We start from the raw sequence: 69,325 nt of genomic DNA, 5'->3' as shown, positions 1-69,325 counted from the left end.
TGCCACGGCGGGTTAATGCCCCAGCCTGAAACGCTGGCATCCCATATGGGCGCCAGTTTGAGACCCGGCTGCTCCAATTCCAATCCAGCTCTCTGCTGTGGCCTGGGAAAGCAGTGGAGGGTGGCCCAAGTCACTGGGCCCCGCACCCGCGTGGGAGACCCGGAAGAAGCTGCTGGCTCCTGGCTTTGAGTCGGCACAGTTCCGGCTGTTGCTGCCAATTGGGGAGTGAACCAGCGGGTGGAAGACCTCTCTCTCTCTCTCTCTCTCTCTCTCTCTCTCTCTGCCTCTCCTCTCTCTGTGTAACTCTAACTTTCAAATAAATAAATAAATCTTTTAAAAAAAAAGATAAGGATTCCTTCACACAGTCACTGGAGCTCTACAGGGCAATTTCTGACTGCCAGACACAGCGCCAAGCACTAGAACACACTGGCGAACAGGGACAACGTCTACCCTCAAGGGCTGAGAGAGGCGGCCGAGGGACCTTCCAGCCAACGCCAGGGGAAGACGGCGGCAGCAGCTCCATCTGAACCCAGATGCAGTGCTCGGCGGAGGCTTCCCCGGGACTGTGGTGTCTCCTCCGACTTTGCCAAGAAGCAGAAGTCGGCTGGGAAGAGCGAGGAGGATGGAGAACGTGTGCCAGGCAGTGGGAGCTGCTTATCGAAGTCCAGATTCCAACGCAACAAGCACCAGTTACTGGGATTGGCTAAACCATCCTTGTTCTTTTTATACAAGACACAGTGAATTTGAAAAATCCTTAAATGGGGGCTGGCATTGTGGTCTAGAAAGTTAAGCCTCCGCCTGTGGTGCTGGTATCCTTTATGGGCACTGGTTCGAGTCCCAGCTGCTCCTCTTCTGATCCAGCTCTCTGCTATGGCCTGGGAAAGCAATAGAAGATGGCCCAACTCTTTGGGCCCCTGCATCTGCATGGTAGACCTGGAAGAAGCTCCTGGCTCCTGGCTTCCAGTCGGCCCAGCTCTGACCGTTGTGGTCATTTGAGGAGTGAACCAGCGGATGGAAGACCTCCCTCTTCCTGTCTGTAACTGTGCCTCTCAAATAAATAAATAAATCTTAAAAAAGAAAAATCATTAAATGGCAAGTCCCTAAAAAAATTGAGAGTTGGCAGGTTTGGGGCTCCCCCAACGACATTTTTGGCCTGGGTTTGGTGATGAAGCTGGGCTCCTGAGTTCCACAGCCTCCCTGCCTACAGATGTGACCCCCTCCTGGGTGTTCCTGGTCTCCACTCTTCTCCCCGTATTTTCAGTCTCTCTCTTTTGACTGCTTCCTCCCTAGCAACTCTCATCTTGCTAAGCCTCTCCCTGGCTTCTATCTTTGTCTTACCCTCTGCCCTCATGGATCTTAGACACAGCTCCAGCAAAGGTCTCTGGGGACTTTTTTTTTTTTTTTTTTATAAGAAATGTATTTCTTTGAAAGACAGAGTGACACAAGAGAAGGGAAAGACAGAGAGAGATCTGCTACCTGCTGGTTCACTCTCCAAATGGCCCTCCCAGGCACTTTAGCAGGATGCTGGATGGGGAGCGGAGCTGCTGGGGCTCTGACGGGGGATGCCAGCCACGCAGGCAGGAGCCTAAGGGTGGCCTGTGCTCATCAGTGGCTTCTCAGACACAGCACCAAGGGCCGGTGGGGCCCGCCTCCTGGACCCGGCAGCCGCACTGAGCAGGATCACAGCCTCCCGGGAGCCCCACCCCACTCCCCAGCCCCCCTCCCCGACTTCCCCGCACTCTGCCACCTCCTCAGTGCACCTGCTGCCTCTCAGAAGAGATCCCAGGGCTGCTTTCCAAGACCTCCTGCATCCTCTTCCCAGGGCTCTGTCCTCGGACAGCCTCGCTCCTCTCTCCAGAAACCCTCGGGCTTTCTCATACTTCTTGTTAGCCAAATCCTATTGGTGCCCTAGAGAATCGCCGCTGTGTGCCAGAAGCCGACTGTGCCCCACCCAGGCGACACTGCTAGGGCTTTCCACGAACACTTCAAGCTCATTTTCCTCCCTTATTCCCGCTGCTCTTGCCGTCTGTCCTTAGCCCGGGGAAAGGCCAGCCCCTGCCAACCCGCCACGCGGGCCGGGCCGGGCCGGACCATTTCGCCACGGGAGGCATCGCGCGCTCTTCCCCTGCAGCACCGCCGGCTCGGCCACTCGGCCTGCGCTCCCTGGCCTACTTCCAGCCCTGGCCTCTCGGCCAGTCTCCCTCCCTCCAGCCCCGCAGCACCCACAGCTCGAGCGGTCTCTGGAGTGCCCGGCGGGCCGGCGCCTGACCAGGGCACGCAGGGGGCTCCCACCCGCCTGCCCCACCCCGGGCCCGGTGCTGCGGAGACCCTGCGCTCTGGGCCCAGGCAGGAGTTCGTCTTCACCAAGTTCACAGGGGCTGGGGCCCAGTTTACTCGCTGAGAAATCAGAGTGGGTTGGGGAGCAGAGCGCGTGGGGTCCTGCTGCGGAGTTCTCTCCAGGGTGTTTATGGAGAATGCGGGTAGGCCCACTGGTATAGACGCGGGTTCCCCCAGCGGCCGGCAAAGCTCTCCCGGCCGGATCTTCGCTGTCCGCGGCGACCCTCTCTGCATGGTCCCTGGTCGCTACCGACGTACAGGAGTTGCCCGAGTGCCTGCCGTTCTGCGTCTCCGTCCTGACTGCAGGAAGCCCCGGGAATCCTGAGTGTGTGTTTCACTCCGGGGTGTTCCAGGGTAAGCAGTGAGCGTCACGTTTCTTCATTTTTCTGTAGCTGATAACTAGCTCTGTGTCCTCACCCCCTGGCCGGCGGGAAATCCAGTTCCAGGCGCCCATCTGGAATTGGGGCGCCCATCTTCAGGGGACTTCTGGGGACGGCTGGCGCCTGGGCAGCTGGCACCGCCATTGCATCCTCTCCCTCCTGCCACAGCTGGAGAGCAGGGGACCCTGAGTGAGAGCGTGGGCTTGGTCTCTCCTCCCTCAACACACACAGCACACAAAACACACAACTCACAATAAATGCATATACATACACAGCACACGCATACAGACCACACACAACACACACAGCACCCATAAACACAACACACAACCACACACATACAACGCACAGCATAATACACGCATACAACACACAGCTACATACACAGAATACACACACAGTAAATACAAGTCTATACAACACACAACTAGACACACAACCCACAGTGACACACATACACACAACACATACAATACACAACAGAGACACATACACAACATATAGCATGTGCATACACACAACACATCACACACACACACACACACACACACACTTCCTACTTGTGAATTGCAAAAAATTGGAGACCAGCCCTCCCCATGTTAGGGGAGTTCTTAAAAAGTTCTCCCCCCCAGGCTGACCCATGCCCCCTGTCTCCTAGTGCCAAAGTCAATTCCTCTCCTCCACCTGCCCTCTCCGCCCACCTGGAGGGCCCACAGGAGGCACCCGTTGTGTGTGTGTGTGGAGGGGGCAGTGTCCACCAGGAAGGAGGTGAGATTGCCATGTGCACTCCTTGTTAACCAAACGTTTTGTGTTTGTTCACCAAATGCTTGCCAAATGCTTCCAGAATGCTCATTAGATGAAACGTATTCATGGTAGCATTGTTCACAGAGATTCTGCAGATCAGCAAGAGGAAAGCCACCCTCCGCTCCCAGGGGCCTCCCAGGGCCACCCCAGCACAGGGGTTGTGAAGCTGAAGTTCCTTCCGGGGACAGGGCCGCTGCCCGGGACAGCCCTGCAAGGAGCCCCACTTCCCCTTCACAGCTTGAAAGAGCAACAATATTTTTCACCAAAAATACAACGATATTTTAAAATAAAATTTAAAAATTCCCTTCCTTACTGATCTCTACAATAAATTGTTTGCTTATAAAAAAGAGAGAGAGAGAGAGAGAAGAGGCCGGCGCTGTGGTGCAGTGGGTTAACACCCTGGCCTGAAGCGCCAGCATCCCATATGGGTGCCGGTTCAAGACCCGGCTGCTCCACTCCCTATCCAGCTCTCTGCTGTGGCCTGGGAAAGCAGAAGAAGATGGCCCAAGTCCTTGGGCCCCTGCACACACATGGGAGACCCAGAAGAAGCTCCTGGCTCCTGGCTTCGGATCAGCTCAGCTCCAGCCATTGTGGCCTTTTGGAGAGTGAACCAGCGGATGGAAGACCTCTCTCTCTGCTTCTCCTTCTCTATCTCTGTGTAATTCTTACTTTCAAATAAATAAATAATTTTTTTTTAAAAAGAGCAAGGGAGAGGAAACCTGGTGAATTTCAACAAAAACACAGCCAGTGGTGTAAACATGGTGGATGGTCCTGCCAGTGCCCATCTCCCTGGCTTAACTCTCCCAGGTGCCAGGTGTCTCGCGTCTTCCTGTGATGGGCTCCTGGCTGCAGACAGGGGCCACACAAGGCTTTGTGATGGTACCTCCTGTGCCCGGCTCCATGCCTGTCCCCACCTCACGCCAGAAGGCTGGCCGCTGCCTGCTTCCTGCCCCCGGGCAGCTGTTGGAGGTCTCTGTGCCTTTGCTCCTTCTGTTCCCTGTGGCTGGGCCGCCCTTCCCCTTCTTGGCCCGGCGCGCACTGACCTCAGGTCAGCTCCAAGGTCTCTTCTGGGGAAGTCTCCCTGGGCATGTCCAGGTGGGAGAGGGTTCTCCCAGTCGCACGAGGAAAGCAAGTCGCTGTCTGGAATCCTCAGTCCGTCCCGGGTCCCCTCAGGACCAGGCTGCGCGGGTGACAGCAGCTGCCCAGTGTCGCTCCCCGTCTTCGTGGAGGAACAACACAGGACCCTGCGCTGTTTTTTTGTCTGCTCGGCCCTCCCTGGGTTTGCTGCTGGTTCTTCCCGGGTTGGCTACCGTCCCTCCCACCTCCGTGGAAGGGCGGTTCCCCCTAGCCACTTTCCCCACTTCCGCATGGGAGCGGCACACTGCCGGCCGGCTCTCTCGGGGGCTGCACAGGTGTTCCTTCAGATAGATGTTCCTGGTGCATGTTGTCTCTCTCCTCCTTTATAGTCCTCTTCCACCAATCCCAACTCTGCTACCCACACGCCGAGTACGCTGCTCTCCTCCAATCAGGAGTAGGTCCTACAGTTTATTGGTTGAACTGGAGGCAGCTGTGTAGAAGCTGTTTCCTCCTCTCCCAGCGCCATATTGTGGGAGAGCAGATGCATAGAATAAGTCTTAATTCCAGTAACTTAGTCTAGTCCGAGTTGCTCCCCACAGCCCAGCCGTCAGCCGTGAGAGGCAGCTTCACCCTCTGTGTCTGCTCCGTGGTAGAGCAGAGGGCTGGGGGCTGCGGGGTTAACTCCGTGGCCACTTTCCCTGCATGCCTCGTGACCTCTGACCTGGCCTGTGGGTCCACCCTGCTCCAGGGGGAGACCTGAGGGTCCTGCTCCCCCATCGCCCCCTGCCCCCCTGCCCTGCATGGAACCGTCCAGCCTCTGACCTGTCCCACCCCACCCCCACACGTTTCTCTCCAGTGATGGGAGGCTGTTCCGGCTCAGGCCTGCAGCCCCCAGCTCCTCCCGGGGCTGCAGGGAGCGGGGTGCCCTGCAGAGGACAGACAGCGGAGCCTAGAGGGCAAACTGGTGGGGGAAGAAAGGGTCGGTCTGCAGAGGATCCAGGTGAGCTCCCAGGCAGCCTTGGGGCCAAGAGCTGAGCTCCTCCTGCAGGGGGAGGGAAAGAGAGAAACCCACCCTTCCCAACTTTGAGCCTGACGGCATTGTTTGATACCAAACAGGAGGACAGAGGCTCGCGCAGGCCACTCAAAGTCCAGGTTCAACCTCAGCCCCGCCCCCTGAATCCAGCCTGACCCCTGCCCCCTGGCTCCACCCCTGCAGCCCCTGGGCCCAGGCTGCTTGTGTTTCCCGTTAGCTGGCAGGCCTCTTGCCCAGCAGCCGGCACAGAGGCAGGGACTGTCCAGAGGCTGAGCGGGCATCCTGCGCCCAGGTCCTGTCCGTGCAGGCTCCCGTCTGAGCAGGAGGGGAGCTTTCGCAATGGCCGCCTTCCTTGTTTTGCTCCTCTGCGGTTTTCTGGTGGCAAGGATGGGTGACAGCAGGGCTGGGAGTGAGGACGCAGATGGGAGAGGCTGCGTGGCAGGCCGGGCTCCCCATTGCCCCTCGGCGTCCCCCAGCGCCCACAGCTGGACACACCCCGGCCAGAGCCAGCTGTTTGCAGACCTGAGCCCAGAGGAGCTGGCAGCTGTCATGAGCTTCCTGACCCAGCAGCTGGGGCCAGGGCTGGTGGACGCGGCCCAGGCCCAGCCCTCAGACAACTGCGTCTTCTCGGTGGAGCTGCAGCTGCCCCCCAAGGCTGCGGCCCTGGCCCACCTGGACAGAGGAGGCCCCGCACCCGCCCGGGAGGCGCTGGCCATCGTCTTCTTTGGCGCACAGCCCCAGCCCAACGTGAGTGAGCTGCTGGTGGGGCCGCTGCCTCACCCTAGCTACATGCGGGACGTGACGGTGGAGCGGCACGGGGGCCCCCTGCCCTACTACCGGCGCCCCGTGCTGGCCCGAGAGTACCTGGACATAGACGACATGATCTTTGACAGAGAGCTGCCCCGCGTCGCCGGGCTGCTGCACCACTGCTGCTTCTATAAACCCGGGGCACGCAACCTGGTGACAATGAACACAGCCCCCCGGGGCCTGCAGTCCGGGGACCGGGCCACCTGGTTTGGCCTCTACTACAACATCATGGGGGCTGGGTTCTTCCTGAACCCTGTGGGGCTGGAGCTGCTGGTCGACCACAAGGCCCTGGACCCTGCCCGCTGGCACATCCGGAAGGTGTTCTATCAAGGCCGCTACTATGAGAGCCTGGCCCAGCTGGAGGAGCAGTTTGAGGCCGGCCAGGTGAACGTGGTGCTGATCCCAAACAACGGGACAGGTGGGTGGTGGTCACTGAAGCCCCAGGTGCCCCCAGGCCCGGCATCGCCTCTGCAGTTCCACCCCCAGGGCCCTCGCTTCAGTGTCCAGGGCACCCGCGTGGCCTCCTCCTTGTGGACCTTCTCCTTTGGCCTGGGAGCTTTCAGCGGCCCGAGGGTCTTCGATGTGCGCTTCAAGGGGGAGCGGCTGGCCTATGAGATCAGCGTCCAGGAGGCCTTGACCATCTACGGGGGCAATTCTCCTGCTGCTCTCCGAAGCCGGTACACTGATGGTGGCTTTGGCTTGGGCCACTTCTCCTCGCCGCTGACTCGTGGCGTGGACTGCCCGTCCCTGGCCACCTATGTGGACTGGCACTTCCTCTTGGAGTCCCAGACCCCCAAGACGGTGCGCGATGCCTTCTGTGTGTTTGAGCAGAACCAGGGCCTGCCCTTGCGGCGCCACCACTCGGACATCCACTCCCACTATTTCGGGGGCGTCGTGGAGACAGTGCTGATCGTCAGGTCTGTGTCCACCATGCTCAACTACGACTATGTGTGGGACATGATGTTCCACCCCAACGGGGCCGTGGAGGTCAAATTCCACGCCACCGGCTACATCAGCTCATCCTTTTTCTTTGGTGCTGCCCGAATGTTTGGGAACCAAGTCGGGGTGCACACGCTGGGCACGGTCCACACCCACAGCGCCCACTTCAAGGTGGATCTGGATGTAGCAGGTAAGGCGTCCTGGGAGAGGGCTAGGTTGCCAGAAGAGTGGACTGAAGTCTCCTGTTTTTTGTTTTTTGGTTTTTTGTTTGTTTGTTTGTTTTTGACAGGCAGAGTGGACAGTGAGAGAGAGAGACAGAGAGAAAGGTCTTCCTTTACTGTTGGTTCACCTTCCAATGAATGCTGCAGCCGGTGTGCTGCGGCCGGCGCACCAGGCTGATCCAAAGGCAGGAACCAAGTGCTTCTCCTGGTCTCCCACACGGTGCAGGGCCCAAGCACTTGGGCCATCCTCCACTGCACTCCCGGGCCACAGCAGAGAGCTGGCCTGGAAGAGGGGCAACCGGGACAGAATCCAGCACCCTGACCGGGGCTAGAACCCGGTGTGCCGGCGCCACAGGCGGAGGATTAGCCTAGTGAGCCGCGGCGCCAGCCAGTCTCCTGGTTTTAAAAAAATTTTTAAAAATGCAAAAATGTTTGGCATACCTGTCAAAGCCATCCTCCTGGGTCTTCACTCTTAGCCGCTTGGTAAATCTATATTTAAAGCAAACAGGCTTCCATGCTCTGTAGTTGTGGGATTTATTGCACCGTGTACTGTGGACAAAGATGTTGTGCTGGTGTGCATAGTTTGATTTTTCCCATCCAAATGGGATCGTAATGTGCGTATGCTGTGCCGAGTAACAGCATCGTTCAAGCAAGCAGTGCGGGTTTGCTGAGTGCACACAGCAGGCCGAGCTCTCCACCATGCAATGCAGCCAAAGAAACAGCAGCCCTGCTCTCGGGAGGCCTCCGTGCTCACCCAGCGGCACCGAGAGCTCCAGCAACGTTGTGTGGGATAGGAGCGTTCTTAGGTGCAACCTCTGTGTCCCGCACTTTACTCAAGCGCTGAGAATAAGCTGACAGGGCCTCCTGGGTAGCATCCTGACGTGGATTAATAATGCCGTTTAAAACCTGCTCATTCAAAGTAAGTTTTGATGGACAGGAAGTTGCAGACATTGCAGCCAGAGTCCTGTATTCCGTTCCTCTGCATCCCCTGTCGTTAATATCTTACATAGCCACAGGCAATGATCAAAACCAGGGGGCTGGAGCAGGTGCTTAACTTAGTGTTAAAATGCCCACGTCTCACATAGGAGAACCTGGATTCAGTATGTGGCTTGGCTCCTGATCCAGCTTCCTGCTCACGCAGACCCTGGAAGGCAGCTGTGACGGCCCAAGTAGCCTGGGCTCTGCTGGCTGATGGAGGAATCCCGGATTGAGCACCTGGCTCCAGGTTTCAGCCCCGCCTACCTCTGGCTCCAGCCATTGCAGGCATTTAGGAAGTAAGCCTGCAGATGGGAACTGTCTCTGACTCTCAAAAAAATCACAAGGTGCAGCTGTTAGAATGCTGCCTGAGCCGGCGCCACGGCTCACTAGGCTAATCCTCCGCCTTGCGGCGCTGGCACACCGGGTTCTAGTCCTGGTCGGGGCACTGGATTCTGTCCCGGTTGCCCCTCTTCCAGGCCAGCTCTCTGCTGTGGCCCGGGAGTGCAGTGGAGGATGGCCCAAGTGCTTGGGCCCTGCACCCCATGGGAGACCAGGAGAAGTACCTGGCTCCTGCCATCGGATCAGCGCGGTGCGCCGGCCGCGGCGGCCATTGGAGGGTGAACCAACGGCAAAAGGAAGACCTTTCTCTCTGTCTCTCTCTCTCACTGTCCACTCTGCCTGTAAAAAAAAAAAAATGCTGGCTGGAACATCCTTATTCCATATCCGAGTGCCTGGGTTCAAGTCTTGGTTCTGCTTCTAACTCTAGCTACATGCTAATGCATATTTATTTATCTACTTTAATCTATTTGGGAGGGAGGAAGGGAGAGAGAGACAGAGACAGAGAGACAGAGACAGAGAAAGGAAGAAATAGATAGATCTCCATCTGCTGGTTTACTCCCCAAATGGGCACAACGGCCAAGGCTGGGTCAAGCCGAATCCTGGAGCCTGGAGCTCCACCCAGATGTCCTACATGAGCGGCAGGAGTCCAGGCATTTGCGCCATCTGCTTAACCAGCTGTGCCACAATGCCCACCCCAATAAAAGTTTTGAAAAACCACAAAAATCAAAAGAAAAACAAGAAATTAACACTATTCCAAACCTGTCAGTGACTCTCCAGACCTTATTCGGATGTCATTGGTTTGCACAGCACTCGTTTTCGGTCCCGGGGGCTCATCCAGGCGCCCACACTGCGTGCAGTTACCTGGCGGTGTCACCTGGTTCCTGACAGCTTGCTAGGCTTCCTCATCTCTCATGACCTTGGCATTGAGAAGAGAGCTGGTCAGTTATTTCGTACAGTGTCTCTCATTTTGGATTTCACTGATGTTTGGTTGTGATTAGATTGACAGTTTTTTTCTTTTGCAAGAAAACCACAGAAATGTTATATACTTCTTGGGGTGTCCATCATGTCAAGGGCATATGATGTCACTGGGTCTTACTGCCTGTGATATTGACCTTGTGCACTTGGTTAAGGTGGTATTTTCCTGATTTCTCCACTGTAAAAGTTAATATTTTGCATTTCCTGTTATATACCTTGGGGAAAAATAGATGCAATGCAAATATTCTATTTCTTATTTTCTCAAAATTTTGTCCACTATTTTTAAAAAAGCTGTATTTATTTATTTGAAAAGCAGGGTTACAGAGAGGCGGGGGGGGGTCTTCCATTCTCTGGTTCACCCCCCAGATGGCCGCAATGGTGGGAGCTGTGCTGATCCAAAACCAGGAGTCAGGAGCTTCTTCCAGGTCTCCACCTGGGTGCAGGGGCCCAAGCACTTGTGCCGTCTTCTACTGCTTTCCAAGGCCATTGCAGAGAGCTGGATTGGAAGTGGAGCAGCCGGAACTAGAACCAGCGCCCATCCTGGCACCCATATGGGATGCCGGAATTTGGGGAGACGGTTTTACCTGCTGTGCCCCAGCACCGGCCCCATTGTCCACTATTTTTAACATCTAATTTTAGTAGGCTTCATCGAACATGTTTCATTTGCTAGTTCATTACTGGTATTTTATTTTTTCTTGTTTGTTTTTTAGATGGTTTTTAAATTGACAAATACAAATTATATATATGTTATATATTATATCATATATATTATTATATATTGTATTATATGATATAAAATATATATGATAATATTATATTAATAATCTATTATATACATACTATTATATTAATATTATATATTATATATTATGGTATATAAAATATATATAATAATATACATATTATATATATTATGATATACAACATGCTGTTCCGAAATATGTGTACATCATGGAATCACTAAATCAAGCTAATTAACATTCACTACCACATATACTTATCTTTTAAAAGAAATTTTTTTTAGGCCTGCACCGTGGCTCACTAGGCTATTCCTCCACCTGCGGTGCGGTATCCCGAGTTCTAGTCCCAGTTGGGGTGCCGGATTCTGTCCCTGTTATTCCTCTTCCAGTCCAGCTCTCTGCTGTGGCCCAGGAGTGCAGTGGAGGATGGCCCAAGTCCTGGGGTCCTGCACCCACATGGGAGACCAGGGGGAAGTGCCTGGCTCCTGGCTTCGGATTGGCGTTGCATACCGGCTGTAGTGGCCATTTGGGGGTGAACCAACAGAAAAGGAAGACCTTTCTCTCTGTCTCTCTCTCTCTCACTGTCTAACTCTGCCTGTCAAAAAACAAAACAAACAAAACAAAAAGACATTTTTTAATGGTGAGAACACTTAAAATCTTTCGTATCAATTTGCAAGAATGCAATGCAGGGTTTTTAAGTACTGTCACCATGTTGTACAGCAGATTTCTCTTCTGACTAAAATTCTGCATTCTTTGACCAGCATCTCCACCACCCCCACAAGCCCCACAAGCCCCTGGTAACCCCTGTTTTGCCCTACTTCTCTGAATTCAGCTTCCTTAGATCTGCACAGGAGAGAGATCATGTGGCACTTAGCACCTCTCTATGCCCGACTTCCTTCACTTAACACCCCTCAGATTCTCCTGTGTTATCACGAATGAGAAAGTTTCTTTCTTTTTTTTTTCTTTCTTTCTTTTTTTAAGATTTATTTATTTATTTGAAAGGCAGGGGCAGACACAGAGAGAGGTCTTCCATCCACTAGTTCACTCCCCAGATGGCCACAATGGCTGGAGTTACGGCAATCCAAAGCCAGGAACCAGGAGCTTCCTCTCATGGGTGCAGGAGCCCAAACACTTGGGCCATCTTCCACTGCTCTCCCAGGCCACAGCAGAGAGCTGGATCTGAAGTGGAGCAGCCGGGACTTGAACTGGCACCCAGATGGGATGCCAACTCTGCAGATCAGGGCTTTAACCTCCTTTAACAGCACCAACCCCAGTTTCTTTCTTTTTTAAGACTAGATAGTATCTATATTTTCTTTATCCATTTATTTTTTCCCTTATTCCTTATACATTTCTTAATTGGAACCTGTAAGGAAAAATTATTCCTCCATTTTCATTTATTTATGTGTTCCTATTGTTGATTGATAATTGTGTGGACCCATGGTTTTTTTTTTTTTTTTTTTTTTTTTTTTTTTTTTTTTTTGACAGGCAGAGTGGACAGTGAGAGAGAGAGACAGAGAGAAAGGTCTTCCTTTGCCGTTGGTTCACCCTCCAATGGCCGCCGCGGCCGGCGCGCTGCGGCCGGCGCACCGCGCTGATCCGATGGCAGAAGCCAGGTATTTATCCTGGTCTCCCATGGGGTGCAGGGCCCAAGTACTTGGGCCATCCTCCACTGCACTCCCTTGCCACAGCAGAGAACTAGCCTGGAAGAGGGGCAACCAGGACAGAATCCGGTACCCCGACCGGGACTAGAACCTGGTGTGCTAGCGCTGCAAGGTGGAGGATTAGCCTAGTGAGCCACAGCACTGGCCACCCATGGTCTTTTTATTGTAGTCCAAGAGTTATAACCCAGGACTACCTCCACTTTGTCCTAACTTTGGCCACTGGGATGTCCTTTATGTGGATTCCCTTGTTCTTTGGACTCTTTTCCATCCTTTTTGTGAATACTTCCTCCCTCCCTTCCTTCCTTTTTTTTTTTTTTTTAATGATTTTTTTTTTTTCATTTATTTGAAAGGCATAAATACAGAGAGAGAGAGAGGGAGAGACAGAGATCTTCCATCTGCTGTTCACTCCCCCAAATGGCTGCAATAGCTGGAGCCGGGCCAGGCTTAAGCCAGGAGCCAGAAGCTTCTTCTGAGTCTCCCATGTGGGTGCAGGGGCCCAAGCACTTGGGCCATCTTCTGTTGCTTTCCCAGGTGCATTAGCAGGGATCTGGATTGGAAGTGGAGCAGCCAGCACTCTAACTCGCGTCCACAGAGATACCAGCACTGCAGGTGGCGGCTTAATCTTCTATGCCACAGGGACAGTCCCTACTTCCTTACTTCTGTTCTAATTTCATCTAGAATTTTCCCTGCTCCAGTACTGGAATCAACCACTTCCCCAAGGAGCTCTGGTTCCTTCCACTGGAGAAAGGTGTTTAGAAACCAAGATTTGGGCTCCAGGTGTGTGCATTGTTATTGGGATGTCCTCTCAGTGGACTTGGCTACACATGTTAAGTCTATGTTCTAATCAACATACCCACACCACATCTACTTTTATCTCTGTGTCTAAAAGATGACATTTTAATCCACTTGGAATAGCATCTGACACAGTGAGCCCTTCAGAAACATCGGCTACTGTTTTTGTTAGTCCCAGGAACCTACTCGTGTGAGTGGAACAGAAGGGGCACTTAGTCTTTGTCACCTCGGGGTGAAAACCCTGGGGTGTAGACTACCAGTGCTGAAGCCACAAAAGGAAACCAAGTTTCTCTGCTCTCTTCTGGTCCCTGGAAAGCATGGAGACAGTGCCAGCATGATTTGATTTATTGCTCTCTGGTCTCAGGTCATGTAAGACAACTCCTAATATGGGACCTAGTTAGACTCCAACAGAATCATTCAAAACTCCAAATATTCAGAGAACATACTGTGCCTTTGGCCCCACTCCCAGTTCTCAGCCACATTCCTAACGACAGGAAAAAAATTTTAAGCAAATAAATAAAAATAGGAAGGGGGCAGACATTTGGCACGAGGGTTAAGATGTTTGCATTTCCTACTGGAGTGCCTGAGTTCAAATCTTGACTCTGGTTCCGATTCTAGCTTCCTACTAATGCACGCCCTGGGATACAGCAGGCAAATGACTTGAGTAGTTGGGTACCTGCCATCCACATGGAAGACCCAAAGGTAGTTCCAGTCTCCTGGTTTGCTCCAACCCAGCCCTGGTTTTTGTGGGCATTTGGAAAGTAAACCAGTAGATGGATGATCTCTCTCCATGTCACTCTTCCTGCCTTTCAAATAAATTTTTAAAACAAACAAACAAACGAAGAAGTTATAGGAGCTACTTCCAAGCTGCAGGGTATGATGCTCTTTCCTTTGGCCCCTGCGTCTGCTGTCCATGTGTTGTGGGTTCTATGCTGGCAATATAAAGTCAGAAAAAGGGGCCGGCATTGTGGCATAGTGGGTAAAGCCACCGTTGGTAGTGCCGGCATTCTATATGGGTGCCAGTTTGAGTTCGGCTGCTCCACTTCCGATCCAGCTCTCTGCTAGGGCCTGGGAAAGCAGTGGAAGATGGCCCAAGTCCTTGGGTCCCTGCACCCATGTGGGAGACCTGGAAGAAGCTCTTGGCTCCTGGCTTTGGATCAGTGTAGCTCCAGCTGTTGCGGCCAATTAGGGAGTGAACCAGAGAAGACTTCTTTCTCTCTCTCTCTTTTCATTCTCTCTCTCTCTCTCTGCCTCTCCTCTCTCTGTGTAACTCTGACTTTCAAATAAATAAATAAAAATCTTTAAAAATAAAAAGTCAAAGAACTTCCACCATACTAACTGTATCTTTCTTGGCCAGCCCAATCACCTCGTTTTTATTTTTAATTTGAAAGGAAGCACCACAGAGGGAAAGAGAGCTCTTCCATCTACCAGCTTAGTCCCCAGATGCCCACAATAGCCAGAGATGGGCCAGGCCGCAGCTGGGGGCTGAGAACTCCACCTCCATGGGAGGCAGGAACCCCAGCACATGAGCCATCACTGCTGCCTGCCAGGATCCGCATTAGCAAGAAGCTGGATTGGGAAGCGGAGCTGGGACTTGAACCCAGGCCCTCCAAGATATAACGCGCAAGTCCCAAGTGGAGACCTAACCGTTGTGCTGCCGGGCGCATCATTTAAAATCCTCTAAGCCCCAGGTGCTCCGTCTGTGACGTAAGGACAAGCAGAGTTTCTTTGTCCTAAGTGGTAGTAGAAGTACCAGCAGCAACGCACATAGGCACCCAGCCCTTTACTAGTGCACGACTCCTGGGTTCCATGAGCGGGAGCCTTGTTTTCGGGGTGAGAGAGTTCCAGCGATGCCACCGGGGACGCCATGTGAGGGCAGACCCCCTCTAACGCCATGAGGCCCAGGGTGAGCACTGCCCGTAGGCGCAGTCCCTCAGAGCGGGAGGGTAGCTGGAGGGCCAGGCACAAGGATTCTGCAAGTTTTACTGGCGTTGACCTCAGGGAAAAAGACCTTCTCCAAATGGGCGGATGGAGGGTGTGCTGGGGAGGGGGAAGCAGGGCCACCCTCGGTCCCGGGACGCTCTTTGGAGCCCTCTCTCCCCTGACCCAGGGCAGCTGCATGACCAGCCTTCCCCACTCCAGGACTGGAGAACTGGGTCTGGGCGGAGGACATGGCCTTTGTCCCCACGCCTGTGCCCTGGCACCCCGAGCACCAGATGCAGAGGCTGCAGGTGACCCGGAGACGGCTGGAGACGGAGGAGCAGGCTGCCTTCCCCCTGGGGGGCGCCACCCCTCGCTACCTGTACCTGGCCAGCAACCAGAGCAACAAGTGGGGTCACGCCCGGGGCTACCGCATCCAGCCGCTCAGCTTTTCTGGGGAGCCGCTGCCCCGGAGCAGCTCCGTGGAGAGAGCCTTCAGCTGGGGGAGGTGAGCGGCGGGCATCGGAGGGGGCCGGGGGAGGTGGGCTGTTCTAAGGGCCCCACGCTGTGCTACCTCTCACGGGTGCGGGTGCACACAAGCACACGGCCTCTTCTGCGGCCAGAATCTTTAGCTGCTTAAAAAATGCAGCCTACAGGATGGCTGGGTGGGTGCTCGGGTGGTGAGACAAACAGAGTGATGCTGACGGTAGCTTCTAGGTTACGGGTGTATGAGTGTTTACAGTTCTTCTAACTTTTCTGTAAGTTTCAGTGATCAAAATAAACATTGGAAGGAGAAAACAAAGGGTAAGAGGGACACAGATCGGAGGGAACAGGCCCTAGAACCCAGATATCTGGTAGACTGAACAGGTTAGGAGTCAGGTGATGCCTGTCCCTGTGGATGCGAGGTTCAGGCTCAATATCAGAGCCAGATGTGGACGGATGGATGAGTGGGATTACTGCCTGCAGTCGGGGTAATGGGTCCATTGATGTTGCCACCCAGAATATTGAACAAGTGCAGGAATTCTACAGGGTAGGGGGACAGACAGTGAAGACTCGACGCCCCAAGGCCCAGTGCAGTTCAGGCAGCCGGCCAGGCTCACGGCCTCGTGTGTCTAGCCAGCATCCCCCGCAGGTACCAGCTGGCCGTGACCCAGCGGAAGGAGCAGGAACCCAGTAGCAGCAGCATCTACAACTTGAACGACCCCTGGACACCCACTCTGGACTTCGCTGCCTTTATCAACAACGAGACCATCGCCGGGCAGGTTGGTGGAAGGCGCTGCTGAGGAGGAGGGGGTGAGACGGGAGGCCGGGGCTCCAGCATGAGCCACCGCGCTCTGTCCCAGGCCAGATGTCCCAAGGGCCTTTAGAAGCCACTAAGGAAGCAAACTTTATTCTGCTTTCACGTGTTTCCGGAGGTAGTCAGGGACTGCAGCTGCTGAGCCGAGCCCACCCCCCCCCCCCCAGTGCCCTCAGGACTCTTTCGTCCCCCCCCCCCCAGGACTTGGTGGCCTGGGTGACAGCTGGCTTTCTGCACATCCCGCACGCAGAGGACATTCCCAACACGGTGACGGTGGCCAACGGCGTGGGCTTCTTCCTGCGACCCTACAACTTCTTTGACGAAGACCCCTCCTTCTACTCTGCCGACGCCATCTACTTCCGGGGGGACCAGGACGCCGGGGCCTGTGAGCTCAACCCCCTGGCTTGCCTGCCCCGGGTTGCTGCCTGTGCCCCCGAGCTCCCTGCCTTCTCCCATGGGGGCTTCGCTTACAACTAGGGGGCTCCTGGGAAATCTGGCCGGAGGGGGGCCCAGAGCCAGGGTGTGAGTGGGGAGGCAGCAGCTGGACACGGGGCTGGGCCACCTGGCTCCTCTTCTCCTTCCCATGTCCCTTCCCCCGCCCCAAGGCCTCGCCCTTACCTGACGCCCTGCCCGCGGCGTCCAGAGCTTGCAATGTCGACACAGGGACACTCAGCCCTGCTGATGCCAGCTGTGCTGAGTTCCCACCCCAGCAGGGCAGCAGGGGCCCGGCAGGAGCCTCCTGGAGAGAAGACAAAGCTTTTCTCAGATGATCCCTCTTTTTGCTATGTTTTTTGTTGTCTTACTTTTTCGTTTTTTTTTTCTCTTATTTTGCAAATGAAATATAATCCACATGTCACAAAGGCAGCGTTTTGGAGTGTATCAGTTAATGTGCTCCAGTGCGAGTGCAAAGCTGTCCAGCCACTGCCACCGTCTCACCCCAGGAAAACCCACACCCATTAGCAAGCTCCCTCCCTTCCCCCACCTAACTGCTTTCTGTTACTATGGATCTGCTTATGTTTTGGAAAATTCATATAAATAGATTCACATAATATGTGCTCTTTTGTGATTGGTTTCTCAAAAAAAAAAACACATTTATTTTCTTTATTTGAGAGGCAGAGTGACAGAGAGAGGGGGAGACCATCTGCTGGTTCACTCCCCAGCTGGCCACAAAGGTTGGGGCTGGAGCAAGAATCTCTCTTGCTTGCCCAGGGGCATTGGCAGGGAGCTGGATCAGAAGTAGAACAGTCAGGGCTTGACCTGGTGCTTGGACATGGGATGCCAGCATCAGAGGCGGTGGTGGCCTAACCCACTGGGCCTCAGTGCCAGCTCCTGTGATTCATTTATTTTGCTTAGCATAATACATGCATTTTGAATTATAATGCTTATTCTTTTTTATTTTCATTTAAAATGTGTTTGCATTTTGTTTGAGATTCAGGGAGTCAGAGATGTTCCATCTGTTGGTTCACTTCCCAAATGCCCACAACAGCCAGGGCAGGGCCAGCCCGAAGCCAGGAACCTGGAGTTCCATCAGGGTCTCCTGCCTGGGTGGCAGGGACACAAGTCCTTGAGCCACCATCTCCTGTCTCCCGGGATGAGCCTCAGCGGGAAGCTGGAGCAGAAGCGAGGCAGCCAGGACTCAGAGCAGGCGCTCTGGTATAGGATGTGCACAGCAAGGAGCTACTCAGGCCATACGCCCACCCACTTTGCATAATGGTTTTGAGGTGCATCCATCCATGCTGTAGCATATAACAGTTCTTCACTTCATTGCTTTATGGTTGAATAATACTTGTAAGCGTCTGTAAGTGCAGATTATTTTCTTCAGGTGAATAATATTCTACTGCATGGATCAGCACGTTCTGCTTCTCCCGTCACTTGATGGGCATCTGATTGTTTGCACTCTTTGGCTGCTAGGCAACTTGCCGTGAATGTCCAAGTAAAAGTGTCAGCTTGAGAGGCCAGCGTTGTGGTGCAGCGGGTTAAGCCACTGGGATGCCAGCATCCCGTATGAGCGCTGGCTTGAGTCTCGGCTGCTCCACTTCCAAATCCAGCTCCCTGCTAATGCGCTTGGGAAAACAACAGAAAAAGGTGCAAGTGCTTGGGCCCCTGCACCCATGTGGGAAACCCGAATGGAGTTCCAGGATCCTGGCTTGGCCTGGCGCAGCCCTGGCTGCTGTGGCCGCTGGCAAGTGGAACATCTCTCTCTCTTTCTCTCTCTTTCTCTCTCTTTCTCTCTCTTTCTCTCTCTCTATCTCTCTCCTTCTCTCTGTTTACTCTGACTTCCAAATAAATACATAAATCTTAAAAAAAAGTTGTGTGAAATGCTCTCTTCACCTCTCTTGGCTGTGCACCTGGCGGTGGACTTGCCGGGTGACGTGGTGATTCTGTGTTTAACCTTTTGAGGAACTATCTGCAAAGTGACTGTGCTGTCTTCTTTTCCTTTATTGTAGAAGATACACATAAGTGGGCAGGCATTGGCCTGGTGGGTGGGTGATGGTCAGGGTGCCCGTCTTCCACACCAGAGTGCCTGGGTTCCATCTCAGGCTCCTGTCCCCAGCTTCCTGGGAATGTGCCCCGGGGGACCGCCGCGATAGCTCAGGTGGTGGGGTTCCCACCACCCACGCAGGAGACCTGGTGCATTCCCAGTTCCTGGCTTTGGTCTGGCCCAGCCGTGGCTATGGCAGGCGTCTGGGGAGAGAACCAGCAGATGGAAGCTCTCTTTCTCTCTGCCTCTTGAATACAATTTTAACCATTTTTCAGGGAGGTTCAGCGGCGTTGAGCGCATTGAGAAGCTTGCCTGGGCCTTCCCAGCTCGTCCTCCACTGGGGGTTAGCAACGTGCAAGTGGAACCCCTAGAACGCATCTGTTCTCTGGAGGCCCAGGGCCGTGTGCCCCCAGGCCTGGGTCTCCATCCCAGCTCCCGGGAAGCGGCTGCCCTATGCTCGTCGCTGTCCTCCTGCCACGTCCCTCTCTTCCCTTTCTCCCGCCCCGTTCTCTTGCTGTGTCAGCCTCTGCTTCCTGCTATTCCCCTGAGTCCTGGGTACTTGGGCTGGGGCACCTTGGCTCCCTCCTTGTGGGAGACTACGTCTGTGGGCAGCTTGCTCCGTCTCCCCCTTGTGCCTCTCACGACGTGAACACAAACACCCCTCCTGTCATCTTATCTGTCTACACCAGCTAATAATCCTCTTCCGAGTCCCTGCCATTTGCCTGGGCCCTGCGGGGCAGGGAGGTCACTGATAAAGGGACAGCAACCGCTCACAGCAGGTTGGGGCAGAATGATGAAGGCCACGTGTTCCCAGGGCAGCAATGACAGCGGCGTCCGCTGCTCAGCGCAGCCAGCACAGGTGACTCCGCGGTCACTGACAGTGGGAACAAAAGAACCCCAGAGGCTCAGGCAACCAATCAGAGGAGGGCCTGCTGGGGAGCCACGTGCTTCCTGGAGGGGACGGGCCTGGCTGGCTCCGGGCAGCAGCCTCCAGGGAGTGGACTTTGACTGGGCAGGAGTAAGAACTGGAGTGTTTTCCCGGAAGGGAGTTGGGAATGGGAGCAAGGTAGGGAAGGGGTCAAGTTCAACGACCCTGCTTCCTTAGGGGCATCCAGGCCAGCGACACTCAGCGTGTGGCCTCCAGTCCTCTGCTTCAATACTGGCACGCTTGTGCCAGTGTCTGTTCCGGGGATGGTGAGATCAAGAGAGGGGCTCCTCCCCGAGCAGGAAGCCCAGGCCGCCTGCCACCCTGGAGGAGGGCACTGACTGGAGCTCAGGGCACAGAGATTGGGGCTTCCCCTGGCCCCTGCCACCACCATTGTGACCGGAAGGGAAATCACAAATGGGGAGCTTGGACCAGATGGACCCTGGGGATCCTCTGAGAACTGCCTGGGCCCTCAGGTCAGCCACGTAAGCTGGAAAGGAACTAAGTGCTGGTGAAGAGACCCAGGGCGGCTGCAATGTCCGTTGGTGGCTCTGGGCAGCCCTGTGTAAGAAGGGCTTCAGTGGGGCAGGGAGGAGGCAGAGCCCCCGCTCAAACCACCTACCCCTCCTTCCCGGCGGCGTCTTGGTCCCCGGGTCCGCCTCTCTCCACCCCCTCAGCCCTGGTGAATACTTTGCTCTGACTTCGATGCTTTCCTGGTTAAGACATTTGGGTCATACCAGGGAGACGCTGCAGAAGGCCACGCTGCTTCCTTGCTCTGTCTCACAGGCTGGGGACAGGGACATCCGGTCCAGGCCAAGGCTGCAGCTCACTTGCTGACCTAGGAATTGCCTGGGGCTCCCCAGGCGGGTCAGAGGGCACAGGTGGCACCTTGTCCTTCCAGCCTCAAGAAAGACCAAGGGGCAAGTGTTTGGCACAACTGCTAAGGCCCCGCTTGGGATTCCTGCGTCCCCTATCAGAGTGCCTGGTTTAAGCACCTGCTTCCAACAGAGCTTCCTGCTAATGTACACCCTGGAAGGCAGCAGTTGGTGGCTCAGGTGCTGGGGCCCCTCAAGTGGGAACTATAGATAGAATTCCAGGCTCCTGGCTTCAGTCTGGCAAAGCCCCAACTGTTGCAGGCATTTCGGGAATGAGCTAATGGATAGAAGAGCTCTTTTTCTCTGCCTTTCAAAATCAATCAATCAATACATAAATAATTTTGAGAGTTATGAAGACAATGAGAGCCCAGAACAGGGAGCCATCTATCATGTGAGGAGTCCAGGAGAATTTCACAGAGGAGGTGAGAATCGTTTGTGTGCTGTGTGTGGTTGGATTCACTTACTTATTAGATGCACATTAGTAGGAAGTTGGAATTGGAGGCAGAGCCAGAACTCGAACCAGGCACTCAGGTGTGAGATGGAGGTGTCCCAAGCAGCATCTTAATCCCTGAACTGACTGCTAGCCTCTGAAGTGTGCACTTTGAATGGGTGAATGATGGGATGTGTGACATATCTCAGTGAAGTTGTATTTTATCTATCTATTTATTTTATTTGACAGGGAGAAAGACACAGGGAGACAGGGAGGGGCAGAGACAGATCAAAAGAGAGTTCCCATCTGCCGGTTCACCCCCCAAATCCTGCAACAGCTGGAGCTGGACTAGGCTGGACTAGGAGTCAGGCATGCGATCCAGGCCGCCCACAGAGGAGCAGGAGCTTCCTTCCTTGAGCCATCACCACTGCTTCACAGAGCGTGCATTAGCATAAGCTGTGCCAAGCATCAAACCCAGGTACTCTCGGGGCTGACGTCAGGGGGCAGTGCGTAAAGCCGCGGCCTGTGACGCTGGCATCCCATGTGAGCGCTTGTTCAAGTCATCGCTACTCCACTTCCAAGGCAGCTCTCTGCTAATGTGCCTGGGAGAGCAGCGGAAGACGGCCCAAGTACCCACGTGGGAGACCCAGGTGGAACTCCTGGCTTCTGGCCTTGACCTGGGCCAGCCTCAGTTGCTGCGGCCACTTGGGGAGTGAACCAGTAGATGGAAGATCTCTTCCTCTCTCTGCCTCTCCCTCTCTCTCTAACTCTGCTTTTCAAATACGTAAATAAATCTTTAAAAAATAATAAAAATAAAAATAAGTGAGGCTAAACACCCGGCCCATAAAACTGTAGGAAGGGTTCGTGTCCTCGCCCTACCTCTGCCCCAGCTCCTCCTGGAGTCAGCCAGTATTGTAAGCTTTTGTGTTACCTTTTAGGTCAGAAATGTGAAATTGACATCTGAAATGATGACTGCGTTGAATTGGGTCAAGCAGTGAATGAAGGGAAAGAATTTTCCTGGCGGAGATGCGAGCGTGACGGCCCACGTCCTCCGAGTTCCCTGCTGGCCTGAGTGTGGTGGGCGGGTGGCAGACTGGCAGGCAACAGATGGGATCAGGATGACCTCAGCCTTGGATACCATGTGGAACAGTCTGAACTTTATCTGTTAACATGATGAGTCAAATCACAAAGAAAAGCACAAAAATTGTGCTTACAACAGGAAAAAAAATCATCCAACATGTTCTCCCAACATCCCTGGTTTCTAGTCATTTAAGTTTCACTGCAAATTCTTTTTAAAAAATATTATTTTATTTTTTAAAGATTTATTTATTTTATTTGAAAGGCAAGGTTACAGAGAGAGAGAGAGAGAAAGAGAGAGAGTGTGTGTATACCAGGATTGGACCAGCTCAAAGCTAGGAGCCAGGAGCTTCACCAGGCTCTCCTACATGGGTGGCAGGAGCCCAGGTACTTGTGCCATCTTCTGCTGCCTTCCCAGGTGCATTGGCAGGGAGCTGGACAGGCAGTTGAGCAGCCAGGGCTCAAATCGGCACAATATGGGATGCTGGCATCACAGGCAGCGGCTTCACCTGGCATGCCATAATGCCAGCCCCCAAAAGATCATTTTTAAAGGATGCCAGATACTCTGTACACTGTGGCACTGCCTGTGTCGCATATCATTGCCTGAGACTGAGTCCCTCTGCCTCTCATCCAGCTTCCTGCTAACATGCCTGGGAGGCAGAGATGATGGCTCAAGTACTTGGGTTTCTGCCACCTACATGGGAGACCTGAATGGATTTCCGGGCTCGTGGTTTCGGCTTGGCCCAGACCAAGCTGTTGCAGGCATCAGGAGAGTGAATCAGCTCTCTCTATCTCTCTGCCATTCAAATAAACAAATCTTGAAATGCAAAAGAGAGATATTCTATCAAGGTGAGAGTACACTAATCATTGTGCATTGAGTCACTGGATTGGTTCCAATTTGCTATCAAGTGAAAGAATGACCCATTGGACCTTGGTTTGGACAATGACTTTTATACTCACATGTTGAGGTGGATTCGTTTCTGAGAGGAGGAGCGTGGTGGGGGCAAGAGGTGCGGAGTCACCACACAGACCCTAGGACTCAGGTAAAAGCCACCCAGAGGTGAGCAGCCTGCAGACTCGTTTATTTCAGTTGCTACAGCAGCTTATATAGCCGAGGCAGCCAGTCGGTCAAAGGGCAGTCTATGTCCTAACCAATCACACCCTGTTGCCAGGCAGTTTCCAAAGCCATCCAATCATAGCCTGTTGCCAGGCAGTTTCTGTTGCCAGCGGCCATCTTGACATGGCCTTCTCATTCCACCACACTCACAGACTGAGAATTGAAAGGGACTTTGGGTCATCTTGGCCCAACCTTGGGGCCTCCATGGCCTTAAGGAAGTACCTGGCCCATCTGAGCCCAGCTCCTTATCTGCAACATGATTGCCTGTTTGAATCACTTGGAAGCCTTTTAGGCGACCGTAGGTTTTTCTGATGCTGCAAGGTCTTCCACAGCCTCGCCTGCTATGCACCAAAGGAACTGTTTGGAGATGCTGAGGTCCAGATGGGCTTCCCCCTCATCCTCTTCCCTTTCCTGGTCAGACAGTGAAACCATGTCTGGGGAGAGATCCAAGGGGAGACGCTCGGAGCTGGCCGTGCAACACCAAGGCCGTTGCTTCATTGTCTTTGACATAAGTGCAGGAACATGTCCCCCAGGCACTGTGCCCAGTGCTGGGGGCACAGAAGAAGCCAGACAGACGCTTCTAGCCTACTGCCTGCTTGGCCCACCGCTAAACAGGAAAATCTCTTGGGGGCTCTTGGAGGTGGGAGCCAGCCCGGGCCTCCTCCTGCCTCATCCCCTCTCTGAAGCTTCTTCGCCTTCCCCCAGACTCGACCCCAGCTTCCTGAAGCCACCACGATGGAGGCGTATGGATTCCGCCTTCTCCTATATGTCTTCCACGCTCCTTGGCGTTAGCTTCCGCGAGCCAGGATACCAGGGGTCTGTCCCTCTTTGAGGACCCTCAGAAATGTGATGGTCTCCAGCCAGTTGTCCATTACTGTAAACAAGTGCCTGGGGCTGATAGCTTTACAAAGACAAGAGGTTTATTTAGCTCACAGCTCTGGTAGTCGAAGGGCCTGGCACCGGCACCAGCTCGGCTGGTGGATGGCAGGAACCTGTGCGAGAGGGGGAGCGCGCGGCACCAGGCAGGAAGCCGACGAGGGGTCTAGGGTCAGGCTCCAGCTTTTCTGACAGCTCACTCTCGCGAGAGCTGCCTCGGGGAACCACTAAAGCTGCAGCAACCTCTTCGATGACCTGGGGGCCTCAGACGGGGCCCAGCTCCAACACCCCCACCCCGAGGGCCAGGCTCCAGGCTCCCAACACACAGAGCTCTAGGGGACACGCCCTCCAGACCAGAGCGGTGATGTCTGTCCTGCTCCTTCCACCGACAAGCAGAAGCCCAGGGACTGCAGACACCTCGGCTGGTGATGTCCCTCTCTGGCCCCAGTCGACCCTCGCAGCAACCTTGAGGCGGATGTGATCACTCCCATTTCCTCGATGTGATGCCAAGACCCGAGACATTCGCTCGCCTGCTTGGTGAAGCTGGGGCTGGGACTGAGCCCAGGTCTCTGTGGAGAAGCCTCGCAGCCCTCCCCCGCTCCTTTTCGCTGCCTGGGAGGCCTATCTGGAGAATGACAATGACGTAGTGTTTGAGAAGCACTTGGCACCTGATCCATGTTGAGTGACAGCCTGAAAGCCCACCAGGAACCGGAGCAGGTGAGTGGACGCACAATGGATGAGAGCAGAAATGTGCCTCCTGCGCAGTGGCTCGGTTACTTGTAAGTAAGTTGTTGCCTTTTTTTTAGATGCCTTTTTTCTTTTAAGATTTATTTATTTATTTGAAAGTCAGAGTTACACAGAGAGGAGAGGCAGAGAGAGAGAGAGAGAGAGGTCTTCCATCCGCTGGTTCACTCCCCAATTGGCTGCAATGGCTGGAGCTGCGCCAATCCGAAGTCAGGAGCCAGGAGCTTCTTCTAAGTCTCCCACACAGGTGCAGGATCCCAAGGACTTGGGCCATCTTCCACTGCTTTCCCAGGCCATAGCAGAGAGCTGGATCAGAAGTGGAGCAGCTGGATCTAGAATCGGGTGCCCATATGGGATGCTGGTGCTTCCGGCCAGGGCATTAACCCGCTGCGCCACAGTGCTGGCCAAGTTGTTGCCTTTTAAAAAGCCACTTCACAGAGCCAATGCTGTGGCATAGCTGGTAAAGCTGCCGCTTGCAGTGCTGGCATCCCATATGGCCACCAGTTTGAGTCCCAGCTACTCCACATCCAATCCAACTCTCTGGTGTGGCCTGGGAAAGCAGTAGAAGATGGCCCAAGTGCTTGGGCCCCTGCACCCATATAGGAGACCTGGAAGAAGCTCCTGGCTTCAGATCGGCCCAGTTTCAGCCATTGTGGCTATTTGGGGAGTGAACCAGCAGAAGGAAGACCTCTCTCTCTCTCTCTCTATGTCTCTACCTCTTTCTGTAACTCTGCCTTTCAAATAAATAAATAAATAACCTTAAAAAATTAAAAGGCCAGGCCGGCGCCGCGGCTCACTAGGCTAATCCTCCGCCTTGCGGCGCCAGCACACCGGGTTCTAGTCCTGGTCGGGCGCCAGATTCTGTCCCGGTTGCCCCTCTTCCAGGCCAGCTCTCTGTTGTGGCCCGGGAGTGCAGTGGAGGATGGCCCAAGTCCTTGGGCCCTGCACCCCATGGGAGACCAGGAGAAGCACCTGGCTCCTGCCATCGGATCAGCATGGTGCGCCAGCCGCAGCGGCCATTGGAGGGTGAACCAATGGCGAAGGAAGACCTTTCTCTCTGTCTCTCTCTCTCACTGTCCACTCTGCCTGTCAAAAAAAAAAAAAAAATTAAAAGGCCATTTCAGATACAACCACCGCAGCAGGGAAGAGCTCAGACAGACAGATTCCGAGTGGACAGTCCCCTGGCTCACAGGCTGAGCTGAAACGTGCAGTCCTGACACGCGGAGACCACGCCTTTCCTCTCCAAAGCGGACCTGGGCCATCTTCCCCCGGGTCACCTGGCAGAGGTCGAAAGAAGGAGAAGAGACTGGAGGTTTTCTGGCAGGTGAATGTTGGCAGGGCTGCAGATCGGTCCCGGGGACAGCCTGGGAAAAAAGGGGCGGAGCCGGAGGTGGACCGTTAGGGCGGGGCAGGGGAGGGGTTGAAGCACAGGCTGGGGGATGGCGCCAGGAGATAAAGCCAGATGGGGCCCGGGTGTGCGAGGGCGTTTGGGAGACAGCAAGGCAGTGCGGTAATGCTTTCCTCACTCTGGGTGACCAGAGGCGGCGTGGCAATGCTTAACAGCGTGGCTTCGGCAGCTACGTGGCCACGGACTGGATCCCACAAACATGACCTTGAACAAGTTACCTAACTTCTCCGTTCCTCACCTGTAATACAAGGACAACAAAATCTGCTTCAGGACTTTTATGAGAATAGATGAGCTAATCCATGTCATTTTCTAAAACTGGTCCCTAGGATACAGTGTTCATCAAAGGCTCGCTCTTATTTAGCTGTTTGCTGACCAGCCGTCTACTGGGTGTTTCAGTTGCTATGGAAGAAACAGCCTTAGGGGTTCGCATTGGGTTCGGAGGTTAAGATGTTGCTTGGGGCACCTGCCTGCCATCTGGGGTGATGGTTCAAGTCCCAGCTCTTCCACTTCTGATCCAGCTTCCAGCTAATATGCATGCTGGGAGCCAGCAGATGCTGAGGGTTCAACTATCCTGGCTCCTGCTATTCACATGGGAGACCTGGATTCGGTTCCGGGCTCCTGGCTTCAGCCTGGCCCAGCCCTGGCTGATGTGGACATTTAGGGAGTGAAGCATCAATGGAAGCTTTCTCTCTCTCTCTCTTGCTCTCGCTCTCTCTCTCTCTCTGCCTTTCAAGTAGAAGAGAAAATAAACTTTAAAAAAATTAAATGAAACAATCCTAAAACGTACTGGCTTAAAAGAGCAAACCCTCTTCCGTCACTCAGGGTAAGGACACCAGGTAAGGACTGACGCACATACTTCATTGTCTTGATGGGAAGAGCGGCTAAGGGGCGTGTGTCAGGAGCAGGGACCCTTCTCAGCCACCTGAACAGCCCCCCACGCTGGCACCACACACGTCAGCAGGGCTCAGTTCTGGAGTCTGCAAGGGAGGCCTTCTTGGCACTCAGAGCTCGGGATAAAAGGCAGAGGGGGGCAGGACAACTGGACCGCGGGGTTTGAATGTGATAAGCAGGTGCCCTAAGGTAGGAACCGTGAAGCACCAGCCAAGGTCAAACCCGAGTGGTCCTTCACACTGGATGGCAGATGGACGTCAGCACCTTGGGGAGGTTTTATTAGCTTGATCTGGAATTATGGCTGGAATCAGGACGCGAGGAGTTACTGGAAATGATATTCCAGGCGGAGGGAAGACCAAAGTTAGGAAAATCAAGGCATGTTTGGGAAATCCAAACCCATCTAGTTTGGGTGTGGGGGCCAAGGCACAAGACTAGGGAGATAAGCTGGGGTCTGACTGCACGTGAACTTGGGTTTGAAGATTCTGTAGGCAGTGGGCAGCCACTGTTTCCCAGAGGACGAGTGCAGAGGACGAAGGCTCCTTTGCCTACAGAACGGCCCGGATGGAGAGTGAGGAGGGACGCAGGAGACCGTTAGGTAGGGAAGGGTCTCGTGGGTGGAGACAGGATGGGCCAGGAGCAGCGAGAGCAGAAAATGCAAGGAAGGACTCAGGCATTTAGCTCTGTGGTTAAAAAGCCACGTAAGACTCCCACCTCCCCCAGCGGAGTAGCTGGGTTTTACTTCCGGCTCCAGGTCCCGACTCCAGCTTCCACTAATGGAGATCCTGGGCGGCAGCACTGATGGCTCAAGTCGTTGGGTTCCTGCCACCCACATGTGGGACTCCCAGCTTCAGCTGACCCAGTGCTAGCCACTCACTGCACGCATCTGGGGAGTGAACCAGCAGATGGGAGCGCTCTCTATCAGTCTCTGCCTTTCAGATAAATAAATGACCCGTAGAGAGCTCCTGATGGGTTACTGCAAATGGGGCACAAAGAGGCGTCCGAGGTGATTCCCAGCTGTCAGGCTCCATGCCTGTAGGATGGCGGGGGCAAGGGAGATCCATCGCCCTAACAGGAAAAGTCTGGGTGAAGAGCAGACTGGGTGGAAATTATGGCTGTGGGGCGTGTATGTGGTGCCCAAATGGGGCTCAGCACCGCATGACCATGGACGGAGGAGGAGGAAGAGTAGAGCTTGCAGGGGCTGCAGTGAATGCCACAGCTCACGGCGGTCACCCATTGGGTGTGAGGTGGAGCCCAGTGGTCAGGGAGACAGAAGCAGGAGAGGCCAGCCCGCGGGTCTGATGCTAAGAAGGCCGTGCTCAGGCAGGGGAGGCTGGAGTCACGCAGGGTTTAAGAGGGAGCAGCAGGCCCTGCTGTCTCAACTTCACGGCCGGTGAGGCCCCCGGAGGCGCCGCCTTCCTTTTCACGTCAAACCCACTAAGATGAACAAACTCTTTATACTCTTCAGAACAAAGCAGGCACTGCTGTTCCTGTCTGCCCCAAAGGAGGGAGGGAGGCAGGCTGGGCCCTCCTGCCCTGCTCCTGTCTGCCAGCCAGAGGCCAGGCCCCGTCAGGACCCGTGTCCAGGGAGCCAGGCGGGCGTTGGCCAGACGGTCGACTTCCTACAGGAGCCCTGCTGTGTTTTCACAGCTCAGAATCATCCCACGGCGCGTGCACACACACGCACACACACACACGCACACACACGGCCGCCTGCCAGACCCGAGGCGGGGGTGTAGCCTCACTAACCTCACTGTATTCGCGATACTTCTGAGCCCTGACCTGGGAGCTCTCCGAGTGGCGCACTGTGGGTGAAATGGCTCCAAGACCATTAATTAGGATAATTTCCTAACTATGTCCCCCAGCCCGGCTCCGGAAGAGGGAGAGACTAATAACTGGCTATGGAAAGTGGGCATTGATGTGGGATGGAATTTCCCCAGCTGTTCAAGAAAGGGCTGATTAAAGGACAGGCACAGAGCTGGGGGCGGGACGGGGGGACTGCAGGAGCGGGCAGGGCCGAGGGGACCTGGCTGGGAACCAGGCTCTGGCGGGCGCTGGGCCTCTCGGACCCCCAGGTCTGGGCTTGGAAGGTGTCCGTGGGTAAGAGGAAAAGTAACGTCACAGAATATTCTTTCCAACTCTTTGTTTTTAGCCACGTGAAAGGATTATTTTTGAAAATATTTCTATTTTAAAAATAGGACCGCGGTTATCTTTTCCTTCCGGCAATAATGCATAGTAATTATTATCTTCTGTGAGATAATCAGAAGTTAGCATTCCCTCGCTGACTGCAGACACGGCAGTGTCAAGGCTACAAGGAGGGTGAGGGTCTCCAGTCTCCTTTTATAGGCGACAAAACTAGAACCTCTGAACCAAGCACCACCCCGGCTGTCCGGTTCTCACATCTTCCTCTTGGTTCTACGGTATCTTCTAAGCCCTGGGATGGCAGCAGAGGGGGGGCAGTCTCCCAGGCTGCCTGTGGGAAGGGTGGGTGTTCCAGGACGTCCTCTAAGGAAACGCAGGATACGCCTTCTGCCCCACGCCCGCCTCACCTCTCCCAGCCCCTACCTCCCAGTCACCCAGAAACTCAGCTGCGGCCTGCATCCCCTCCTCTCCTTCTTTTTATTTTTTAAAGATTTATTTAATTATTTGAACGGCCGAGTTACAGACAGCCAGAGGCAGAGGTAGAGAGAAAGAGAGGTCTTCCATCTGCTGGTTCACTCCCGAGATGGTCACAATAGCTAGAGTTGAGCTGATCCAAAGCCAGGAGCCAGGAGCTTCTTCCAGGTCTCCCTCGTGGGTGCAGGGGCCAAGGACTTGGGCCATCTACTGCTTTCCCAGGTCATAGCAGAGAGCTGGACTGGAAGAGGAGCAGCTGGGACTCAAACCAGGGCCCATATGGGATGCTGGCACCGTAGGTGGCGGCCTTACCAGCTACACCACAGTGCCGGCCCCTCCCCACCCCAATTCTTCCAAAGCACCCGTGGTCTGCAGCCAAGAGGAACAGCAGTTTGGGGCAAGATCCCCAGCTCCAGGCCACTTCCCTTCCCTCCTCAGCTTAGCTGCCCTGTGTCCCTGGGGTGCAGATGAGGACAAGGGGGAAATGAGCCTTTTCCAAACCATCCTGACCATATTTTATTTTGGGAAACCTCCTTCCCTGGCCGCTGCCTGGCCAGTGCCCCGCTGACAAAGTTTAACTCCTGCAGGAAGGGTGGAATTTGATAGCGAGAGCACAGGGTTGATGGAGCGCACGTGGAGAGGAGCCACGTGTGCGTGTGTGTGTGTGTGTGTGTGTGTAGGAGCCGGCTGGCTGTTTGTGGAAACAGGATATCTGCTGATGGCTGCTCCCAGGGAGGCGGTTGAGGAAGAAGGCGGGGAGGGAGAGGAAGGTCAGTCTGGGATTCCCATAACAGTGCGAGGGTTTCATCTGGGGTCGGGTCGAGGCAGCCCCTGGAGTGGCAGGAGGGCAGCCAGGAGGGAGCTGCTAGCTGTTTGCCATGAAGCAAATGCTTCCAGGGAGGTTTTTCCTGTGGACAAAATGTACAGCACGCCCTGCCATCCATGCGTCCCCCAGCTGGCGAACAGATGCACGGTTCAAGGTCCTGAAGCTGGACTTTCTCGCTGCCAGAGATAAGTCAGCCATTCCCATGCCTAGCAATGATTAAGCCGCCTCTCCCTGTGCCTGTTTTCCCCAGTGTGTTTTTTCTACCAGGTGAACTAACCGGGTCACTCACTCAGGAGGTGACGGCAGCTGCATGGCCAGTTTCTAGTGTCTACCACCATCCATCTCCCCCACTTTTCCCTTGGGAGGGAAAGACCCCAAACAAGTAAAGACATCATCATCACCACCGGCATCATCATCATAAGTCAACCCACGCATATTGCCATTTGGGCTGCGTCCCTTCAGAGAAGTCTGCGCTGCTCCAACAGAAGCTGTGGCTGGTACCCCTGCTATCCGGTGCTCACAAGACCCATTGCACGGGTAACAGCTACGTAGAGGTAGCTCCTCTCTTAGAACCCAGGGCCCCAGACAGACTGTGGGAGTCAGCTATAGAAAAACAAAGTCAGACTTCCTACTGGTAAGAAATGCATACGGAGTAGACGGTGGCTTCTTCCCCTCTCTGCTTTCCCACTGGTAAATAAACTTGTTCGAGTTAATGTGTCAATTCTATTCCAGGCAAAGGAAGGTGCCGGGACCCTGGAGGCAGCTGTAGTTGTTTTTTTTAACTTTTATTTTATTTATATATTTGAAAGGCACAGTGACAGAGAGAGAAGGGGAGAGAGAGATTTTCCATCTGCTGGTTCACTCCCCAAATGCCTACATAGTTGGGGCAGGGCCAGGCCAAAGCCAGGAGCCAGGAACTCCATCTGGGTGTCTCACGTGGGTGGCAGGGGCCCAAGGACTTGAGCCATCGTCTGCTGATGCAGGGAGCTGGATGGGAAGAACAGCCGGGACTTGAGCTGGGGCTCAGATACCGATTCCGATGTTGCAAGCAGCTACTTAGCCCGCTGCCGGGACACCCGCCCAGCTGCACTCACTTGACAGCAGCCCAGCGTGTCCCTCCTGGCACCTCCTTCGAGTTTCTCTTAAAACCAGAACATGGAGAGAATGCCTGGAGGCTCTGCTGTGGGGCTGACCGAGAGGAGCCCAAAGAATCTTCCACGGGCGCTGCTTCCCAGACACAGCGGCTCACTTCCCCAGAAGGGTCTCGGGCCTTCCCTGCCAAGGATAAAACAGTAGTGAGCCCACGTCTGTCCTGCCCACACTGTGTTTCCCAGTATAAGGATGTGCCCGCTTACACAATGGTGCCAGTGTCTCTGGCTGTTGAGGGCTCAGGAACAAGCACCGCTCACTTTGAGCTCCTCGGAGAGCCAGGCACATGATTCGCCCAGGAGATGTCAGTGGAATTAAACTGGAGGAACTCCTGAAAGGGGGGATGGCAAGAGGCAGAAAGGGTGGTTGCATCCCCGTCTGGAGATGGTTTTTCACATTTTATTTGTGTATTTATTTATTTATTCATTTGAGTGGCAGAGAGCTATACAGATGGAGAGAGGGAGGGAGGGAGGGAGGGAGGAGAGAGAGAGAGAGAGAATGTTCCATCTATTCTCCCCTAAATGTCCGCAGTGGCCCAGGCTGGGCCCTGCCAAAGCCCAGCCCTTGGGACTCAATCCAGGCCTCCTGTGTGGGTGGGAGGGACCCAGCTACTCCAGCGCTCACCACTGCACTGGCGGAAGCTGCAGGCTGCACCTTTACCCGCTACGCTGCCGCAGCGCCAGCCCCTGCAGACGGGTCTTTCAATGAGCGAGTTCTCAGCAAAACCTCCAGCGACTCGAATGCTTCATGCACAACACTCGCCCCGCGAGCCACACGGCCCTGGAGGTCACACAGTGTCTCTTATCGGCCGCCTCTCCCAGCGGCACAGATCCCTGAGGGGCTCACCTCCTTCTACACGTGCTAAATCTTTGCTGGAGGAAGCAGGAAGGGACAGGAAGGTGGAGAGCTGGGGTCTAGCAGTCACATGATGGAATCCACAGCTTCTCTGACCAAAGGGGTCCCCCTGCCTGGCGGGCAGCCTGCCAGAGGCTCTGCCAGGGCCTCTGAATGCCCAGACTGGGGTATGAGCTCCACCTGGGGTCCTCATCAACACCGGCATTCTCTGTGAGGCTCCCAGAGAGACGCACTGAGCACACGAGGCTCCCCACCTGCCGCGAGGGCCCTGGCTCCAAAAGCCCGCGGCGAGCTGCACACTGGCCTTTGGATGTTTTGTCAGAGGACCGTCCCTGCTTGTCCTCGACTCACCTCGGGCCATGGAAAGCCCAGCCCCAGGGAGCAGCACAGAAGTTACTCAGCACTTTCTAGGAAGATCCGTCCGTCTCGAGGGAAGAGGTGGTCTCTGGTCGTGCAGGCTGGGCGGCTCAGAACAGGCACACGTCCCACCCCTCCGATACCACCAGACACACGCTTCCCTGGCAGCCCGTTACCACCACCACAGCACCTGCCCTCCAAGCCAGGTGTGGCAGGATAAGGCTGCTGGGGCCACAGGGACAGGGCGGCCCAGGGCAATTAGGGGAGCCACTGAGTGGGGGGAGGGCTGAGACCCACAATGCACCTCCTGGGTGATGTTTTAATCATTTCCAGCCCGGAAAATGTCAACCTCTGCTACAGACCCAGGAGCCCTGGGCTTTCCCTTGTCCCCGACCTGCCAATGTGGACTTACTGATGGAAACACAGGGAAAATTTTTACAAGTTTTATTCCCCCCACCACCCCACCCCAGCTGCTATCCTGGAAAACGCATGACTTTGTCACCTGATTCATTCCCCTGCTCCATTCTGAGTCCCAAGAGACTCAGATTAATTCATTGAATGACCTTAAAGTCAGGGCCTGGGAGGGAGATTCATATGCATTTGGAAGCTCAGGCTACAGCAGCCGTCTTTCTAAAATAACTGGAACTTTCTAACACTTTCTCCAGAGCCACCAGTCACCAGCTTGCTGGTGTTCTGATTCCGCACCACACACAGCTCTCTCCTGTTGCGTGGGCGTACGCCCATTCTACTGCTTAAACTGGGCTGTTAAACCCTCCACGTGCTCAGCTGTGCAGCCGCTCAGTGCATGCACCGCTGCGTTCACAGGTGATTCTTTTCTGGCCGTAAGAGGTCTCGAGCCAACACTGGGGGAAGCGTTGTCCTAACAGGGGAGCCCCAGACCTCACTGCTGCAAGGCGACAGCTCCCAGTACGATAGAACTGGCCACGTTTTAAGATGAGTGACTGGGGCCGGCACTGTGGCGCAGCAGGTTAAAGCCGCGGCCTATAGCGCTGCCATCCCACATGGACACAGGTTCGAGTCCTGGCTGCTCCACTTCCGATCCAGATCTCTGCTATGGCCTGGGAAAGCAGTGGAAGATGGGTCAGTCCTTGGGCCCCTGCACCCACTTGGGAGACCCAGAAGCTCCTGGCTCCTGGCTTTGGATTAGCTCAGCTCTGGCCGTTGTGGTCATTTGAGGAGTGAACCAGTGGATGAAAGACCTCTCTGTCTCTGTCTCTCTCTCTCTGACTCTACCTCTACCTGTAACTCTGTCTTTCAAATAAATAAAATAAATCTTAAAAAAAAAAAGCGTGACTGTAGAACTTGCATGCCTAGAGCACCAAGGCCTCTCTGTCCTCACAGAAGTACAGTTACAGACTTAGGCGTTCAGATACCTTCCCAAGAGCCATGGTGGATTTAGACTCTGGCCCGTGCCTCTGGCCTGGTTTCGGGGCCCTGGAGGGCAGCCCCTTGCACCAGGGAACAGTGTGCCAAGGTTAATCATTGGCCCCGCTGCGTGCATGGCCGATCAGGCTGTTTTTGTGTGCCTGTTTTTCTATTTTACGTAAATCACCCTGAACATGTTTGCATCGACCTACTGGTGATGCACCTTTGATCAATAGATTTTAGACAAAAGTGCTTTTTGAGTCCAAAGATCAGGGCTGGGTTGGCCTGCAGACTGGATTCAGGGTGCATAAAACAGGGGCAAGGCGCAGACTGATAGTAGAGCAATCAGCACCAAGCCTGAAGCAACAGTGAGGCCCTGCCGGCTGCTCCCCGGTGCCAAGGGATGAGGATGGAGGAGGGGATGAATGCTCTCCACGACTTTGGGATCCGCTCAACGCGTTATCTGCAGGTGAACTACCAAGGCTCCCAGGACTGGTTCATCTCGGTGTCCGTGATCGCCGACCTCAGGAATGCCTTCTACGTCCTCTTCCCCATCTGGTTCCACCTGCGAGAAGCTGTGGGCATCAAACTCCTCTGGGTCGCTGTGATCGGAGACTGGCTCAACCTCGTCTTCAAGTGGTAAGAACCAGGCAGAGAGGTGAGGGGCAGGCAGGGGCTGGAACTCCCTGTCCACCTGCAGCTGCTTTCCCCAGGAGGCCCCCCGACTTTGGGTCCTCTGCAGAAAGGGGGACAGCAGAGAAAAGCCAGTCAGTGAGTTCAAAATACCAGGAAGCCTATTTTGTACAAACTGAAGGAGTGGAAGGACAGGCGAATCATGAAAAGCCCCAGTTGCAGGCTTTAAGCAAAGAAGCATAGTTGTATCACTTTGAAGCAGAATAAGTAATCAGAAGATAGACACACGAACGAAGGAGAATCCGTGGAAAGGGAACGAATGATTCAGAAAGCTGTGGTGTGGGGTGACGGAAGGGAGTCCAGAGAACTGGGCTCCAGCCCTCGTCCTGCCACCTGCCAACTATGTCCTTGGAAAGAAAGTCACATCAACTCTCAGCATTTCCAGGTCTGAAAAAAGTTGTGATTTATTTCACAGACAGAGAGCGAGCGAGGTTCCAGGCCCTGGGAGCTGCAAATGTCTGCAGTGGTCAGGACTGGGCTGGGTGGAAGCTGGGAGCCAGGAACTCAACTAGGTCTCCCACGTGGATGGCAGGCACCCAACTACTTGAGCCTCCCAGGGCCTGCATGAGCACACAACTGGGGTCACGAGGTGGGGCCGGGAAGCGAGCCCAGGCATCAGATGTGGGGCATGGGTGTCTTAATTGCTAGGCTAGACGCCTGTCCCTGTGTTTCAATTTTATAATCTGAAATCTTGGGTTATTTCTGGAAACTGAACAATAATCATAGTTAACACCGATTAAAGACTTGGTGTCAGCTCATGTGCTGAGCGTTTGTCTGTGGGGGTGGTTACCAGCGTTTCAGAAATGAAGAGACCAAGCCCTGGTCTCAGGACTAAATGGCGAGCCCAGCGTGTTTGGTAAACAGCAGAGCCAGGCCTGACGCCCAGGAAGGCTGGCTTCATAGGCGATGCTTTTAAGAGCTGTGTTGCATCCAGGCCTAGTAACCCAGCTATGGAGGAGAGAAGGGAAGCCCCCATCTCAGCATTAGCTGATTTCTGTTGTGTAGCTACTCCCATTGTGGCCACATTCAAGTTATTCATGGTTCTGGCTTACAAAACCCAAATATTTAACAACGAATTCTTTTAAAATTTTATTTTGAGAGACAGAGAGAGGAGAGAGAACAAGAGCGAGAGAGAGAGAAGAGAAAGGGAGTCCCATCTTCTGGTTCACTCTCCAAATGCCCACAATGGCCCGGGCTGAAGTTGGGAGCCAGGGACTTATCCAGAACGTGGCTGCTTCAGTCACCAGCACTGCCTTGCAGGGTCTGATCAGCAGGAAGCTGGAGTCAGGCGCTGGAGCCAGAGGAGGGTGTCTACCCGGGGCACTGAGATATGAGCTAAATACCCATAAACACCCCAGGCTAAACACCTGCTGCTGACAATGAGCCCTTGTTAGCCAGGGCTTGCTGACTTGAGCTTAACTCCAGCTTGGCCTCTCTGTCCACACGAAGGGGACCAGCTGCCTCCCAGTCCATTATCATTTTGACAACCAACCGAGGGGCCTGAAGACCCCTTCCAGCCTGAATATTTTCCAGTTCATAAACCATGAAACTCCTTTAGAGCAGGAAAAGATTTATCTCGTTCCGTCCCAGGGCCCAAGGCGTAGTGATGAGATGGCTGGAACTTGTGCTGAGAAAGCTGAGTCTCGTCTCTAGCTTGGCCTATTCTGCAGCATGACCACGGAAAACGAAACAAGGCTACTCCAGACACCTGAGCTCCGTGGCTTTGCTCCGGATTGGCAGAGATCAGTTAGCGGCTGTCCCTGCTGTCGGCAAGGATTCATTTTTCCACCCTCCAGGGGAAAGGAGGCACTCTGGTTGGCCTTTGACCCCTGCTGGCACTGTGGAAACCGTTCGTGCTTTTCCATGGGAAGTGGTGTGTCTGAGACACTGTATTAGAGCAGAGAGGAGACTGAACGGATTCCTGGAGTTCCGTCTACATGGAGGGCAACCCTGCTGGGAACGGAGGGTTGTCCTGGGCGCTGGGGCAGAGGTCAGGGGAACTCGTAGCATTTCCAAGTCCAAGTTGCAAACACTAAAGGATGCAGCCTTCCAAGACAAATTTTTCTTTCTTTTTTTTTTTTTTTTTTTGACAGGCAGAGTGGACAGTGAGAGAGAGAGACAGAGAGAAAGGTCTTCCTTTTGGCCGTTGGTTCACCCTCCAATGGCCGCCGCGGCCAGTGCGCTGCGACCGGTGCACCGCGCTGATCCGATGGCAGGAGCCAGGTACTTATCCTGGTCTCCCATGGGGTGCAGGGCCCAAGTACTCGGGCCATCCTCCACTGCACTCCCGGGCCACAGCAGAGAGCTGGCCTGGAAAAGGGGCAACCGGGACAGAATCCGGCGCCCGACCGGGACTAGAACCCGGGGTGCTGGCGCCGCAAGGCAGAGGATTAGCCTAGTGAGCCGCGGCGCCGGCCTCTTTTTCTTTTTTTAAGTCATATAGCTGCTGTTATTGTGGATTTTAGGATCAAGGATTTCTTGATATTTGAATAGATAATATGTTCGAACAGTGCAGAATTCAAAAGTTATATAAAGGTTGTGCCATATAATTTCTCTTCCGAGCCTCTCCTAGCCACCTGCTTCCCTTTCCTGAAGACAAAACATGCAGGCGTATTTCAAAATGCTCATGGAAAGAGCAGGTGTTGGGGGCAGCAGTTGAGGTGCTACTTGGGTGCACGTGCCCATATCGGAGGGCCTGGTTCAAGTTCTAGCTCTGCTACTCCAGTTCAGCTTCCTGCTTCTACACAGGCGGCAGGTGACGCCTCAGTTACGCGGGTCTCTGCCACCCACATGGGAGATCCATCTGAGTTCCAGACTCCTGGCCTCGGCCTTACCCAATATGGAGAGTAAATCAGTGGATGGACCCTCTCTCTGTCTCTCTGCCTTTCAAATAAAGTGAGACACAAATAAATAAATTTTTGTCAAGGTCATAGGAAAAGGAATTAAAAGACAAGTCTGTTTTGGTGTCCACTTGGAACACCCGTATCCCCTATCAGAGTGCCTGGGATCAGGTTCTGCCTCTGCTTCTGACCCAGCTTCCTGCTAATGTACCTGGGAAGCAGCAGGTGAGGATGGCTCAAGTACCTGGTCCCTGCCGACTGTGCGGAGCTCCTGGCTCCTGACTTCAGCTTGGCTCAGCCCAGGTTGTTGTGAGCAAGTGGAGAGCGAAGCAGCAGGTAGAAGATCAGTCTCCATCTTCTCTCTCTCCCTCTTTCTGCCTTTCAAATAAATAAAAACAAACAAGCTTTTTAAAAAGTCAGAAATTTAAAAATTCTGACAAGTGCATAATTGTTTCATAATGCACATTTTCCATGAACTGTTTTTAATTTTTTTTTTATTTCTTTATTTGAGAGGCAGAGAGATAGCACTTCCATCCTCTGATGTGGCTGAGGCTGGGCTGGGCCGAAGCCAGGACCAAGGAACTCGATCCAGGCCTCCCACATGGGGGGCAGGGACCCTATCACTTGAGCCATCCCTGCTGCCCCTCTGGGTCTGCATTAGCAGGAAGCTGGAGGCAGGGCTGAGCTTGGAGTCAGAACCAGGTCCTCCGATGTGGCACAGGGATGTCTTCACCCCAAGGCCAGACCTGTTCCATGAACGTTTTGAGATACCTTCATAGATCTTCCCCTCAAGATACTCTCTCCTGGGCAAAAGCATTCCGTCAATAACTCCAGGCCCTGTTCTTTCTGCAGGATTCTCTTTGGGCAGCGCCCATACTGGTGGGTGCTGGACACCGACTACTACAGCAACACCTCCGTGCCAGTGATAAAGCAATTCCCTGTCACCTGTGAGACTGGGCCAGGTGAGACTCCCAGCCCTGCAGAGACAGAAGCTGCCCTTGCTCATCATGGTCACCTAGTAGCATTCATTGTGGGCAAAGTTGACCTTGAAGGGACGTGTCGTGGTCGTCCATGGGGTATAACTCCATTTTAATTCACTCCAGCAAAGCACTATACTGTCTCTGAAAAATCTGCCTGGTGTTTCCAGAACCCCAGCTGCGAGTCCAGAGAGGCAGGGGCACCTCCTTCTCCCTTGACCCTGGCAAAGGGCTGGAGAGAGAGACTGTGCCTGTGTCCAGGGGGGGAACGCGGTAGAATCCTGGGCCCCTGGATGTCCAGCAGACAAGTCCTCCTGAGCTGATCAGCCAGTCCCAACCCTGCCTTTTCTTGGTTACAGCCAGCCAGATGCAGATAAGTCAAATGACAGGTTTGATTTGCTTCTGTTCGTGGCAGGAGCCCCCAGCACTTCCCTCCCCGCCATGTTTCAGGGTGGACACGGCTTCCTGAGAGACCCCGTCTCCTTAGTCATTTGCCCTCACAGACCCTTGTTCACTGCAGAGCCCACTCACTCACTCGGCTGTTACTGAGCACCCACTGTGTCCCAGCCATGCTGCTGGGTGCCTGGAACACCGTCGACAGTGGGCGGGACAGACCCGAGGCCCCCTGCCCCTTGCGGAGCTACGATTCCAACGGAGGGGGGAGTGATATACAAGTGAAGCATGGAGGTGACCAGAGAAGGTATTCCACACGCAAAAAGAAGAAGAAAGAAACAGCATCACCTCCGGGAGTCCCTAGACGGCTGACTCCAGTGCAGACTGGCAGGCTGGAGTCTTGAGACCCTCAGTGGCAGCCCTGGAGGGAGGGAGGGAGGGGCTCAGTAGGGCAGAAGGAAAATGCAGGTTCAATTCAGTCTGAACCAAGCCACATGGAGCTCTGAGTCTGGGGAGCGCTCTTCAGGCTCGCCCTGAGCTGGGTCAGGGGTCCATCTCTGAAACGGGCTTGATAGCCAGCCTCGGCTCCTGGCTCCAGCTTCCTGCTAGGCCGTGGTGATGGCTCAGGTCACTGGGTCCCTGCTCACTTGCTCTCTTCTCCCTCCCCCTCCCTCTGCCTTTCTCTAAAGAAACAATGAATGGGTGGTAGAATGGGTGCATGGGTGGATGACTGGAAGGAAGGGAGGATGATGCCTCCTGGCAGTCTCCTGGGTGGAAGCAATTAAAAAAAAAACTTTCTTAACCAAAACTCCCATTTGTTAGTTTACTCCCCAAATGCCTGCAACAGTCAGGACGGGGCCAGGCCAAAGCCAGGGGCTTGGAACTCCATCCAGGTCTCCCCATGGGTGACAGGGACCCAACTGCTTGAGCCATGCTGCCTCCTGCCGTGTGCATGACTGGGAACCGGAACCTGGAGTAGAACCAAGCCCTGAAGCCAGGCACTCTGACACGAGGGGTGGGCCTCTTACCCGCTAGACCTAGCCCTGGCTCCCAGGTGGAGAGCTTTGCATCTCTGAGCCACTCATCCTTTGTCTTCCCTCCAGGGAGTCCCTCTGGCCATGCCATGGGTACAGCAGGTGTGTACTACGTGATGGTCACTTCCATACTCTCCATCTTTCGGGGGAAGAAAAAGCTGACCTACAGATTTCGGTAAGAACTCACCCCTGGGCTGTGGGCGGTGGAAGGCGGGTGGGCGGGGCTCTCCCTGCAACTGACACAGTACTCGCTCTGCCGCACACCCCTGGCCCATCCCCACACCCTGGGCTGGCACTGCTAAGAGTTGTGGCACTTTTGCTGAGGGTGAACACCAGAGTCACAAAATGTTAGTGCAACCCTGTGTTTTACCAATAGGGAGATTCGGGTTAACACCATGAAGGGGCTTCCACAGATCAGACAGCAAGGTAGTAACAGGGCTTCAATAAAAACCTATTTCTGAGGCCAGCACCGCGGCTCAATAGGCTAATCCTCCGCCTGCGGCACCAGCACACCAGGTTCTAGTCCCGGTCGGGGCGCCGGATTCTGTCCCAGTTGCTCCTCTTCTAGTCCAGCTCTCTGCTGTGGCCCGGGAGGGCAGTGGAGGATGGTCCAAGTCCTTGGGCCCTGCACCCGCATGGGAGACCAGGAGAAGAACCTGGCTCCTGCCTTCGGATCAGTGCGATGAGCCTGCCACAGTGCGATGAGCCTGCCACAGCGCGCTGGCCGCGGCGGCCATTAGAGGGTGAACCAACAGTAAAGGAAGACCTTTCTCCCTGGCTCTCTCTCTCTCTCACTGTCCACTCTGCCTGTCAAAACAAAACAAAACAAAACAACAAAAAAAACCCCACTATTTCTGGAGGGTGGGTGTTGGGTGCAGAGGTTAAGTCATCGCTTGGGACACCCGCATCCCACATTGGTTCGAGTCCTGGCTACCCACTTCCAATCCAGCTTTCTGCTAATGCACAGCAGATGATGGCTCAAATGTTTGGATGCTTGCTACCCAGATTGAGTTCTGGGCTCCTGGCACTGGCTTAGCATAGGCCCAGCTGTAGTGAGCACTGGGGAGAGTGAACCAGCAGATGGAAGAACTCCCCCACCCCCTGTCTCTCTCTGCTTTTCAAATAAAATGAATACAACAGCAACAATAACAAACCAGAAAGAGAAAGTCAGTTGAAAACTAAAACAGACAAACAAGCAAACAAACAAAAAGCTTATTTCTGTACCAAGCAGAGTTGCCCTCTCCAGGTTAAAAAAAAAAACTTTTTTTTGACAGGCAGAGTGGACAGTGAGAGAGAGAGACAGAGAAAAAGGTCTTCCTTTGCCGTTGGTTCACCCTCCAATGGCCGCTGCAGCCAGCGTGCTGCGGCTGGCGCACCGCGCTGATCCGAAGCCAGGAGCCAGGTACTTCTCCTGGTCTCCCATGGGGTGCAGGGCCCAAGCACCTGGGCCATCCTCCACTGCACTCCCTGGCCACAGCAGAGAGCTGGCCTGGAAGAGGGGCAACCAGGACAGAATCCGGCGCCCCGACCGGGACTAGAACCCGGTGTGCCGGCGCCGCAAGGCGGAGGATTAGCCTAGTGAGCTGCGGCACCGGCCTCCAGGTTAAAATAAACAGAGACCCAGACCTTCCCTCTACAGGGAACCTGGGTATGCAGCTGCTGTGCAAATCCTTGATTGCCAATCAGATCAAATAGGCAGGATCTGCCATTTATCATGGGCATCTTTTTTTTCATTTTTGGAAAATTTTATTTATTTGAAAAGCAGAGATGGGGACAAATAGAGACACAATGAGAGAGATCATCCATCTGCAGGTTCACTCCCCCTTTTAAATATTTATTTATTTATTTATTTATTTATTTGAAAGGCAGAGTTACGGGGGGGGGGGGCGGTGGTGGAGAGAGAGAGAAGGAGAGGAGAGATCTTCCATCCACTGGATCACTCCCCAAATAGCCACAATGCCCAGGGCTGGGCCAGGCCAAGGCCAGGAGTCAGGAGCTTCTTCCAGGGCTCCCGCATGGGTGCAAGGGCCCAAGCACTTCGGCCATCTTCAGCTGCTTTCCCAGGTGCATTAGCAGGGAGCCGGATCAGAAGTGGAGCAGCTGGGACTTTAACCAGGACCCACATGGGGTGCTGACGTCGCAGGCAGAGGCTACAGCGTCACCCCCACTACACCATAGTGCTGGCCCCTTTCACAGGCATCTTTAAGCTCTCGGGCAGAGACTTCATCTACAGAAATTCTGCTGATGGCACCAGGTTCGCCAGTCTCCGCCATTCCTGTCTGGGTTTTCTCTCCGTTGGAAGAGCAGAGCCCGGGTTCTGTATGACTGCCTCTCCCGCAGGTGCTTGACCGTGGTGCTGTGGCTGGCTTTCTGGGCAGTGCAGCTGAACGTCTGTCTGTCGCGGATCTACCTTGCTGCTCACTTTCCCCACCAGGTTGTTGCTGGAGTCTTGTCAGGTATCAGCTGCTCCGGCTCCCTTCCTCTTCCCCTCCAATCCCACTTGTCCCTAATCCAGACAAAATCCCAGAATTCCAGCCATACTGTGTGTGTTATCAGCGCTGTGAACATTTCACTGGGCTGAAAGTCAAGGGCGGGTGGTTTGGAAAGGTTCATTTCTGCAGGAGTGCCCAGATCCACTGGATGAAACATGGCCGGAAAAGTTGCAAGTCATCAAATTAAGTCACCCAATTGAATTAGCTTGAAATGGTCGAGCTTTGCACATCTTTCGTGTCTCACTAATCTTCCACTGGGAGTGGCCTCTGATTTAGTTCTCAGAGTATCTACCAAATGCAACACATTAACACGGTGCCCTAAGAAAAGTCTTGGCTTAACTACATTCATTCGCAAACCCAATAGTTGATCTCTTCCATAGGTTCAGAGTTTTGTATACCTGTGTTTTCTTAGAGAAAAGATTTAGGTTAAGTGTAAGAAAAGTGTGTTGATTTCGTGGGAGGCACTCGAGTGGGAGCCCTTAAGGAAATCATGGACTTTCCTCCCCAGAGAACTAAGAGCATGGGAAGAGCTGTGTTGAAACAAGGAAAACAGCGGTCTCCAGGGACCGCAGCAGTAGCACAGTGGTTAGCCCCGGTGCCATGTTTGAGGAAGGCCTGGAAGCCACGTCATGGGAAAGGCCGGGGGATGTTTAGGCTGGAGAGAACCGTCCCCTTACTGTGATGCCATGGAAGGAACTGAGACTGACGGGTGGCGTGACAGAAGTCAGCATAAGGAAGAACTGCTTTGTTAAAATATTTATTTTTTATTTATTTGAAAGGCAGAGGTACAGAGGGAAGAGGAGAGGCAGAGAGAGAGGAGAGAGAGTGAGCTTCCATCTGCTGGTTCACTGCCCAGATGGGTGCACTGGGGCTAGAGCTAGGAGTCTGGTACTTCTTCCAGGTCTCCCACGTGGGTGCAGGGGCCCAAGGACTTGGGCCATCTTCCACTGCTTTCCCAGGCCATTAGCAGGGAGCTGGATCGGAAGTGGAGCTGCCGGGACTCAAACCAGCACCCACATGGGAAGCCAGCATTGCAGGCAGCAGCTTTCCCGCCACACCACAACACCAGCATCCAGGGGAGATAACTTTCTAACAATCAAATGCACTCAAAGGTGAAAGGAGTTCTAGTGGGAGTGAGTTTTTCACTCCTAAGGGTGTTCAAGTAGAGACAGGAGGACCCCCTGTCAGGAAACCCGTGCAAGGTAGGACTCTCCCATCCAAGAGTCACACAGAGCAATCAGCTGGACAGCCCTGCAGTGTGCAGCGATTTCACTGTTCGATGGCAGGATGAATAGCAGGGTCACCCGTCGCTCCACACCCACTGCCGGTGAGGCCCCAGCGCCACCCCCCTTCCTCACGGCCCTTCTCTCTTCTGCCCAGGCATCGCCGTGGCCGAAGCCTTCCACCACATCCGCGGCATCTACAATGCCAGCCTCCAGAAGTATTTTCTCATCACCTTCTTCCTGTTTAGCTTTGCCATTGGATTTTACCTGCTGCTCAAGGGGCTGGGGGTGGACCTCCTGTGGACCCTGGAGAAGGCCAAGCGCTGGTGCGAGCGGCCAGAATGGGTCCACATCGACACCACGCCCTTCGCCAGCCTGCTCAAGAACCTGGGGACGCTCTTTGGCCTGGGGCTGGCGCTCCACTCCAGCATGTACAGAGAGAGCCGCAAGGGCAGGCTGAACAGGCGGCTCCCCTTCCGGCTCGGCTGTATCGTGGTCTCCCTCGTCCTGCTGCACCTCCTCGACTCTCTGAAGCCCCCCTCCCACGTGGAGTTGGTCTTCTATGCCCTGTCTTTCTGCAAGAGTGCGGCAGTGCCACTGGCATCCGTCAGTCTCGTCCCCTACTGCCTCGCCCGGGTCCTGGGCCAGACACACAAGAAGTCTTTGTAAGGGCTGTGGAGCCTTCGATGACTGTGGCGAGGATTACGGGGTGGGACGAAGGTCTTGGGCCAGCCCGGTTGGAGGCCAGAGGCGTTACAAGTAGCTCAGGTGACTGCCCGGTTTTGCAATGCTAGTCATATGGGCTGAGGCTATTTGAGAAAGCCTTGACTGTTAGAAGTTGGCTCATTCTGGATTTTTCTTCCCCCCAAGACCTACTTACTTGTGCTTTGGCATGTCAGACATGCCAAAAAGTAAGACTTCCAGGCAGGGACATGCGCAAGCCCAGGCCGGAAGTCCCAGCTGAGAATGCCTACCCATGCTCGTCCTTACCAAGGAAAGGAGAAAGATTTCGCAGGGAAAGAAGGAAGGATTGAGGAAGAGTTGGGAGTAGCCTGCATATTTGCATGCCAAGCAGTGTCCACACAGCCTTCATGGTGTTCCAACCTTTACATGGGGCCCTCTCAGCAGGGGCGGAGTGGCCCGGACAAGGAGTTGGCGGCAGTGCGGTGACACCGCCACTGGCGCTTTGCCACTGTAGGTGCGTGGTCATTGTTGCATTTACTTGGATTTCTGAATGGCTCTGGTGGCCCCGATATTGCACCAGGCAGGAACAGCCGGGCACAGTCAACTTTTCTTCCAGCCCCTTACATCTTCCTCCTTCTAAGCCCAGATCTGTTTCCCCCAGAATGTCCCAGTGGTTCCACAGCCGCCCCGCCGGACCCCAGATGCCTGAAGGGTGACGTTGGTGCTTTTGTAGGTTTCAGTTAAGCTCTGAAATCTTGGGAGAGAGGGTCAGGATTGCTGTTTCCGGAAGGTCACTCCAATGTTACTTTTGATTCCTGGAGGGCAAACACGACTCCTTTCTCTAGCCCAAGACAACCAAGAGCACATTTGTAGAGGAAAAGCCAAGCTGCTCCACGTCTGTTCTCAATATCTGAGCTGATTTGCAGACTGCGTCCTTAAAGAAAAAATGCTGAAGCTATTTATTTGAGACTTTTTGTTTTTGCTATTAATTAAATAGAATATCTTGTATTATCATTCATACCAACCATCCTGCTTTTAACATCTTTGAAAAGAAAAATGCATGTGTGCAGTATTTTATTAAACAACATCTTATTTAAGAATGAAGTCTGGCTGATTGCTATATTTTAGGTCTAATTCTGGCCCAGCTCAATTTCTAGCTCTTTCTCAGTTTCCCCAAACAAATCATCTGGTTTCTCTGTGCCTCTGTGCTCCCCCTGGAGAAGGAGCGTGGTGTCTTGAGTTCAGCAGGAGCCTTCACACAGGGCGCAGGTGGAGTTAAGCCATCAACACAGCCCAGAACAAGGAAGATGCCGAGCTGAGCAGGCCTGGACATTAGCCACCAGGCCACGCAAGTCGTGGCAGCAGAGTGGGCGACGCTGGGATCCACTGGTGTGAGTGACACACTGGTGTCAGCAAGGTTCCTGGGCAGAGCTGACCACGCAGCGCAGGTCCCGCACCCGGGCGTGCTCAGGGAGCTGCAGGCTTCTCGGCATCCCGCGCCCAGGCTCCCAGCTCCAGGGGCCTCAGGTCAGCGCCACAGCCCTGGACACGGAGGCTGAGAACTTCGGAATGTGTGGACTTGGGGAAGGCTGGGGCCTCCTGCTGGATCTGGGTGCTAAGTCCCACAGAGACGCTAACGGTCACCCAGGGAGACAGGAAATGATTGGATCCGTCTGAATGGAGCCCCACTGCTCAGGCAGAGCATGAGCCGGGCTCATGATTCATTTGTTCTCAGGGACCAAGTCCAAGGTCCTTGCAGGTAAACGGTGTCCCCACCGCATTCCATCTGGGAGGCTGATCAGGACACATAACAGATGATATCTATAGCAGGTTTGCTGTATGCCAGGCTCTGCCCCATGCGTTTCATTTCCACAGTTAACTCGATTGACTTTCCCAACATCTCTGGGAGGTGGCTACTGTAACTCACCCTCATATTGCACATGAATAGGCACGGAGGGGCTAGGATCTTGTCCAGAACGGCGGTGCTGCCTGTAGTGTGATTCCAGAGCCCGTACTCGGCTTCCTCCCCTCTTCCCTGGGGCACTCCATGGAGCCTGGCAAGATTGGCTGCTGTTTTTCAAACCATCCCTCCAATGCCAGATACAGTTCTTCTTTTTTAAAGATTTATTTATTTGAAAGTCATAGTTACACAGAGAGAGAAGGAGAGGCAGAGAGAGAGAGAGAGAGAGAGAGAGAGAGAGAGAGAGGTCTTCCATTCGCTGGTTCACTCCCAAATTGGCTGCAACAGCTGGAGTTGCGCCAATCTGAAGCCAGGAGCCAGGAGCCTCTTCTGGGTCTCCCACTCAGGTGCAGGGGCCCAAGGACTTGGGCCATCTTCTACTGCTTTCCCAGGCCATAGCAGAGAGCTGGATTGGAAGTGGAGCAGCCGGGACTCGAACCGGTGCCCATATGGGATGCCAGCAATGCAGGAGGTGGCTTTACCCGCTATGCCACATTGCCAGTCCCAGATAGATAAAGTTCTTAATTCAGATGAGGGAAGATCTGATTTGTTTTGGCTGAAGGCCATTATAAAACTGAAGGGGGGCAATGCTGTGGTGCAGCAGGTTAAGCCACTGCTTACAACGCCAGCTTCTCCATATGGGCGCTGGTTCGAGTCCCAGCTGCTCCGCTTCCGAACCAGCTTCCTGATAATGTTTCTGTGAAGGCAGCAGAGGATGGCCCAGGTGCTTGGGCCCTGCCATGTGGGAGACCCGGATGGAGTTTTTGGCTCCTGGCTTCAGCCTGATCCCACCTTGGCTGTTGTCACCATTTGGGGAGTAAACCAGTGAATGGAAAATTTTTTTCTCTCTCTCCTTCCCTCTCTCTCCATTCCTTTGCCTTTCAAATAAGTAAATGTTTATTTTAAAAAGAAACATGAAGATGGTTCTTCTAGGAAGCTAGTATTTGTTTCTAAATATGAAGATATCATATTTCAAAAGTGATTTTATAAAATAACTTTTAAAAAGGTATCACCCTGTTAGTTTAACAGTGTTTATATCAACTTTAGCTTTTTTTTCCTTATCAAGAAAGAGTTTTAAAAGTATGTGCAGGGGCTGGCACTGTGGCATAACAGGTAAAGCCACCGCCTGCAATGCCAGTATCCCATATGGGCACCGGTTCGAGTCCCGGCTGCTCCACTTCCCATCCAGCTCCCTGCTATGGCCTGCGAAAGCAGTAGAAGATGGCCCAAGTCCTCGGGCCCCTGCACCTGTGTGGGAGACCCAGAAGAAGCTCCTGGCTCCTGGCTTCAGATCAGTCCAGTTCCAGCCATTGTTGCCACCTGGGGAGTGAATCAGCAGATGGAAGACCTCTCTTTCTCTCTCTCTGCCTCTGATTGTCTGTAACTCTGCCTTTCAAATAAACAAATCTTTAAAACAAACAAACAAAAGTCTGTGCAGGTGCAGGTGCTTAGCCTGGTGAATAGGACATCAGTGCCTGGGTTCAAACCTCAGTCCAGCATTCAACTGTACCCTCCTTCTACTGTAGATGTCGGGGGACAGCAGCGATGGCTCATGGACTTGGGCTCCTGCTTCTCCCATGGGAGAGCTGGACTGAGTTCCTGGCTCCAAGAATTAGAAATGGGAATTTGGGGAATGAACGAGCAGATGGAATTTCTAGTCTTTCTCTCAAAATAAAAGTGAATAAATCAATAAAAATAAAGTATGCAATGGCTTTGAGAATCTTCACAGAGTTGCCCGGCCACCAGCACCAGTCACACTTGGAGGATTGCTTTGTCACCCCAGAAAGAAACCCTGCACCCATTAGAAGTCGCTCTGATCTCACTCCCACATGGCCCAGCCCCAGGCAAGCACTGGCCCAGCCTTGCACACACAGGCTTAGCTATTCCAGGTGGAATAGTAGAACGCACGGCCTTTGGTGTCTGGCTTCTTTCATTTTACAGGGCATTTTCAAGGTCCATCATATTGTAACAAGTATTGGGACTTCATGCTTATTTATTTATTTATTTATTTACTTGAGAGGTAGAGTTACAGACAGTGAGAGGAGGAGACAGAGAGAAAGGGCTTCTATCCACTTGTTCACTCTCCAGATAGCTGCAATGGCCAGAGCTGGGCTGATCCGAAGCCAGGAGCCAGGAGTTCCCATGCAAGTGCAGGGGCCCAAGCTCTGGGGCCACCTTCTATTGATTTCCCAGGCCACAGAAGAGAGCTGGATTGGAAGAGGAGCAGCCGGGACTCGAACTGGCGCCCATATGGGACCATATGCTGACTTGTTTTCGGATAACCATCACTCTAACTGCTGAGTTATTCATACTTATTGGTTTCTCTGCAGTATTTGCTAGACTAGATGTCTTAGGGCCTATATCTGAAAGTAAAATGGGATGCTATCAATTATATCTAAGAGTTTTTTAAGAGCCTCTTGAGAATAGCAAACACTCTGGACAAATTGCCTTCTAGTGATTTTGTTGAGGAAAGAATTGACTGGACAGAGCTGGCGCCCTGCTATTGCGGGTAAAGCCACCCCCTGCGAGCTGGCATTCCATATGGGTCCTGGTTCAAGTCCCGGCTGCTCCACTTCTGATCCAGCTCCCTGCTAATGTGCCTGGGAAAACAGCTGAAGATGGCCCAGATCTTTGGGCTCTTGCCACCCACGTGGGAGTCCTGGAAGAAGCTCCTGGCTTCGTTTCGGTGCAGCTCCAGTTGTTGCAGCCAACCGGGGAGTGAACCAGTGGATGGAGAACCTCTCTCTCTCTCTCTCTGTAACTCTGACTTTCAAATAAATAAATAAATAATAGAAAGACTCCACAGAGCAGAATTTTTAAAAACAATTTATTTGAAATGCCAAAACAGTTATTCTCCCCCAAAAGTTGTTCATAATTCATTCTATTAAAAAAAATGTTTTTCACTTCATAGGTTCGGGAATTAAGGCCAGAAGAGGTAGAACGGTTGATCTGGGCACAAACAGAACCCGCCCTCGGGTCTCCTGACTCTTTGCAGACAGCAGCCACCCCTTTGCCAGTCTCCTGCGCCCACTCGGGCCGCTGTGTCAACATGCTGCTGTTGGAACAGAAGTAAGAGGCAGCTGTCAACCTTCGAGCCAGCTTGTTTGGACCAGAACCAGGTTTGTCGATGCAAGCCATGGCTAGGAGAACTGTGTCCGAGGTGGCCTGCTCCCACTCTCTCTGGGCGCCTCTCTTCCTGCGCTTTCCAAAGTCTCCCTGGGGCAGAAGCGTAACCAACAGCAACAGGGAACAACCTGGCTGTTTGTACAGGATCTTGGGGAGTTGGATGTTTTTTTAGCATGAGCCTAGTTTTCCAGCCGGCACATTCTCAATACTTTCCTCTGTGTCGTCTTCCACTTCCTCCTCTCCCTCTTCTCGTCCCCCACTCCAGCTCCGCCGGTGGAATAGGACCCCGCCCTATTCCTTTATTATCTGCTCCCCTGTCCCTCCAGAGGCAAAGACTGGAAAAAAGCTTTTATTCTAATCTCCTCCTTCAACCCCAAACAGCCCGCAGGGCTGCCCCGGTCCTGACTTGATCCGCCCTTGCCGTGGACTCAAGTGAGAGACTCGAGTCACCCAGGTGCCATAGCTTGGGTTTCTTTTGCAGGCTCGTGTCTTTCGCTGGCCAGGGTCTCTCCCCCTCCACCCGGGAGTCAGTTCTTCCCCAGGCGCTGACAGTGGCATTGGCCCCTCCCTACAGACTCCGGTGGAGACACCGACGCCTCCCCAGAGCCTCAGCGGGAGTCAGGAGAAGCTGAGGCAGCAGCTGTCTTGTCCCTGGAGCTTCGTCAGCAGGCTCGCCAGCCCCAGCCGCCTCGCTTATCTCCAGAACTATGCCCTTTCTCATTTCCAGCTATAGTGCTCTGCACAGCTACAAGATATGCTTCTAGAAACTTCCAAAGAGTAAATGACCCCAAACATAATGACTCCATCAGACTGATAAGTTAATTCCTCCTCCAGCTGGTGGCTGAACTCAACGTGTTCAAACAAAAAAGACAAGATCTGAAGGATTCTTTGCTCCTTTTGGGCTCTTTTCTCCCAAAAGTTCAAGATTGCTTCTTGGGGGCTGGCACTCGGCCTGGCAGTTGGAACACCTGCGTCCTGTATCAGAGGGAAGGGTTCTGCAGGGCTTCCTTTGGGCTGAGCCTGGGGCGGGGGGAGCTTGGAGCAAAGGTGCTGAAGTTCAGTGTCTCACAAAACCACGCGAGGACCATCATCGCCACACCGAGTAGCTAGAAAACCAGTGGTTTCCCGCTGACATTTGCCTCCCAGGCCACACTGGGCAACGTCTGGAGGTGTTCGGGTTGTCACAGCAGGAGGCAATGCTGCCGGCCTCTGGTGGGTAGGGACCAGAGATGCCACTTCACACCCGACAATGCACAGCCCCTGACAATAATCATCCAGCCCAAAACGTCCAGAGTGCTGGGGTCCCGAGACCCTGCAGTGAGTCACGGAGGAGAGCAGCCACAATCACCCGAGAGAATTTTCCTTCAGAGACTGTTTTCCAAGTCAGCGTCAACCAACCCCCCCGCCCCCCAGCTCCATCTCGAGTGGCAGATCTGTCCCTCTGCATGCCAGACCCAGAACCATCTGTTAAAGCAATGGGAGCCGTGGCATCTGGGCTCATATAGGCTAAAGCACGCTTGCTCCAGGTGTGTTGTACAGCCCCTGAGGCTGAACGTGTTAGTTACCCACAGACGTAGACAGCATTAAACCCACGATGAGATGTGTAGACCGACTAAGAGTTTGACCGACAACTGGGGTCAAGTGGGCGGGGCCTGGCAGACAGCCACTATTGTCAATTAGGGGATACACTTCTTCCCTCCCCCACCCCAAGGCCCTGGATAGGCTTAACATTGTAGTTAAATCACCAGGGAGAGGAATAAGGGAAACAAAACACATTCTCATATGAACAAACAAAGAACGTAGTTAAAACAAACTGACATCCTTGGAGAGGGCAGGAGAGGCCAAATAGCTACTGCTCTGCTGTGTCATCGTTACAAAACCAGCTTGGACCCTGCTGGTGCTAACCTCTGCTAAGATTTCTCTTCTTTCTGATGAAAAAGGTCCTAACTTGACTGTGTTTTACCGTCCAAGTTAACCCAGGCCACTTAGCCTTCTCATGATGTTGTTCGGAGAAAAACTCAGGGGTTGGCGTAGTGGCATAGAAGGTTAAATTGCTGTCTGTGTGGCTGGCGCCGCGGCTCACTAGGCTAATCCTCCGCCTAGCGGTGCCGGCACACCGGGTTCTAGTCCCGCTCGGGGCGCCGGATTCTGTCCCGGTTGCCCCTCTTCCAGGCCAGCCCTCTGCTGTGGCCAGGGAGTGCAGTGGAGGATGGCCCAGGTGCTTGGGCCCTGCACCCCATGGGAGACCAGGAAAAGCACCTGGCTCCTGGCTCCTGCCACCGGATCAGCGCGGTGCGCCGGCTGCAGCGCGCCGGCCGCGGTGGCCATTGGAGGGTGAACCAACGGCAAAGGAAGACCTTTCTCTCTGTGTCTCTCTCTTACTGTCCACTCTGCCTGTCAAAAAATAATAACAAATAAATTAATTAAAATTTTTAAAAAAAATTGCTGTCTGTGACACCAGCATCCCATAGGGGTGCTGGTTCAAGTCCCGGCTGTTCCACTTCCAATCCAGCTCCCTGCTAATGGCCTGGGAAAGCAGCAGAGGCTAGCCCAAGTGCTTGGGCCCCTGCACCCACGTGGAAGACCCACAAGAAGATCCTGGCTTTGGCCTGGTCCAGCCCTGCCCATTGCAGACATTCAGGGAATGAACCAGTGGATGGCAGATCTCTCTCTGTCTCCCTCTCCCCCCTCTGTTTCCCTCTCTCTGTCACCCTGCCTTTCAAATAAATAAATACATCTGTAAAAAGAAAACGAAGCGCATTGGCTGACTCCTAACGTAACGGATGTTTATTTTCTATGCTCAAATCAATGTCCCGGCTCCCAGGACCCGGCCTGGAAAAGGCGGCAGTAGTCACTGCAGTTTGAAAGCCGCTTTACAGGGGAGGCGGCTGCACCCGCCCTGCCCACGCCCTCAGCCATGTGTGCACATTTAACAGAGCTGCAAACTTTCCATTTGGTGGTGGTGTTTTTGTTGTTTTTGGTCATTTCAAATAATCGAATCTGCAAGTTTCCTGGAGCCTGCCTGGGCTACCTCGGTGTCGCTGAAGCCCATGGCCCGGTGTTTCCTTCTGTAACTACACCATCGGCCGCTGAGTCACAGCCCCTTCTCGGCATCTGGATTATTTCCAGTTCTTCACGATTATAAATAGCAGCACATGAACATCTTTGCACAAATTACATTTTTTTGAGTTATTTCCTCAGGGTATAGACCCAAAACTGGTAACACTGGGCCAAAGGCCTGAGAAGTTCCATGGGCTTCTCACCCACTGCCGGAACGTTCCCCAGGCCGACAGTGGTGCCCTTGAAGACTGAACACGTCTAACAGTTCCCCCACACTGTACGGTAACTTCTTCTCTTCTTATTGTTCCACAGTCTTCCGTGGGCGCGGGGGGATAACTGCAAACTTTCAAAATAAGACAAAAATGAAGACGGAAAGCACTCCGCGCAGCCGGAGGTGAACTCTCGCGCTGACGCGATCGTGACGTCGGCCGACGAGCAGCTGAGGCTGACACAGGCTGGGGGGAGCCTGCAGCCCGCAGGGGCAAGCGATCAGGAAAAGTCCCCTGAGGAGGGTGGGCAGAGAGGTGAAAATGCAGAAGACTTCCTCCCCGTGTCTGCAGCACCAGCGGCTCCAGTGCCCTGGCGCCACCGCCAGGTGAGAACCGCGCAGGTGCACACTCTCACCCGGGGAGGGCCTTCCGTGCTTGCTGGTCTGCGCTAACTGAAAAAAAGTGAGAAGGCGTAAAGGCAGGAGTGGGGGTTGTGGCGCGGGGGTACCTACCTCCCACCTGGGAGTGTCAGTCACCCCGCCCTGCCACCTCTGCCCCGAGTTTCAGTCTGGTTCAGGCATTTGGGGAGTGAACCAGCTGACAGAAGGTCTCTCCATCTCCCTGTCTCTCTGCTGCTCTTTCTTTCTTTCTTTCTTTTTTTTTTTTTTTCTTTTTTGACAGGCAGAGTGGACCTTGAGAGAGAGAGACAGAGAGAAAGGTCTTCCTTTTGCAGTTGGTTCACCCTCCAATGGCTGCCGCGGCTGGCGCATCGCGCTGATTTGAAGCCAGGAGCCAGGTACTTCTCCTGGTCTCCCATGGGGTGCAGGGCCCAAGCACTTGGGCCGTCCTCCACTGCACTCCCTGGCCACAGCAGAGAGCTGGCCTGGAAGAGGGGCAACCGGGACAGAATCCGGCACCCCGACCGGGACTAGAACCTGGTGTGCCGCCACTGCAGGCGGAGGATTAGCCTATTGAGCTGCGGTGCCACCCTATGCCTTTCAAATAGATAAATTTTAAAAGAAAGAATGAGGGGCCGGTGCAGTGGCTCATTTGGTTAATCCTCCGCCTGCGGCACCGACATCCCATATGGGCGCCGGGTTCTAGTCCCGGCTGCTCCTCTTCCAGTCCAGCTCTCTGCTGTGGCCCAGGAAGACAGTGGAGGATGGCCCAGGTCCTTGGGCCCTGCACCCATATGGGATTCCAGGAGGAAGCACCTGGCTCCTGGCTTCGGATCGCGCAGCGCCAGCTGTTGCAGCCATCTAGGGAGTGAACCAACAGAAGGAAGACCTTTCTGTCTCTCTCTCTCTCTCTCTCTCTCTGTCTCTCTCTCTCTCACTGTCTGTAATTTACCTGTCAAATAAATAAAAATAATAGAATGAGATACTGATATATATTATGATAAAGATGATCCTTAAGAATACGATGCTACATGAAAGAAACCAGCACAAGAGATCACTTATTGTATAATTCCATTTGTAGGGACTGTCCAGAATTGGCACATCCCGAGAGACGGAGATCAGTGTCTGCCTGGTGGGGATCTGGAGGAACAAGGAATGCGTGCTGAGGGTACAGGGTTTCTTTTTGGTGAGCAAAATGTTCAAAAATTGTGGTCATTGTACAGCGTGGTAAATATGCTAAAAGTCAATGAATTCTACATTTTTTAAAGATTTATTTTATTTATTTGACAGGCAGAGTTACAGAGAGAGGTAGAGACACAGAGAGAAAGGTCTTCCATCCGCTGGTTCACGCCCCAGATGGCCGCAATGGCTGCAGCTGCGCCGCTCCGAAGCCAGGAGCCAGGAGCTTCTCCCAGGTCTCCCACGCTGGTGCAGGGGAACAAGGACTTGAGCCATCTTCTATCGCTTTCCCAGGCCATGGCAGAGAGCTGATCGGAAGAGGAGCAGCCGGGACTAGAACCAGCGCCTATATGGAATGGTGGCGCTTCAGGCCAGGGCATAACCTGCTGAACCACAGCGCTGGCCCCAAATTTTACATTTTAATTACATTATTTTAAAAAAGATTTATTTATTTACTTGAGAGGCATAGTTATAGACAGACAGGGAGTTACAGAGAGAGAAGTCTTCCAGCTGCTGGTTCACTCCTCAAATGGCTGCAATGGCCAGAGCTGAGACGATCTGAAGCCAGGAGCCAGGAGCTTCTTCCAGGTCTCCCATGTGGGTGCAGGGGCCCAAGCACTTGGGCCATCTTCCACTGCTATCCCAGGACATAGTAGAGAGCTGGATGGGAAGTGGAGCAGCCGGGACTTGAACTCGTGCCCATGTCGGATGGTGGCACTGCAGGTGGTGGCTTTATGCACGACACAACAGCACCAGCTCCCTCTGGCCTCTCCTTGTCAGTGGAAGGAGCAGGACAGACATCACTGCTCTGGTCTGGAGGGCGTGTCCCCTAGAGCTCTGTGTGTTGGGAGCCTGGAGCCTGGTCCTCAGGGTGGGTGTGTTGGAGCTGGGCAGGTCTGAGGCCCCCAGGTCATCGAAGAGGTTGCTGCAGCTTTAGTGGTTCCCCGAGGCAGCTCTCGCGAGAGTGAGCTGTCAGAAAAGCCAGAGCCTGACCCCGGACCCCTCGTCGGCTTCCTGCCTGGTGCCGCGCGCTCCCCCTCTCGCACAGGTTCCTGCCATCCACCAGCCGAGCTGGTGCCGGTGCCAGGCCCTTCGATTTCCAGAGCTGTGAGCTAAATAAACCTCTTGTCTTTGTAAAGCTATCAGCCCCAGGCACTTGTTTACAGTAATGGACAACTGGCTGGAGACCATCACATTCCTGAGGGACAGACCCCTGGTATCCTGGCCCGCGGAAGCTAACACCAAGGAGCGTGGAAGACATGCAGAAGGCGGAACCCGTACGCCTCCATCGTGGTGGCTTCAGGAAGCTGGGGTCGAGTCTGGGGGAAGGCGAAGAAGCTTCAGAGAGGGGATGAGGCAGGAGGAGGCCCGGGCTGGCTCCCACCTCCAAGAGCCCCCAAGAGATTTTCCTGTTTAGCGGTGGGCCAAGCAGGCAGTGGCTACAAGCACTATGTCACAGCGCTGGTCTCGTGATTTTTTTTTAAATTTAATTTCATTTTATTTGAAATGCAAATAGGCACAGAGAGATCTTCCATCTTCTGATTCACTTCCCGAATGCCCACAACAACCAGGGGCTGAAACCAAGAAAACCAGAATTCCGTCCGGGTCTCCCATGGCGGTAGCAGAGACCCAAGGACCTGAGCCACCCTCCACTGCCTCCCGGGACGCACATCAGCAGGAAGCTGGATCAGGAGCAGAGAGGCAGGGACCTGGACCCGGCACTCTCAAATGCGAAGTGGGCATCCCAAGCAGCATTTTTACCGCTATGCCAAACATAAGCCTCTAGTTGAATGTTATGATATGTGAGTTGTTTCCCAACCAACCTCTCACCCTCCCCACTCCCTGAAAAAAAAAAAAAAAAGACACAGGCAGAGTGGACAGTGAGAGAGAGAGTCAGAGAGAAAGGTCTTCCTTTTTCCATTGGTTCACCCCCCAATGGCTGCTGCGGCTGGCGTGCTGCGACCGGTGCACTGCGCTGATCCAACGCCAGGCGCCAGGTGCTTTTCCTGGTCTCCCATGGGGTGCAGGGCCCAAGGACCTTGGCCATCCTCCACTGCCCTCCTGGGCCACAGCAGAGAGCTGGACTGGAAGAGGGGCAACGGAGACAGAATCTGGCACCCCGACTGGGACTAGAACCTGGTGTGCCAGCGCCGCAGGTGGAGGATTAGCCTATTGAGCCACGGCGCTGGCCAAAAAGACACTTTTTATGCCCTCCAAAAGTCTGCTTGATCTGGACCTGGCCAGCCTCTCCACTTTCGCTTCACTCCACGGCCGCAGCCAAGGTACCCAGGCTCATCCACGGCAGCACAGGGCAGCTCTCCCCCGGCTCCTGCACACCCCTCTTCTCAGAGCATCCCCCCGATGCACGCAGCCACTCCACATCTGACATCACTTTCTCAAGAATGCCTCCTTGCCCACCCACCCTCAGTCTCCGTCAGGTTCCCTGTCCTGAGCTCACCTAAGCGCCCCCTTCCTCTCCTCTCTAGCGAGTTTGGGATATGTGAGTCACATCTGTCTTCCCCCACTTGATTTGCAGCCCGCCAGGGCAACTCCATGCCTGCTGTGCTCACCAGGGAGGCTCAGCCCGGGCCTAACACACGCTAGACAGCTCCCATAAGCCTCTGTTGGATAATAAGGGCACAATACACTGCTGTTCGCCCCTGACTTGCAAAACCAGCTAACAAACTGGAGATCCAAGGAGCTTCAAGTTCTGCAAATGACTGCACAGAAAGTTATTCTTAGGCACTTCCAACTTGAACTTGGAAAAAGGTTGAGAACCCAGAAGACAGGGCAGGCTTCTGTGGAAACACTGGCCTCTTCCCAGGCGAGGTCAACACCCCACTGGCAGGAAAAAAACTGCACAGCCAATGACTGCAGCTTTGTTGCTGCTTTTCAAGATACCAATGGCCAGACAGGGCCCTAGGGAAACAGAGAGCGAGAACCAAGTCCTGCTTTAACCCCAAGGGCTTTCCAGCGGACAGCTCGTTCCAGCAGACAGCTCGTCTGTTTTGTGTGGTGTCACTCACCCTACTGGTGGCTTAGCCAATGGTCAGCACACTGCCTGTTGCCTCCGTGAGGCATCACGCAGCACAAAGCAGAGACAACAAAACACCGGCTCGTTGTCACACAGCTATACCTCCGTGGCTGCAAAAACACTGAGCTGTAGATGCCAGCTCTCATCTCCTCACCACATATTAGTTTTAAAGATTCATTTTATTTATTTGGAAGGCAGAGTTACAGAGAGAGAGAGAGAGAGAGGTCTTCCATCCACTGGTTCACTCCCCAAATGGCTGCAACAGCCAGAGCTTTGTCAATCTGAAGCCAGGAGCCAGGAGCTTCTTCTGGGTCTCCCACGTGGGTGCAGGGGCCCAAGGACTTGGGCCATCTGCTGCTGCTTTTCCAGGCACATTAGCAGGGAAATGGATGGAAGAGGAGCAAGCGGGACTCGAACTGGTGCCCATATGGGATGCAGGTGCTGCAGGCCCGGGTTTTAACCTGTTGTGCCACAGCGCTGGTCCCCTTCACCACATATGTTTTACTTTACTGAACTTCCTTTCCAGGGCTATTTGACCTAAGTTAACAGTGATTTTATTCCTATCCCTTCACAGGGTTACAGTAATCTTTAGAACCAAGGGAAAAAAGAATAATATCTCTCACCAACCTCAGTCTCAATTCTGTAACACCTGCAGAACCAACACTGGATAAGCCACTGCCTGCAGTGCTGGCATCCCACAGAGGCACTGGTTCAAGTTCCCGGCTGTTCTGCTACTGATCCAGCTCCCTGCTGGTGTGCTGGGGAAAGTGGCAGCAGATGGGGAAGGAAATAGAAGATGGCCAAGGACTTGGGCCTCTGCATTCATATGGGAGGCCCAGATGGGGCTCCTGGCTCCTGGATTCAGCCTAGCCCAGCTTTGGCCGTTTTGGCCATTTGGGGAGTAAACCGGCAGATAGAAGATGGATCTCTCTCTCTCTCTCTCTCTCTCTCTCTGCCTCTCCTCTCCTCTCTCTGTGACTCTGCCTTTCAAATAAATAAATGTTAAAAAAAAAAAAAGAAAAGAAAAGAAAACACTGGATTCTGGATCAGGACATGCCCACAGGAGGAAAAAAGTATAAACCTACTTAATAGAAAAAAATCTATATTTACTACTTTTTTGTTACTAAAATGAATATCTTGGCATATTTACCATTTTTAAATTTTACATATTTACTTATTTGAAAGGCAAAATTACAGAGAGGAAGAGACACAGAGAGAGCGATCTTCTGTCCTTGGTTCGTTCCCCAAATGACCACAACGGCCAGGACTGGGCCAGGAGCCTGAATTCCATCTGGATCTCCCACACGAATGGCAGAAGCCCAAGCACATGGCCATGTTCTGCTGCTTTCCCAGGCCACCAGCAGGGAGCTGGATGGGAATGGAGCAGCCGGGACTCCAACCGGTGCTCATATGGGATGCCAGCGTCACAGGTGGTGGTTTAACCCACTGCACCACAAGGCTGGCCCCTCTTTTACTTTATTCTTTTTTTTTTTTTTTTTTTTTTTTTTTTTTTTTTTTTTGACAGGCAGAGTGGACAGTGAGAGAGAGAGACAGAGAGAAAGGTCTTCCTTTGCCGTTGGTTCACCCTCCAATGGCCGCCGCGGCCAGCACGCTGCGGCCGGCGCACCGCGCTGATCCGATGGCAGGAGCCAGGAGCCAGGTGCTTTTCCTGGTCTCCCATGGGGTGCAGGGCCCAAGCACCTGGGCCATCCTCCACTGCACTCCCTGGCCACAGCAGAGGGCTGGCCTGGAAGAGGGGCAACCGGGACAGAATCCGGCGCCCCGACCGGGACTAGAACCTGGTGTGCCGGCGCCGCTAGGCGGAGGATTAGCCTATTGAGCCGCGGCGCCGGCTCTTTTACTTTATTCTAAGCTTTATTTGGAGAGAGATCGCCCATCTGCTGGTTCAGTCCCCCCAAATGCCTGTAATGGCCAGAGGGCCAAAGCCAAGAGGCAGGAACTAAATCTTGTCTCCCAGGTGGGTGATAGAGACCAAAAAAGCCATCCCCTGCTGCCTCCCGGGAGACAGCATTGGCAGGAAGCTGGAACGGAGAACTGACCCAGCTTGAGCTCAGGCATGTAAGATGTGGCTTATCCACTGCCCAAGCGCCCACTGCAGGTGGCTTCTGATCAGCTGATTCACACAGTTAGCCACAGCTTAGAGACCCTGCAGGCTGCTGGCCTGCGGACTTCACCTACACAGCAGCTGGAATCCACGAGCAGTGCGTGGCCTCTCAATGAGCATAAGAGACCTCCCCTCTCAGACGCTGAGGATCTCCTCATTGGCTATGACTCCTGCCAGTCTCAACATTCCCAGTCCTCTTTGGCGGTCCAATGGGATGGAAATGAAGCCCCTATGCCTTTGACACTCCTTTCACCCTGCCCCAGGCTACCCTTAGCTTGCAGTTCTATCCCCACTGTAATTGCAAGTCGACTCTTTTTAAAAATTTGTTTCTAAATATTTACTCATTTATGTGAAAATCAGAGTGGGGGGGGGGGGGAGAGAATCTTCCATTTGCTGATTCACTCCCCAGATGGCTACAATGGCAGCACTGGGCCAGGCTGAATCCAGAAGCCAGGAGCTTCATCCAGGTCTCCCATGTGGGTTGCAGGGGCCCAAACACTTGGGCCATCCTCTGCTGTTTTCCCAGGCCGCTAGCAGGGAGCTGGATTGGAAGTGGAGCAGCCGGGACATGAACTGGTGCCCAAATGGAACGCTACAGCACAGTGCAGGCCCCATGTTGGCTCCTTTTGAAGATTAACTCCCTAAATTAAGGGAGTACCATGGTGAGGGAGGCCAGAGTCCCACGTCCCACCTTTTACTTTCCGTCACCACCCCAGTGTCGGGCTCAGGCTTTCAGGGTTCTACAGCAGAACCATGGGAATATTCCCTGGAACCCAGAGCATCGGAAGCTCACAGGCGGGAACTGCGTGCGAGGGCCTGGGAGCGGCCCGAATCCGCAGGAGGCTGTGCGAGGCAAGGACAGCGTGCCCAGGAAATCCCGACCCGCCTATTGGACTGCAGCAGCTTCCTTGGCAGCACACGCTCCATCAATCACATGACAGCTTTCACACACTCAACTCATTTTAATCACAGCGTGCATTTCCTTTGGGATGCCCAATGGTCATAGCGTGGTCAGTGGCTTCCTTTTCCTTCCATCACTGCCTGCCTGAAATCCTGGTCTCCCATGCCAGGTCGAAACCTTCTTTGTTCCAAGACACAGAATCAGCTGCCCCCGCCCCCCACCCCGGGAGCCTGGGTTCCCTGCAGCGGGCACAGCAGAGCGGCAGCCGAGGGTGGCCGAAGCCCTGCTGTCCATCTACCTCATTTAGGGTCAGAGCTGGAAAAAGCATTACCCGGGAAGGTCGCGAGTTTCTCAGTTGAACTCTCCTGGAGTTTCCGTCCAACACCAAATCATTCAATTCCCTTCGCAGCGCTTCTGCTTAGAAAGCTGTGTGGCCGTCTCTGTTTCGGGCCTCAGCTGCCAGCTCCCACGACGCCACCCCTTCGTGCACAGCGATGCCTGCTGGCCTGGTCTGGCTGGAGCTGGCCACCTGTCCTCCTGCTGTTCACAGCGGGAAACAGTCCCTGGTGTGCACGCGCGCGCACACACAAACACCACACACCCACCCACCCACCCAGCCGCCAGCATGTTTTTCGTGTGCATGGTCCCAGGCAACCTCCCGAGAGCCAAACATCCTTCCAAACAATGCTTCCCTCCGGACTACACCCGTAACTGAGAGCTTTAGGAAACTTGTTTTTGTTATTGCTGCTGTTTTTGCTGAGTTGACACGTGCGGCCTTCAGCGCTGTTCATCGCTCTGGCAGAGTATTTTGATCTCATTGTACAAAAGCATGGTTCTTGCTTTTTCTGGTCAGAGAAGTATCACAGCAAGGAATTTTCCTCAGAAATGCTGGAAACTACAGAAACATATAAAGCTGAAAATAAGTCCCTCCAATCTCATCAACCAGAAATAACTGCTGGTAACTTTTTTTTTTAAAGATTTATTTTATTTATTTGAGAGTCAGAGTTACAGAGAGAGGTAGAGACGGAGGGAAGGATCTTCCTTCTGCTGGTTCACTCTCCAGATGGCCACAATGGCCAGGGTTGGGTCAGGTTGAAACCAGAGCCAGGAGCTTCTTCTGGATCTCCCAGGTGGGTGCCAGGGCCTGAGTACTTGGGCCATCTTCCACTGCTTTTCCAGGCCCTTAGCAGGGAGCTGGATCAGAAGTGGAGCAGCTGGGGGTGCCGGATTCTGTCCCGGTTGCCCCTCTTCCAGGCCAGCTCTCTGCTGTGGCCCGGGAGTGCAGTGGAGGATGGCCCAAGTGCTTGGGCCCTGCACCCCATGGGAGACCAGGAGAAGCACCTGGATCCTGCTTTCGGATCAGCGCGGTGCGCCGGCTGCAGCGCGCCGGCCGCGGTGGCCATTGGAGGATGAACCAACAGCAAAGGAAGACCTTTCTCTCCGTCTCTCTCTCTGTCACTGTCCACTCTGCCTGTCAAAAAAAGAAGAAGAAGAAGAAGAAGAAGGAGGAGGAGGAGGAGGAGGAGGAGGAGGAGGAGGAGGAGGAGGAGGAGGAGAAGGAGAAGGAGAAGGAGAAGGAGAAGGAGAAGGAGAAGGAGAAGGAGAAGGAGAAGGAGAAGGAGAAGGAGAAGGAGAAGGAGAAGGAGAAGGAGAAGGAGAAGGAGAAGGAGAAGGAGAAGGAGAAGGAGAAGGAGAAGGAGAAGGAGAAGGAGAAGGAGAAGGAGAAGGAGAAGGAGAAGGAGAAGGAGAAGGAGAAGGAGAAGGAGCAGCTGGGACTCGGACCGGCCACCCACATGGGAGTCACAGGAGATGGCTTAACCCACTCTGCCGCAAGGCCAGCCCTCTGTTTCCTTTATTAATCTCTAACTTACAGAGTCTTAGTGGAAAGTCATCAGGGTTGGTAGTATGTAGTTACGGGGTGGTGGGCATTCCCATTAGTGTCTCAGACACTCACATCCCGTATCGGTTGCCTGGTTTGAGTCCTGGCTCCACTTTCAATTCCAACTTCCTGCTAACGCACATTCTGGGAGACAGCAGAGGCTGGCTCACGTCCCTGGGTCCCGGCCACCCATACGAGAGACCTCCATGGAGTTCCGAACTCCTGGCTTTGACCTGGTGCACCCCCGGCTGTTGCAGGCATTTGGGAAGTGAACCAGCAGATAGAAGATCTCTGTCTACTTCTGTCTCTGTGTATCTCTCTTCTTTTCAAATAGAAATAAATATTTTTAAAGTTATTGTTTGAAAACAAAAACTCAGGGCCGGCGCCGCGGCTCACTAGGCTAATCCTCCGCCTAGCGGCGCCGGCACACCGGGTTCTAGTCCCGGTCGGGGCGCCGGATTCTGTCCCGGTTGCCCCTCTTCCAGGCCAGCCCTCTGCTGTGGCCAGGGAGTGCAGTGGAGGATGGCCCAGGTGCTTGGGCCCTGCACCCCATGGGAGACCAGGAAAAGCACCTGACTCCTGGCTCCTGCCATCGGATCAGCGCAGTGCGCCGGCCGCAGCGCGCCGGCCGCGGCGGCCATTGGAGGGTGAACCAACGGCAAAGGAAGACCTTTCTCTCTGTCTCTCTCTCTCACTGTCCACTCTGCCTGTCAAAAAAATAAAAAAATAAAAAAATAAAAAAATAAAAAAATAAAAAAAAAAAAAAAAAAGAAAACAAAAACTCAAGTGAACTTTTAGGTTCATTCTCCCTGAGAAAGCTGGGCTCTGACAATATCCAGAGGCGCCATCTGACCAGAAGCGCCAGAGGAGCCACAGAGCTGCCCTGGGCTCCCCAGGGCCCCCAGTGAGCCCCACAGCAACAACTAACCTAGCAAGGGCTGCCCCCGCCCCGCCCCGCCCCGCCCCGCAGGAGCGCCCCTCACGCCTCTCTTCCGCTCAGTCCCACATCCCAGGCGCCAGCGCTCTCCCTTCAAGTGTGTCCGAGCCGCTGTCTCCGCCCTGGGTCTGAGCCATCACCTCCTCTGCCTAGATGACAGCTTTCGCTGCTTGCTTCCTCCCATGCAGCCGTGGTGACTGTTTTTAAATGACGGTCAGACGCTGGCCCTTGTACTTAAAACCCTGCTGGAGGTGGGACTGTAACCCGCCGGGGCCATGAGGCCTGTTTGGCTCTGACCTCCTCTGAGGCCACCCTCCCTGCAGCCTGCACTCCAGCCGCCCTGGCCTCTGGCGGTCCTAGAGCAGGCCTGGGAGACTTCCTCCTTAGGGCCCCGGCACCAGCTGCTGCCCCCGCCCCCACACGCTGTCCTCAGATAGCTGCTTGCCTAAGGCCCTCATCTCTGCCAAGATCTTCCATAGCCACCCAATTTAAAATGTCAACGCCCCCTCCTCTCCCGGCTCCCACCCATGCATTCTCAACCTTCCTTCTCTTCCCTTCTACCCTTTCTTTGTTTTCTGCCTTGGCATGCATCGCCTTTGACCTCATTGCTAAGCCCTAGCTGTGGTTTGTCCCCAAGGGCTCATCACACGGTCCACAGTGTGGCAATGCTGAGAAGTGGCGCAATCGTTAAGGGGTGGGGTCTGGGGCAAAGGGGTTGGGTCACTGGGGGCCCTGAGCTGGGGATGGGGGTAAGGGCAGGCATTTGAGGAGTGAACCAGTAGATGAAGTATCTCTGTCTCTTTCTTTCTCCCTCTGCCTTTCAAATAAAAGTGAAAATATTAAAAAAAAAAAAAAAAAAAAAAAAAGGCAAGAACAGCAGCAGGTGTTTCAGCCCTAATTGTTCCTCAAGCTCCCTACGCAACCCCAGACCCTTCTCTCCCACGGGGGCTGTGGACCGCGTAGGAAAGAATCAAAGTCAATTCTCTAGGCTAGATACACTGGATGCTTGTGAGAAATCGTGAAGGGGGCTGGTGCTGCGGCTCCGTGAGTTAGGCCACTGCTTGCAATCTGTCATCCATCAGAGCTCCAGTTCGAGTCCCAGCTGCTCCACTTTCCATCCAGCTCCCTGCTAATGCACCTGGGAAGGCAGCAGAAGATGCCCCAAGTCCTTGGACCCCTGCAACCCATGTGGGAGACCTGGAAGAAGCTCCTGGCTCCTGACTTCAGCCTAGCCCAGTGAATAGAAGATCTCTCTCTCTCTCTCTCTCTCTGTTGCTTTTTTTTTTTTTAATTTATTTATGTATTTGAAAGAGTTACAGAAAGAGAGAGATCTTCCGTCTGCTGGTTCTCTCCCCAGATGGCTGCAATGGCCAAGAGCCAAGAGCTTCATCCGGGTCCTCCACGGCTTTTCCCAGGCCATTCACAGGGAGCTGGATCAGAAGTAGAGCAGCCGGGACTTGAAGGGTGCCCATATGGGATACCGGTGTGGCTTTACCCACTACACCACAACACCGGTCCTCGCTCTACCTCTTACATAAACCTCGTTTTAAAAAGAAAGACATAGTGAAGCAGTGGGTGTTTCGCCTAGCAATTGGGACGCCTGTATCCCTCGTGGCTATGTCTGGGTTCATTTCCTGGCTCCGGCTCCTGACTCAGGCTTCCTGCTGGTAAAACCACAGGAGGCAGCAGTATGACTCCAGTGGCTGAGGCTCCCGCCACCCACGCGGGAGATCTGGAGAGAGCTCCTGGCCTCTGGCTTCAGTTCTGGCTGCTGCAGACATGGAGGGGGCCAGCCGATGGATGGGCGTGTTCGTCTCTCCCTCTCAAATGAAAAAAAAAAAAATATATATATATATATATATATATAATAAAAAAGAAATAGTGAATGAGATAAATGTTGTGTCCATCAGGGTGTGTGATGAACTCGTCAGCGTATCTCAGCACAGAGTTTTATAAGGAGAAATTACCTTTTGACTCATCCCTGGGGGACATCTCGGGTCTAACAAAGCAAATTTGCATAGAGCAAAGGATAACAGAACTGGCCAGAAATACAGCTGCATCACTGCTGCTCTCTGTCAACAATCAGAGGGGAAAGGGCTGTAAGAAGAAGCTGACGAGCCGGCGCTGTGACACAGCAGGTAAAGTCGCTGCCTGCAGTGTCGGCCTCGCATATGGGCGCCAGTTCAAGTCCCAGCTGCTCCACTTCCCATCCAGCTCCCTGCTAAAGCGCTTGGGAAAGAGGTGGAAGATGGTCCAAGTCCTTGGGCCCCCGAACACACATGAGGCCTAGAAGAAGCTCCTGGCTCCTGGCTTTGGATTGGCCCAGCTCTGGTTGTTGCGGCCATTTGGGGAGTGAACCAAAGGATGGAAGACCTTCCTCTCTTTCTCTGTCTCTCCCTCACTCTATCTGTAACTCTGACTTTTAAATAGATAAATAAATCTTTAAAAAAAAAAAAAAAGCTGAAAAACATGAGTGAAAGATTCAGAATTTCAGGAAAGAGAGAACTTTGAGGCAACACTCAAACCTCAGCTTAAAAAAGAAAACAGAAACATGGCCTGCTGCCGTGTAGCTGTTGATGGCATTAATACAAAGGCACTGGGGCCAGTGCTGTGGCACAGTAGGTTAATCCTCCAATTGCAGCACCAGCATCCCATCTGGGCGCCAGTTCATGTCCCAGCTGCTCCACTTCCCATTCAGCTCTCTTCTATGGCCTGGGAAAGCAGTAGAAGACAGCCCAAGTGCTTGGGCCCCTGCACCCACATGGGAGACCTGGAAGAAGCTCCTGGCTCCTGGCTTCAGATCGGCCCAGCTCCAGCCTTTGTGGCCATCTGGGGAGTGAACCAGTGGATGGAAGACCTTGCTCTCTCTCTCTGTCTCTCTCTTGTTCTTTCTCTGTAACTCTTCCTCTCAAATAAATAAATTAGTTCATTTTTAAAAAATTACAAAGGCACGTGGCGGGAGCCTGGGAACCAGGAGCACCGAGCGCTGCTCTGGGCCTGCGAGAACGGTGGGGTGAGACACAGGGACTGCCAAGCACCAACTTAACCGGCAAAGGATGCAAGCGCCCTGGAAACAGAAGCGATCAGCGAGGTCCGGCAGCCCACAGCTTGTGCCTTGACCCCTGCTTGTGCCGAAGAAGCCAGTGCCTGTGCACTCCACACCTCCCGGACACTGGAGGCCTCTGTGGGCCGCTGGGGGGGGGGGGGGGGGGCTGCTTCGTCTGGGTTGCGGAAGCCCGCCTCAGCCACGGGCTCACAGCACCCTCTGCTGCTAAGTCGCCAAGGACGGGGCTGGCGTGGACCCGGCTGCTCAGGGACAAGAAGTCAATTACAGAGCAGAGAAGACCACAGGTGACCTGTTCCAGAGTGTCCTGGAAACAGACGGCAGCTCAAGCCAACAACAAGCAGGCGGCTGGGTTCTCCCGCCTGTCTCTCCGTGTTTTCCGAGCTGAGTGAGTGGAAATCCCAGGTGCCGGCACTGGCGTTCCCAGAACAGAAGCATTTTCTTTTTCTATCATTTGTGAAACTCATTTAACACTGTCTCCATAGAGACCACGCCTACAATAACAGAAGCGGGGGTAGGGGGGCGGACACACAAATGGGCAGAGAACTCACTGCACAGAATCGGGTGTATCTTTCAGATCCCATAAGGACTAAGCTCCTGCCTTGTCCATTCCAAATTACAAACTGTGTCTCTGCCCTAACACAGGTAAAATTAGAAGCTCCATGGCAATGTTATTTTGGAAGGTTTTCTCTTCTATTTATAGTTTGCTTATTTGGTTGTTTTCCTTGCCAAAAACACCTGACAGCCTCAAGATCCTTAAATGCCCTGGATCCGGAAGTCCCCTGTTTTACCCTGGGGGAGAAGTGCTACTTTGTCAAGCAGAGAAGATCCTCCCAAGAAGCCACACAGCATGGTGGCTAGGTGGCTGGACCCAGGGAACACACTTCTTCAAAGATGCACAGTTAACTAGGGTGGGCACTGTGGCGGGGCAGGTAAAGCTGCTGCCTGTGATGCTGGCATCCCACATGGGCACTGGTTCAAGTCCCGGCTGCTCCACTTCTGATCCAGCTCCCTGCTCATGCACCTGGGAAAGCAGTGGAAGATGGCCCAAGTGGTTGGACCCCTGCATCCACCTGGGAGACCTGGGAGAAGCTCCTGGCTTCAGGTTGCCTCAGCCCTGGCTATTGTGGCCATTTGGATGGAGGATCTCTCTATCTCTGTCTCTCCTCTTTCTCTGTAACTCTGCCTTTCAAATAAATAAATATTTTTGTGAAAAGACGTGCCATTTACTAGCTGAGTGATTCAGGTAAGCCCCTCTGTGTGTCTCAGTGTCCTCATCTGTAAAATGGGGCTGACAGTAAGACCTATGTCATGGTGTTGTGATGAGAACTCAAGGGTTTTTTTAAAAGATTTATTTATTTATTTATTTTATAAGGCAGTTACAGACAGAGAGGGAGAGATAGAGATAAGAGAGAGACCTTCCACCCTCTTTCAGGCTAGTATGTTTTTTTCTTTTTAAGATTTTATTTATTTATTTGAGAGGTAGATTTACAGAGAGGGAGAATCTTCCATCTGCTGGTTCACTCCCCAAATGGCCCCAACTGGAGCTGGGCCAATCCGAAGCCAGGAGCCAGGAGCTTTTTCCAGGTCTCCCACGCAGGTGCAGGGGCCCAAGCACTTGGGCTATCTCCTACTACTTTCCCAGGCCATAGCAGAGAGCTGGATCAGAAGTGGAGCAGCTGGGACATGAACTGGCGCTCATATGGGATGGCAGCACCGCAGGCGCAGGATTAATCCACTACACCACAGCGCCGGCCCCAGGCTAGTGTGTCTTCGCCACCTTCTTTCTGCTGAAGTGTAACACGAGGTTTACCTTTTGCTAGTGGGGACAGAGGTCAGCCTCACGGGGTCAGAAGAGGCTCATCTGAGCGAGTGGCAGCCCAGGCAGGCTGCGTGTCAGTCTGCTGCAGCTCCTTGTAACCGCCAGGCAAGGTGCCCAATATGTACCTGATTCAGTGATGAATCCAGCAGCCCCTTCGAGACCCTGGCCACCTGTTAGTGCTGCAGACATGGACAGCTCCAGAACATCTGTGAGGAGGCTCAGGCAGGACCAGCATTGTGGCATAGCAGCTTAAGCCCATGAGTGCCAGTTCGAGTCCCGGCTGCTCCACTTCTGATCCAGCTCTCTGCTAATGTGCCTGGGAAAGCAGTGGAAGATGGCCCAAAAGTACTTGGGTCCCTGCGCCCACATAGGAAAGCTGGATGGATTTTTAAAAATCTATATTCTTAGCAATTTTTTAAAAAGATTTCCTTATTTATTTGAAAGAGTTACACAGAGAGAAGGAGAGGCAGAGAGAGAGGATCTTCCATCCACTAGTTCACTCCCCAAATGGCCACAATAGCCAGGGCTGGACCAGGCTGAAGCCAGGAGCCTGGGGCTCACCCAGGTCTTCCATGTGGGTGGCAGGGACCGAAGTCCCTGGACCACCTTCTGCTGCTTTCTCAGGCACATTAGCAGGGAGCTGGAAGGGAAGTGGAGCAGACGGGATTCAAACCGGCGCCCACACTGCAGGCAACAGCTAAACACCACAATGCCACCCTGCCCCCAGCAATTCTTAATGGAATACGTTGTTATTAATCCTAGTCCCTGAGCTGTATAATGGACTTCTTAGACTATTTGTCCCAACTGAAATGTTGTAGCCTTTGTCTAGCATCTACCCAATGCCCTACGTGGTCCTACCCAGCCTAAGCACTTGGCTTTGAGAGAGGTCTTAACAGGAAATCCACCAGCAGGCTTCGGCTCCAGGCTGCTTCCACAAGTTGTTTCTGAAAAGCCCCAGCAAACGAAGGAGAAGGCTGTCCCCGC

At 53.7% G+C, this 69,325-nt stretch overlaps 2 protein-coding genes across 2 annotated transcripts; both read left to right on the top strand.

Moving 5' to 3' along the window:
- The first annotated feature begins 5,837 nt into the window (after window positions 1–5,837).
- On the top strand, window positions 5,838–17,351 carry LOC100346229 (amine oxidase [copper-containing] 3). The gene is made up of 4 exons (XM_070060659.1): window positions 5,838–7,567; window positions 15,226–15,511; window positions 16,136–16,265; window positions 16,502–17,351. The coding sequence occupies exons 1-4, from the start codon at window positions 5,971–5,973 to the stop codon at window positions 16,775–16,777; spliced, it is 2,289 nt and encodes a 762-aa protein (XP_069916760.1). The 5' UTR covers window positions 5,838–5,970; the 3' UTR covers window positions 16,778–17,351.
- A 17,181-nt stretch (window positions 17,352–34,532) lies between these two features.
- On the top strand, window positions 34,533–45,751 carry G6PC1 (glucose-6-phosphatase catalytic subunit 1). Its single transcript, XM_002719415.5, has 5 exons — window positions 34,533–34,950; window positions 38,697–38,806; window positions 40,318–40,423; window positions 42,589–42,704; window positions 44,121–45,751. Exons 1-5 carry the CDS (start codon window positions 34,715–34,717, stop codon window positions 44,630–44,632), a joined length of 1,080 nt encoding a protein of 359 aa, XP_002719461.2. The 5' UTR covers window positions 34,533–34,714; the 3' UTR covers window positions 44,633–45,751.
- Window positions 45,752–69,325: the final 23,574 nt, after the last annotated feature.

This window comes from Oryctolagus cuniculus, chromosome 17, assembly GCF_964237555.1.
Source record: "Oryctolagus cuniculus chromosome 17, mOryCun1.1, whole genome shotgun sequence".
Taxonomy (NCBI): domain Eukaryota; kingdom Metazoa; phylum Chordata; class Mammalia; order Lagomorpha; family Leporidae; genus Oryctolagus; species Oryctolagus cuniculus.
The sequence above is the reverse complement of the archived record's forward strand: the minus strand, read 5'-3'. Positions and strand labels throughout refer to the sequence as shown.

Excerpts from the sequence above, each read along its gene's own strand:
- G6PC1 (XM_002719415.5), top strand. The coding sequence starts at position 34,715 with ATGAGGATGGAGGAGGGGATGAATGCTCTCCACGACTTTGGGATCCGC. Across the intron at positions 34,951-38,696 it reads CTCAACCTCGTCTTCAAGTG|GATTCTCTTTGGGCAGCGCC; the intron begins GTAAGAACCAGG and ends TTCTTTCTGCAG. Across the intron at positions 42,705-44,120 it reads TGTTGCTGGAGTCTTGTCAG|GCATCGCCGTGGCCGAAGCC; the intron begins GTATCAGCTGCT and ends TCTTCTGCCCAG.
- LOC100346229 (XM_070060659.1), top strand. The coding sequence starts at position 5,971 with ATGGCCGCCTTCCTTGTTTTGCTCCTCTGCGGTTTTCTGGTGGCAAGG. Across the intron at positions 7,568-15,225 it reads GGTGGATCTGGATGTAGCAG|GACTGGAGAACTGGGTCTGG; the intron begins GTAAGGCGTCCT and ends TCCCCACTCCAG. Across the intron at positions 16,266-16,501 it reads ACGAGACCATCGCCGGGCAG|GACTTGGTGGCCTGGGTGAC; the intron begins GTTGGTGGAAGG and ends CCCCCCCCCCAG.